Genomic DNA, 62,522 nt, shown 5'->3' on the forward strand with positions numbered 1-62,522 from the left:
TTAGCACAAAACACAAAGTATAGCTGAGGCTGATGGGAATGTCATTATCTTTTGACAAATTGGGATTTTGACCTTTTTGTGCTAGAAGTTAAGGAATCACCAAAGTTATTGCAATTCATCCTGTGGGGAATATGAATGCTATCAATGATCCATCCAATGATTGTTGAGATAGTTCAATGAAAAATTCGAAATCAATTTCAGTCCGTCTCACAGATGTTTCACAGAAGATGAAATGTCAGACTTCAACCAAACTCTTTCGAATTCATCCTCTAGAGACCCTGACAATCAGTGGGATACATTACGGCGATCCATCCAACAGTTGTTGAGATATTTCAGCCAGGTCCTGTGTTTTTCATTTGATTTAGAAGACAGCTTTGATGATAGAAGAAAGCTCATATTTGGCAATGAAGCAACACGAAGCAGGTCAGCCCATCGGCCTTGAAACAGTGAGAAAAAGCTTGTTAGTCAGAAACATCACTTCAGGCTCACTCACGTCTTGTTAGGGCACCAGTGTGAATGAGGGTGATTGACAGACAACACAGCTGGAAGGCCTTTTTTAATTCCTGTTATTGGTCCAGAAGAGTCGTATTCGGTGGCCGTAACACAGCCTGAAGTACTCACGCACACAGTCATCACTGGTATACAAACAACACTCGCACACAAGCATGCAACTTCACAGCACTATCCTTATAAGTGCTTGGTCATTTGATTACTTGTCAAATAAAACCTGGAGTCTGATGTGAGTTTATTTTGCAGCACATTTACGTAATATGTGAACACCCTATCCCAACTCTAGTGGTGGAAGTAATCAGATCCATACAGCAGAATACATGCAGAATGACCCATGTTATACTTCTGTATATCATGCAATTACATTGGTAATGCTGACTCCAAGTCTCATAACTCTGTACTTGAGATTAACCACAGTTCACTACCTTCTTATGTCCAGCAGGTGGGAGGAAAGAGTCAGACACTTATTTTCTTCATATAGTCACCAAAGTACCCACAACAAATGAAGAAGGAAATGCTGGATATTTGTTACTTTTCAAGTGCATGGTATAGTTGCAGAGCCTCTAAGGTTATTATGATGCATGTTGAAACTGAATAGAAACAGTGACACAGATACTGAAGCAGCTACGCTGTCTGCTAACCGCTAACTTCTACAATAATTTAGATGAAGCGCTCTACATTTGTTTTAACTGTCAACAGCCAAATAGTAATAACATTTGTAATTAGAATAATCTATTTCCGATCGCAGTGTTTATTCGTTTATTATCTTTTTACCGCTTAAATCTTAAAATGAAAAGCTGCTGTTTCTTTTGGTGGTGAGGTGTGTTGTGCTGCAGGTAACACACCTGAAATGAAATGAAGTAATTCAAGCTTCACTTTGACTCAGCCACAGACACATGACATAATACATTTTGTGGTCCATTTTTCTTCCTTTTGTATTTAATCTATTGATTAAAATAACAAGATTTTTGCCACGCTCTGGCTTTGCTTGCTGAGCGTTCGTTTCTGGACCAGTGCATCCAAATGAGTTCACTTATTAACACTCTTAATGCTTAATTTGCTCTTCACTTGAGTTTGTTCCGGCTACCTCCGTTGACCTGGTCAGTTTTCTGAAGCGTAGCGCCCTGCTATTTCTAGTTGAACTGGTTTCAGTCTGGCCAGCCTCTGTGATTCTCAGGCCTTCTCCCTCTCCCTGGATATGTTATTTTATGGCTCCCTCTTGGACTGAGGATGTTAACATTCCTATCAACATCCACGCTAATCTTCCTCTCTCAACCCTTATTTAATAATGCACTTACAGCAACAGTAAAAGGCTGTTTCTTTTTTTAAATATGGATATAGCTTGATATTAATGTGTGTGTGTGTGTGTGTGTGTGTGTGTGTGTGTGTGTGTGTGTGTGTGTGTGTGTGTGTGTGTGTGTGTGTGTGTGTGTGGCTGGCTATTATGCATGTGTTTTCAGTGCTGGATACATACGATTGGGCTGCCTGGAGCCGACAATTTGGAGGACAGTGACTCTCTTGGTTGAAGTAAATCCTAATGTAGAGAGCCAGGACAGGCAGACCAGTTCATCTGAGGACAAACTGGTCAATTTGAATGCCATAGAAATATTCACGAACTCAGAAAAATCACGATGTCTATTATTTCAGTCAACAAGATGTGTTTTGTTATCTTGGAAGGTCATAGCCAACTACCTACCAAATCACAAGCTAGGATGAGTTTGGAATAACAAAGATCAGCAGACAAGTGAGAGAGATTATTTCTCAAATCCAATATTTTTAACCACGTATGCTAGCACTGTGTAATTAATGACTCTTAGTTTTGTTGAGTTAAGGTATCATTCAAATCTCGGTGGTTGTCTTGTGATTGCTTGTCTCTTTATTTCTTGTATTCCATCTGTGTTTATTTCCAAAGTTTACTTCCAAAAGTTCTTAAAATTGAATGCTGCTTTAGCTCAACGTATCCTCTCCACATGCTGAACCTCTGTGGGGAACGTTTTTTACAAAGATAGCAACATTGTAAGCAAGTCATAATTTCAAAACTACACAATTCAATTACAATATGTATACGAACATACCTTCATTGAAGTGTATCGTAAGTGAGTAAAGTGTGCCTCACCTTGCCCCACTCACCGAAACATTAACCATGTACTTCCTAAGCAAAACATAGAGGCCACAAAACACGCAACGAAGACACGATGACTCAAAATTGGGTGTTTCTTAAAAATAGATATTTTTGAGCCCGTTGAAATGTGAAAAAAATACTCTTGTTGTAAGAGGAAATACATTTTAAAGCTAAAACATGAATGGATGCACTAGAGGGAGTTAAAGTGCATACATGGGTTACATGTGTCTGTCTGCACATGTCTGTGAGGACAGAGAGTGAGAGAGAGAGAGAGAGAGAGAGAGAGAGAGAGAGAGAGAGAGAGAGGAGAGAGAGCGAGAGAGGGAGAGAGAGAGAGAAATAAGTTTACACTCAAGCAGGATCAAGGAAGCAGAGGAGAGCACTCATGATCTGGGAAGAAGGTTTGCATCAGACGGACATTTAAGACAAACCATGTGAGGTGAGTCGGCACAGTTTGAACAGCGTTATTTGGATGATAATAGAGGGCATAGGGGGAGGTTGTATTCTTGTTCAAGCTGAATTACTACTCTTTCACTCAAGTCTTGAGACAATGTACATATTCCTCAATCATTTGGATGTGTTCTTTGAACATTATTGCACATGTGAGTTGGCTTTCACTTTAATTGTTCTACATATTAGTGTCTCAGCTGTATAGGTTTTAGCCCTGACAGAGGAGGTTAATGTTGGACAAGGACGGTAATGTTGGGTAGTCAGTTTGTCACTCAGTTTGAACCACTTTGATCTTGTTTGGAGTATGTCTAAGATTCATTACTCAGAGACGAATTAAGTATGTATTCACGTGTGCAGTTTTATGGTGTTAAAATATACTGAATTCTAACTGTATATCACTACTCGCAGCTGTTTTTCTGTCTGTATTTAAGTTAAATGCTGTATAAGTCATTTAATTGCATCAATCTTGCTAACTTCTTACAGTAAAAACACAACAATGTGACCCGTTGATATGATCACCAGCAATCCTGTGGGAGTTGTTCCAGTCAGCTACAAAGCAATGAAGTTTATGCTTCTGAAAATGTCGTACTGGTCAACAGCACATCCTGTATAAGCTAATGGAATAAAACATGTTTGTGGCAGAAAGAAATCCAATAAGATCAGCACAAGAGGATAAGGCAACAATACAAATGCACTGTACGCAAATTATATAACGTCTCCTTGGGGCATGACCTTTGGCAAATCGCCAAAAAATAAATGGTATCACCAAGCTTCAAGCGGTTTCCCTCTTCACATGTTTGCTGATTGCTGATCTATATTGTTGGCCCACCTTGTGTCGTTCCGGGCCGGATGCTTTGCCACATTATTATCTCACACTGTTGACTCATCTACCTCGCCGCCTTGACTTACTTAATATGTTCCATGATGCAGGTTTTTTTTTGTTTTGACCTGGGAGGGGATTTTTAGGTTCTCTGACCTTTGTGAGCTGACATTTACTTCTATTATATACACAGCTGCCAAACAGAAACATGATGACATGTATTTACTGATGAGAAAAGCAATAGATTGCTGAAGAAAAGTAGAGCAGATATTTTTTTTTTTTTTGCTATTTCTCTTTGACTGTCTGGGGATGAGACACATTAATTATGCAATGAATTGTAAAATGATCTCAGGCTCTCACCATGGTACTGTGGTGTTGTATTTCTACTGTTACCTTAGTCTTGTGCTACACCAGCAATGAGAGTGGAGTCAAATATGGCTTTTAGTTGAGCTTACTGTCAAATCCTGTCTGACTCTTTTCGGCCAGTGAAGGCTGGTCTACGTTGCGCAGAATGAGAGCAGCAGGCTGACAGCGCGATCTAAACTCTGTCAGTGCTGAACAAAAAAAGTCACCATGGAAACAACAAGTGTTTATCCCGGAGGGAATCTATTGACATTAATGAAAAACATTAAGACCTTGGATTCTCTGAATGGCCAGGTACAGCTGGAACGATGGCTACTTTAAAACACTTAACTAATAGCTTGAGGAAACAAGGTCCAATTGAGAGGAGCTATGTTGTGCACAGTCTACAGTCTAAATGATTAAAAAATGTGTTAGCCTTCTATGTAAATTAATTACCTTCGCATTGCAGCCATATCTCATGTGTAGCAACATGGCTGGGAACGTCACTGTCAATTCAAATTTGCAGGAATGTTTGTACTTGGTCTAGGTGCTATCTTAGAAAGTCCTAATATATAGTATAATTGGTTATTGTACTGTTATTGTAACAGAAAATGATAACCTCTGTATTGTTAATACTGTTAATCCTAAATTACTATTAATTTCCTTTGCAGATACCAGATTATAAAATTATTTGTATTTTAAATGAGCACCGTGCTCTCCTGTCTTGTCTCTTACTTATCTTAAATTCTATCATCTTTTCTGGAGAAAATTAAAGATTAACCATAAAACATAGTTGGCAGCACCATACTTTATACAGTTCTGAGTAGTTTCTGCAGATATTCCTGTCAGACTGCACACAGCCATAACAGGGCAGCCTGTATGTCTCCTGAAAGGCATGAATCTGAGCAAAAGAAGCCCACTTCCACCCCCAGGTGAAATTACACCCTCGTACGCCCTTGTACTTAACCTTAGTAGCATTGACAAATAAACTCATATGATATGCATCAATACTTTTTGGTGTCCTTTTTTTTGTTGTTGAGTCTTTGCGCTCTTAAAGGTGCTCTGTGAAGCGTGTGCCAAGCGCGTAAGTGAACTACGGTGGCTGATACAGAAATGTAAACGCGAATGTCCAAATCTAGAGCCAGTATTTGGTTTGTCCAATTTTCGGCTACTGTAGAAACATGTTGGCCAGCTCCCTAAAAATGATATGTTCCATATATAGATATAAACAGCTCATTCTAAGGTAACAAAAACACAGCGATTTGTATTGTTAGATTATTATACACTAAAGACAAATTCCATTTCTGCCTCAGTTACACCTTAAACACTTTTTTGGGATACATTCACTACGATCAGTCGGCTACTTTAGGAAATTGTCTGTGGAGTGTGCTTGCAGTGGCTGTGATAATAATAATGATGATAATAATAATAATAATAATAATAGTTATAATAATAAAGTTGTGGTTCTGTTTTAATTATACTTCATCGCATAGAAAGCATCATTTCCTCCACCCTAACTTAAACATCATAAACACTTCAGGTTATCATATCTGTCATGACAGCAGGGATGATATTGTGTTTGGAAAAACTTGAATAGGGTTAAAGTCTTAATCATAAATCAAGAGATAAAGCAGTTAAAAGACCCTGGTAATCCGTCCTTTCTTATGTTTGTAGTTACTGCAAATTTGACATATTCTTTCTTGAACTAAACATGAATGAGCAAGCAGTTTATTTTGTTTAACAGGCGTCATTAAGTTGGAGGTACTTGTATGCTCCTATCTGTGTATACCTATGTATAACTTGTGTGTCATTGTGTTTTTAGAATCCTGTTTGGATAGAGAGGTTAGTTGAGGTGTGGTCCAGTCCAGATGGCCATATGGTATCTGTATCAGAGCTAAAAAAAGAAGAAAAAAAAACTACCGCATTCATAACTAACTGTTCACTAACGGTTATAATGCGATTTAAAGTGTGAAGATGCAAACATGCACTGAATAGAATAAAATAAACACATATGGTTTAAAGCCATAGCTGCATGTATAGATGTTTGAGTGTGATGAGATATTTACATTTAGCCTCTAACTGTAAACATAGTACAATCTAACGTCACTATCAGTCTGCTGATGCCTCTGTGTTGTAATCATCAAACCTTAATTAAAGAATTTGAGAAATATCTGACTAAGCTAAAGGTCATCTATTTGTTATGGGAGAGCATCAGATGGCCTTACTGAAGCAGGTAGCAAATTAAAAACAGAACTACCAAACATGCAGAATGTATACACTGCCAAACAGCAGTCTCGTTGGGGCTGGACTACTTTTCTGGCCAATGGTATCAGCATTCGTTTTTTGTTAATTGTAAAACACAACAAAACATTAGAAACATGGCATGGCTGTACATATTGTTGCCTGTTTATTCCTTCTAAATCCCAAGTGATACCATGTAAAGAGCAGCATGTGAAACATGAAAGATGAAACAAACATTATATTCGCTGTTGTTTAAAGTTACATGTGTAAAAAAGTACAAGGACAAGTGATTTGTTGACAGCAAAATGTTTTAAAGCACATATGGGGTTAGAAATCTCTCTTTTTTTAGACTGGCTGTGCTTGGATGTGTTTACTTTACTCCTTAGACTGTGGCAGGATGTTTTATGATTGTTTATAAGATCTTGTCTTTCATTAGTTTGTCAGTGATGCACTATATAGCACTGCCCACGCTTTAGCAAATGCTCTCTCTCTCTTTAGTAAATGTTCCCGTCTCTAGGAGGAAAGCTCCTCGATCTCAACATATGTCCATAAAAAAGCACATTCTCTTCGTCTCTCTGTGTGCTGCATCATCCAGGTCCATTACTCGTTTCATGTGCACCCGCAGGCCGGCCTTAACCCTGCAGAGAACACAACCTATTCCCTCTGTATTGTTCTATCCCCTGTGTTAGTGTAAGGGCTATAATGTGCAAGCTGAATAATGTCAGCTAATGTCATAAAGTCAGCCTTGCCACTCCATGGGGATGGGGGTGTTGTGTATCTGGTTAAGCATAACAATGGATAATAATGTGGCTGACAGAATCAAACAGAATCAAAAGCACAGAACATCCCTGCTGCATTGAGGATGTTGCTATAATCAACGTGTTGATGTTTAGCAACTTCATGGAGTTTAGACCTAGAGAATAGTGTGTACATAGAAGAGAGTGGAATGTCTGGTGCGTAGTTTGTGAAAGCTGAGTATAAATGGTGATGTATTAAAGTTGCACTCTGGTATTGTTGTCCTAGTTCCTTTGTATTACATTTTGCATTGAAAAGTAAATCTGTAAGTACATTTATTAAGAGCGAGGAACTCATTTTAGAGTTGTCATTTAAGCCATGTCACTCATGGAATATATGCTGTAGCCTATTTTTCTTTTTGCCTTTTGTATGCGTGTTTTGCTATATTAGATAACAGAAAAGTAGGGAGACTGTAATTTGCTCTTTTACTACTTTGAAATACACTAATGTCATTTATATGGTGACCTGAATTTTCAAGTAATAACCATCGTTCTTGTTTTTCCCCAGGGAAGTGTTTACAGCACTGGCACTGGGGGGAATAAAGATGGCTGGGAAGTGCTTTGTGTGGGATCTACACCTGAACATGATCACCTTTATGCAAAAGAGCCATGCTAAGAAGTGTCTGACGGGAAAGTGAACTGGCAGTGGATGAACATTTTCTCCTGAGATAACAACAGCAGCACTGTCTCCGTGCGTGACCCAGTGCCCGAGGAGCAGGTCACCATGCTCTCCATAGCTCTCCGCTGGCTGCTTCTGGTGTCTTTTATCATTCTGACCATCGCTGGGAACGTGCTGGTGTGTTTGGCTGTGGTGCTCAGTCGTCGACTGTGGCGCATCGCTAACTGCTTCGTGGTGTCCCTGGCAGTGACAGATCTCCTGCTAGGCCTGTTGGTGCTGCCCTTTTCTGCCACCGTGGAGCTGCGCAGTGGAAATTGGCCCCTCGGAGGAGCTCTGTGTAACATCTACATCTCACTGGATGCCATGCTGTGCGCCTCCTCCATCCTGACCCTGATGGCCATCAGCGTGGACCGATACCTAGCCATTTCAGCTCCCCTTAGCTACTCCCGGAGAGTCACCCCTCTGAGGGTGACACTGGCCATGATCGCCATCTGGGCCTTGTCACTAGCTGTGTCCTTCGTGCCCATCCACCTGGGCTGGAACACAGCGGACTACAGAGTGCAGCACTTGGACTGGGGCATGGGGGATGAGGTCAAGGAGGGACTCTACTGCCAGTTTGAGTGGAATAACAACTATGTTCTCATTTATGCCTTTGGCTCGTTTTACCTGCCTCTGCTGCTTATGTGCGGAATGTATCTTTGCATATTCAGAGTGGCACGAGAACAGGTCAGTGTTGTTTTCATTTTGCAGAACATGCAGAGGTGGGACATAAAAGGTCATAATTTAATGCATTCATTGCTTTTTGCTTTGGAAATGAAGACCAAATAGGATTTCATATTAGTTATCTGCATATTAGTGAAGACAAACCATTAAAATAGCATTCACAGAGTCATATTCACATGTTGCTGAATTAAATCCTTTCATCGTCAGATAAGCGTGCAAGCTTATCTCATCTTCTATCGCTCTAACCTTTTCTCAATTGATCTTTTCAAGGTGCGGCGTATTCGTGCTGCCACTCCATCATTTGCGCGCACAGCATCAACTGCAGCCATAGCCCGGGAGCACAAAGCTACAATCACCCTGGCAGCTGTGCTGGGGGCCTTTGTCATCTGCTGGTTCCCCTACTTCACCCTCTTCACCTGCATGGCCATAAAGGGAAAGACGAACCCCCCTAACACACTTAAATCTGTGATCCTGTGGCTGGGCTACTTTAACTCAGCACTTAACCCCATCCTGTATCCAGCCTTCAACAGGGATTTCCGCAAGGCCTATGGAGAGCTGCTCCGCTGCAGAGGACTGTCTCACAGAAAACTGCAGCTTACTCGCTTGTCCGTGCATAAACAAATTACCTTTAAAAGGGTTTCCCAACGGCCTGAGAAACATACAGACACGGTTAATAAAGACACTGGGGGGAAGAGCCTCACTCTACATGAGAGGAATGGTATCCCTGATGTGCCACGGTGAAATGCCATGGATGTGCGGTGCCAAAGATAATACATTTTTTGTAAAACTAAAGGCACAATATGATGAATGTACAAAGCTTTTTTGCAAGTGTACCGGACACAAAAGTAGTGCATGAAGTAATCCAATGGGCGTGTGTTACTAATAATAATAATCAATGCAATTCACAGTACTCATATCTCTGCTTATTAGACAGGTTTGTATTGCACACAGCAGTGTAATTCAAAATAAAGAGCAGGCAGAGCAGAGCGGAGTGGAATGAATAGATGACTCAGTAAGTTTACCAGCAAGCTGCATGGAGACAAAGGTGGTTAAAAGTTAGCACATTCATTATTGTCTCTCCCCTCAACCCTGCCAGTGAAAGTGAATAAATGGCCAGCATGTGTGTTTGATATGTAACTGGATAAGTCAAGTGTATTTCAGTATTTGTGTATAACAGCCACACACAACCGCCTGAGTTATGAGGAGGACCAGTTGCATTAATGACGTCACATGATTCATAGTGAAGCTGCTCCTAAGAAGTCTGATTTGTTTTGAAGACTACTGGACAAGCACTGCCTCACATTGACTCACTCGTGCATAGACATCAACGGTTTAAATATCTTGACACTCAAACCCACTGACATCTGTGTTCAGTGATATAAGATAAGTATGACAAAAGATCAGGAACGTAAATGTAGCCTAACTGAAAAAAGACAGATAACTTAAGGGTAAAAAAATTGGGGAAAAAAGCACACTAATGTGATGTCAAGTAATATTAAATGGCTTTTAATTCATTTAATTTCATAACTAATCAAGTAAATTATTTCTTCATTCAAAAGCAGTATAGTCAATTTTATTTTTATGTATTTAACAAACCTGTTTATTCTATATTATTTTATTCAGTACCTTCTGAACCCATTTAATAAAATAAAATAAATCAGTAAATCATTTTATATTGATATACTTTCACTCTTTTTCCTGGAAAATAGCCTTTCAATATATTGAACACACTGTCCTATATAATACATAATAGTATTGAGCCGGCTTCATTTGGTCCTTGTAATGATTTAAGAAAATCTTCAATGGTTATGTGCAGATGGAAATGGTTTTCAAGCACTGTCGGTGAAAAGACAAGGCAAGCTGAGCACGATTAGAATTATAATTTAATTTGGGCCTTGCTGCGGTGGATGATGGTTGAAGTAGGTTGATAGGCTGAAGCAGGGAAAGGGAATGACATTATATTGGGATGAATTGATGACCTCAACCTCGCAGAACAGGGGATGCTGCTGAGGAGGAGACATTAGATCGCGCCTCACCAATATAAGGTTTGAACCTGGAAGCGATCAAGCCAGCAGCTGCAGAGTGATATGTAGAGTGGAAGTAATTAAAAAAGATTGACTCTTTTTCAGGTCAAGTGGCAGAGGAGTAAAAAAAAAAAAAAAAAAAAGTGAGAGTCTAGGTTTCGGGACCATTCATAGGCATTAAATGCAGCTGAGTCCTCTGAACTGAGGAGGATGAAATTGTAATAGTCTTCCCATTCACGTTGGGCTCATCGCCTGCACAGTAAAGGTCTGAAGGTGAACGAGTCACAGTGACAACAAGACTCCAGAGAGTCTCTGCTCCCAGCCAAGAAACAGCACAAAATTCCATGATACAATTTGTTTTTCATTTCTGTTTGTATACTGATTAAATTATAGATATAATGTGTTTATTACGCCGAGGACACACCAGAGCCCGCGGTGAGCTGCCATGCAAAGTCTATGGAAAGCTCTTCTCGCTTTGTGGTGAAGTGCAGCCAAACCAAAAGTTGGGGATTGTTTCATTTTTGGCGGCGAATTGCGGCCAGAGTCAATCACTAAACAGAGTCCTGGGACATGTTGACCTAAGAATTTCTTCACGCCTGAAAGACATGAACACACCTCCCCTTATCTGCATTAAGGTCAAACAATGGTTGAAGCAACAAAAAAGGAAAGATTTTATGTCTGTGACTGGAACAGCTGGTAAGATAAAGGGAGCTGCTTCTTGGTGACTTTAGAAAGCTACAATGTCCCCATAGGGACATTTGTATTGGGCTCAAATGCTGCACACCAATGACACATAACATATTGTCACATAATGACATGATACATAACAAATTACTTTAGGCACTCTCCACCGCCTAAAAGAGGGCAAGAGGTCGTACTTGAAGTGGAGACTATATGGGATGGATCAGACAACACTCCCTGTGCTTGCCTGAGAACAGACTGCTCGTATATTGACTTCCATTCATTCTTCCCCATAACCTTCATGGCGGTCTGTACCAGACGAGCAAGCTTAGATTTGACCTGAACAGAGAGATTGCCATACCGTGCTGACATGCCATACCTGACTATGCTCAATAATACAGCCTGGTAGAACATAAGCCTCTGAGTCTGCGTAAAAGTAGAGTCTCTGCTGTAAACGAGAACACAAGCTGTCAACATGCGTCTTGCAGCTAAAGATGTTGTCCGAGTGAATGCGAAGGTACTTATAGGAGCAGACCTGGTTGAATAGTTCATCACGTATGACCACTGGTCAATGATCCCCCAATGTGAGAGGGTCCTGTACCAACTCTTCAGTTTTTCTCACATTTAAGAGGAGATGCTATTTCTACTAGAAGAGATGGATCAAGCGAAAAAAATAAAAAAAGATGTAATGATCCAGAAGGTTTTGGAGCTTTAAACACCTGTTTTCTGCAGTGAGAGTTTTCAAGATATCATTGTGTGTTAATCTGTGTCTTTAAGCTCTATGATATATCAATCTAAATGTTGTATTTAATAATGTACATTATATTGGATGCATTCCATATGTATATATATATATATATATATATATATATATATATATATATTATTACATAATGCATTAGTTCTGGTTTAAAATGCATTTAATTGCAAGTTCCATTCATGAATAGACTGTACGCACTCAAACCTTATCAGCCTGGTTTCTGTGCTTCTGTAAATGTTTGAGGATAAATAGAGGATGCAAATGAACCTGGACTGAATCCCAGGAAAATTAAGAACAAACGGAATAATGTGAGAAATAAAAGAAATCACCACTGATTATCAGCATCCCAAGATAGTCAAGCCTGATAGAACTGACTTTAATTATTGTTATACATAACAAGACCCAAATCCTTGTTAAGAATGAGTTAGGAGACTTACAGGTTCACAATGGCTCTGTGTGCGTCATTGTGTGTATTATGATAATGTATCGCTGCTATGAAGTGTGTAAATTCAATATTGGGCTTGCACCTGGTGACCGCGCTATCGACTGTGATCTGAGATGTCGAGTCTCTCATTTTCATTGTGGTTATCTCTGTTTACTCTTACATTATCATTTCCTATCTCTACCTATATTGCACAAAGATACATTAAATCCCACCTGCTGCACAAGGAGCAGCATTGTTTTTAATCTAAATGCAATATGTTTTATTGTTTTGGTGGGTGTCTGTGCGCAAACTGATTTATTTGCGTCATTGAAGCGCAGACAATTCAAGCAGATAAACGTGTACAGTGTTTACAGTGTTTCAGGATATAATCCAACAGTAGGGATGAATTCTGCTTTTAGGGTGGCTATTTCTGCATCAGTTGAGGCTGCAATGAGAATTCTCTTTCTGACACTATTTTAGATGAACTGCATTTTTTTAAACAAACACAGAGAAGTCTGTCACTGTGATCATTGTGATTACAATATGAGACATTGCACACCAGAAAGTAGAAACAGCATCCCAATGCTGCAACATACGTGCATGTTGTCTGCCAATTCCAAAGAAACGATAGATAGAACCAGTTAGAAGAAGGACACTGCACCACATCACAAGAGATAAGTTGTGAATCCTGACAATAACCATGTCAGGAAAATGAAGGATGAACTTTAAAAATGGTAAACTTTGTTAAATTGTGGAAACGAGGAGGTTCCACACCTCACACAGTCGTGTCTCTTCTATAGCCTGGCCCACTTCATGTGTATAATGACTTTAACACGCAATGTTTTCTGCCTTCAGAGAAAGAGCAGGGGCAAAAGGATCACTGACAATGAGCCAAGCAATGATGGCTGCTTCCAAAATATCCCAATCTTGCAGGAATTGTTAGGTGCTGATTATTGGTATGAAATAAATCTGTCTTCTCTCATTTTAATGTCTCCCTTTAATGGAGCCCTGTGTGAAAATGTTTATGGCACTTAATAAATGAAATATGTTAATGGTTAAATTCCTGTTAAACTTAATTAATGGTTAATGGTTAACCATTAAAGTTAATGGTTAAATTCCTGTTTGGACTGCCATCCATGGTTCTTCTACTTAGTCTTTTATTTTGTTAATTAAAATTCAAAAAGGAAATCAAGTTTGTTGACATTGTGCAGTATGGGTGACCCACAGTGGGGATCCCAGGCTGTGGGTAGGTACTGTATGTTTTAGGTTTGTTGAGCACTAAATGTTGTTAACGTTTCGTACAACCCGTAAAAACTATCAGCAGGTTTTTGCTGTGAAAAGAAAAACTAGAATTCGTATTAATATTGCTCTTTAAGCATAATTTGCCAATTAAATGTGTGCGAACGAATCGCCGCTTTAGCATTCTGACTAACGTTAGCTCTTAACGAGCTCTACGGGAATTTAAGTTTAAAAGCATTTCTAGTATGTTTAAAAGCGCTCAGCGATGGATATTATATGTTACACTATGTTTACTTGTAGAAGGTTTAAACTAAAAGGAGAGTAACTGAATGTATTGTGCACTGTGAGAGAAACCAGAGAATGTATGACGTCGCCATTAAAGTAATAAAAATCAGAGAGAGGGGGATGTTGCTGAAGAGTTTCTGAGCACGGCCTTCAAGAAGGGGCGAGGAATGTGTCAAGGAAGTGGCCGACTGAAGTCCGAAGGGTTCAGCCAATCACTGAGCTGATCGATGTGGTGTGGAATGTGGAATATGAGACATTTCAGAGACTTTGCAGGGACAAAGGAATCCCCGGAGATAATCAGACCTCCTCCGGGCCATGGGGCAGATACACCAGTCTGTCGTGTGTGGTGCGGATTGGGCCTCTATTTCATGAAATGTATATATGTGTTTTGTAATTCATAGTGTGATTCAGTTTGTAACTGTTTTAGCTTCTGTTAATTATTAAATACTTTTGATTTAAACTTCAACCAGCTCATTCGGCCTCATCTTGCTGACGGATCAGGAGCAAAGAGGGAGGCTTTTTCCTTTGCCTTTTGTTTGAGACATTTTGAACATAACAACGTGACAGAGTAGTCTACTAATTAGGAACCGTTCTCTTCACTAATATCCGAACAACTTTCCATTCATGCCCGAGCAACCGTGGTTGTGTGTGTGTGTGTGTTCCACTGTTACAGGTATGTTTATGTATTGAACCGTTGAGTACTGCAGTGTGTGATAATCGCTTGTTAAACTGGCAGAAGTTATTCTGTGAAGGCTGCCGACAGGTCCGCTAAACTCCCTTATCACCACAGGGTGGCAGCAAAACCTATATGTTGGGTTCTATAGAGTCTATGGTTCTATGTTTGCAATGGAGCTTTTGAATGACTACTTAATGACTTAATTTGGCCATGGGGCAGCTGCTGCCTTTTTCATAGGGGTGTTATTCATAGATTTGAACATGTTCAAACCTGATTTACATATGTTTCAGTATGGGGATTCATAAAGATATGTTGCTAAGTCTGTGGTGTCTCTTTTGGGTGTGCAGGTATGGCAGTAATCACTCTGTTCTCTCAATGCGTCTCCACCAGATGGCACAATAAACCAGTTTTTACTCTGCAGACCTGACCCCTTGAAAAAAAAACATGTGTGCTTCCCAAGGTCTGTCTCCATGTGGGGTGCATGATAAGATCAAATTATACCACAGAGAAGAAGGAAACATTGTATCTGGGGACATTTTTTGCAAGGTTCCTAAAACATACACTGATGACGACATAATTTACAAGAAAGCACTCGTGCCATTGTGGCAGTATGAACCAAGAGGGTTGTACTGACAGTAAGAGATCTATGTGATTCATTAGCAACGTCATTAGCAGCCGTCACACATGTTACTGTTGGATCGAGAGAATCAGCTTTGAGATTTGGGGGTAGATAAATGGCTAAAAAGTGAGGATTGGTTTTCTTAATTAGGCATTGTGAAGGGTCTCTTACAAAGATCAAGCAGAAAGAGATGATAAAAGAAAACAAGGAGATGACTTCATTATCTAAGTTTTTTGGACGTTCCATATTTGTATGTTCATTTATTCCTTCTGTTTACTTATTGGCATAGTAATGTGATGAGAGTGTTTAAATATCCTCATACATTATGCAACTGAGTAGGAGGTAAGGTGGGTGCGAAGTATTAAAAAACGATTCCTTTTTTTTCCCCCTCCTCTCCAACCATTTGAGCCTGCCTTGAGAGGTTGTAAATACTGCCACTGTATTTGATTGGACTGCTGGCCGGTGTTTGTCAAGTCGCACGTCCTCATTGTCCCCAGTGGACCTGAACAGGACAGCAGCTGCCGTGGATGATTAAACAAATTTCTTCCGCGGGCTGCACTGAGAGTGGATTGTGTTTGGGTTTGCCAATTTGTTAAACTAAACACAATGTCCAACGTATACGTTGAAGAGCAGCTTCATTTCGTGTCTCATTTCCAATCTGCAGATTTCTTTTCTCTTCTCTCAGTTTGTGCCCGAAAGGCTGTAATGAATTGTGTTTTACCTTCAGCCCTGCTATAACACAGTGTGCTGTACTAGTAAAATGGATCTTCTTAATGTGGATTGTGCTTCCTCAGCACTTCTTTACTGTACATACAGTACATCAGTGCCAGCTGCAGCAGAGATGGTGTCTCGCTGTATGGTGTCTTTTTTTCTTTTCTTTTTTTTTTATAACTGACGTTATTGCTGGTTGCTTTGTGCTGTGATATTTGGCCACGCTAGCAGTGTGGCTTCATGTCTCCCTGTCACTCACACGAATCGTGGTCCCCGCATGATGAACCATAATCCCTTTAGTGATGCTAATGCTATAAGGCAATGTGTATTTTTGTCCAATACAATCTGTAAAACTAATGACATTACCATCAGCGATTTGCGTTTAGTGACTAGCTAACTAGAATGCTTAATAAAGATGGGGAACACGGTATCTTACACCTGCTAAACATCAGTATTGTGAGCATGTTAGCATGCTGAAGTTAAAGCATTTAGCTCAAAGCACTGTGTCTAAAGTTCAGCCTCGCAGTAGCGTGGCGACTCAATCTTGTTAAGTCATTTCAACATGAGCCTCTGCACAACCCTTGTAACAGCTTTCAACCACGAAACCGTAAAATCTATTACCGACTAAGTATTGTGGAAAAGCTTTTGTGTTGCCACCAAGACACGTTTGCGTGCCTATATTGTATATGATTTCTGTGGGCCTGTGTGTGTGTTCTTTGAGTGCGGGTGTGAGTTTGTGCGTGGGTCCTGTAATAAAGCAGCTGTGGACTTTGCCTCACACTGCCAGATATCTCGGCTCCATGTCCTCCCACTGTTCTTGTCACTTCCCATCCTTTCTGTGTGCAGATGAGTGCTAACCTCCTGGAGTTTCAGAAGCAGGTTTGTTTCAGCATGCTCCGTGCGGAAGGGCTTGGGAGACTTAACATCTTAAAAAGTGTAGGAGGCGATGCAGCGCTGCTGCAGAGTTCATCTGCTGCCTGCACCCAGCAGCTGTTTAGACTGTCAGCACCGAGAAGCCAACCCCGAGGAAATGGAAAATCAGAGGCTTCACTCACTAAGATTATGCAAATGAATAAATTAATGTACACTGAGCAAAGCAACTCAGTTTCATTAAAAGGTTTAGCTTATTTTCTTTATGAACTCTTACACTTCTACTCCTTCTTGTTTCTTTTAGGAATTGGCATCACTATGGCAACAAGATCTTCCCCAAATAAGTGCCATGGTATTTATTTTAGAATTTATTTAATAATACCTCCATATCACCATGGACACTGCCATTTTTTCATGTAGCTGAGCATTTTTAATGTTCTCTTCCTCTTCAGCTTCTTTTAGCTTTTCTGGTGATGCTGATCACACGGGTATATCTGCCAACATGCTACATGAGAAAATATAACATTGTTTGGTCACGGAGGCACAGATATGCTGTCACAATCAAGCTGCAGTATATGCCAGGTAACATGTTTTTTAGGGATGTAAATCATGTTTGTGGGGGGCACCTTGGCCCGATGAGTAGCTTTGGTTAGTTTATTGTGATGCAAATTGCTACATGATGTGGTATTTAAAGGTTCTGGTACAAACAATTGAACTCTCAGCAGTGCACGTTTTTCTAGTAGGACATCAGAACTTTTCGAGTGCCGAGTTTTCTGGAACGCAGCATCAGTGTGCTGCAGGAATGAGTCCTAAGACCTGGACATGAGACATTGAGACTGGACAATTTTTGCACTTCATGGTTCCCCGGTCTCAAAGTCAATATTTTATTTTTTATTTATTTTTTATTAGATGCTTGAAATAAAATCTGGGGTTAAACACAAAATTAAGAGATTTTAATGTTTTGTTCTACGACATAAAATAAATCAGTTTATACCCCTCTTGTGAATTTTGAAGATCTTTTGAATTTTGAAGATCATCTTGCTGAACACCTTGATGTGTGAGTATGATGAACTTTTGTTTGCCACAGAGCTTATTTTCTAATCCAAAAGTCCAGTGGAAGACTCCCATCGCCTTTTTGTAGAGGAAACCAGTCGAATACTAACTTCAAAGTATTCAAAGTATCGCTGCAGCACTCTGCCTGCTAATGGTCTCCAGGGAGCAGACATGGTTATATGAATAGTGAATGAATATGAGTGGGTGGATCCATGAGCGAATGAGAATGTCAGCCAGTTCATTTTTGGACTGACAAAGTGTTTTGCTAAAGTGGGTGAAAGCGAATACATTTACTCAGGGGCTGTACTCCAGTTCAGTTTTGAGGTACTTGTACTTTACTCACTATGTAACGTTATACTTCTACTCCACTACATTTCAGAAGGCTCCAGGCTTATAAAATACAATTCATTGTTAAAAATGTAATTAGTGTTTCCCAACCCTTTTGGGATGCGACCTCTTAAAAAGGAGACGTCACAAATGTGTAGTTGCCTAAAGGAAATGAGCAGTTCTGCCAAAAAGACATGTCCCCTCTGATGTGGTTTAATTTACTGCTCGAGGTCAAAATACAAATTTTTCACAAAATAGAAAAGATTAGAGACAAGTCGAGACTATGAATATGACAGATTTACATATGTTTTTCTTTCCTCTCCCTTTAATCATCTCACAGTCCCTCAGATTTATCTTGTGACCCAATGGAGGGGGCCCAACCCCGAGGTTGGGAACCACTGGACTCAACTTAAAACTATAGCTCCATTATTGACAATCTAATAATGCCCTATATAAAAATATATCGGTTCCATTTTACTTCAAAATGAGTACTTTAAGTACAAGTTTCTGATAATATTTCTGTACATTTAGGGAACTAAGATTTTAAAAGGAGAACTTTTACTTGTAAGGAAGTATTTAATATTTATGTTTTGTTGGTACTTTTACTTAAGTAAAGGCAGTAGTGGAAGAAGTATTTAGATATTTTACTATAAGTAAAAGAAATTTCGGCAAAATCCTAGTATTAGCATAGAAATATACTTAAATATACTCGTTATATAGAATGACCCATTTCAGAATAATCTATTATTCAATGATAATCATTTATGCATTCATGTGTTCATTTCATCCCATTAATGTTGCAGCTGGTAAAGGCGGAGCTCATTTAAATTACTTTATATACTGCTGGGTAGTTTAATCAATCAAAATACATCAAAGTGGTGAATAATAACAACATGTCTGTCTTTTTATGGTTGGCAGCAATATACTGCACTACCTTCTTTTACCCCTTCACAATAAAGCGTAATAAAGAGTGTCTTGGTGAACCTCTTTGACCTTTTGTTGTAACAACAGTTTATAGATCAACTGTAATTACTAATATCCTGCACATGTGTACTCATTTTGACACTGTGGCTTGCACTGTGCTGCTATTTTTACTCTGCCACTCTGTGAGTAAAGTGCTCCACTCCTGGGATCCAAACAGGATTGTGCAAAACAACCACCTCAAGTCACGAAAGCGATTGTATGGTCTTCTTTTTGCTGTTTAAGAAAAAAAATAATCTTAAGTGTGACTATTAGAATGGAGATACTGGAGGAGAGGGGCCTCCTGAAATACAACGGTGACTATGAGGAGATAAATAGAATCTGTAAGCATTAAATATAGACAAGACAGAGGATGAGGGGGGGGGGAATAGAAGGAGGAAGCACTGCGTCATGCTCTCCTCAAGCATTTCCCCAGTTCAGTGGAGTGAGAAACAAAAAAAAAAAAAAAGAAGCTCCACAAGCAAACTGCAGGCTTACATAACCTGCTCCAGAGTCATTTCATGACAGACTAATGTGTTCATGGGCGATTGCTTTCATAGATGTGAATATGGCGCAGACCTTTTATTTCTGTTTCAGCATCGATAGCTTCTCAGTTCTGGTGGGTGCCAAATCACCATAGTGACCGAAATGTGCATCCGGGATTACAGATTTACTTCAATGATGATGGTGATTAATGGTATTGTTGTAGGCAGCCATTCTTGGATAGCCTCTGTTTCACAATGTATTTTTAGATTGTTTTTTTGTGGGTTTTTTAGGTTTATATTTTTTCTTTTTCTTATCTTTTTTTTTCTCGTAAACATATCCATGTGTAGATGCACAGCAGTTCATTTGATACATATTGCGAAGGCGTTTTAAGTAAGGATTTCCACAGGTTGACACATTTGAATACAGCAAAAAGTGACACATTTTGAACATGGTAACAGTACTTAGAGGGAAAAGGTTGTTGTGCCATTTTCTTCTCTTATGTGACTTTTGAGGCTAAATAAAGCAGACATAAAAATGTAAGAATGTGATACGGACAGTATCACTAATGTTTTACTACAAGCTGTGATATGACGGTGTCTTGCAAAAAGATATATTGCAGCATTGACGTGTCCAAGTACATTGTGACATCACAATAAATTGGGGAGAAGATGCTGTCATTGTTCATAATAACTTGGCTACATTTATTTGCCACCAGGATCTGCCCCCTCCTGTATGATGAAGCACCAACCTCTAATCCCTTTTTTGCTGTTAACTGCATCATGGATCATCCAACTCTATAGGCTCTGGAGAAGAAGAAAAAAAGGAAGAAGAAAAAGCATTAGCCCAACTGAGAGTGAGGAAGCACAAATGCAAGACAGGAGGAGGGCGCACAGAGGAGGGAGGGGGGGGGGGGGCGGGTACAGTGGTGGCAGCCGGCACTCTGCAGTACAGATCTGCTAAGAGCACCAGAGCAGAGCTTCTCCACAGACCACAGCCGCAGGGCTCCCACTCAGAGGAAAAACCTCACACAGAAGAATACGCCGGAGGAGAAAACTGCGACCTCACAAGACCACAAGATAGAAGAAGACGGGACAAAGAGGAGGAGGAGAAAAGAGTGATCAGACAAATACGGAGAGGAGGTGAGAAGAACCGGACCAGGTTCTCTGCTTCTTTTTGTTTGTTAAATTGGAAGAGAACTTCCAGGGCGCACGGCTCTTCACGCTCTACTTTTGGAGTCCATTCAATAATTTATCTTCTGCCTCATTTTTGGTTTCTGGAACAGAACTTTGCTTTTTAAAAGTTTGACACCCCGGTCTGGATTTTTTTTTATTTCTAATCAGCATTTCTGCCCATCTGGCTCTTTTGGCAAATCTAGCACTATTTCAATACCTGCCTCTAAACTTCACCCCGGTGTGTGTGTGTGTGTGTGTGTGTGTGTGTGCATGTGTTTGTGTCTTTGAGTGTGTGAGTATCACTTTCTGACTGACCTGAGTGAATAATGGTTGAGTTAACAGGTACTCAGGTGTAACTGTTGTGTTTATAGTTTTATGTTTGATATATTTTGAAGGTGAATTATTATTCATCTCATTTCCTAATTGTTTTTTTCTCTCCACACGGATCCCCTTAAAGGACCTGAAGATGTCACATCGCAAAAACAACTGAGGCAGATTCTTCTTTGCAATAAGGATCCCTCCCCACGCCACAGCAAACACCTGCTGAAAGGACATTGTGGAGATACTTTTTTTGAGATATATTGGAGGAAACCGTTTCCCCTGGTGAAGCCTCTGCCCCGTCTGCCCCTGCCTCCAACTCAACCTCAGGATGGCCGGCTGTACCTGCCGCTGCAGACAGGGGGTGCTCAAACTGATCCAGTCCCTGCAGAGATTGGTCTCAGGAACCCTCGCAAAAGGTACTGTGACTTTTTACTCTCAGTCCATCACCCCTCACACACACTGTACGGCGTGGCTCGATTTGGCGTTATGGCAGGTGTGATCCCATCGCCAGATGGTTTCTCGTTTTCATGTGTACCTAATAAGATACAGTGTGCTTTTGTGAGAGCACTTTTGTCATTATAACACAATTTTACTGTCAAAAGCCACCAAGTTAAATTCTTTGAAGAACCTTCACTCAAAGCCTATACTGCAGCTTTTCAATAGATTGCACCAGCATGGCACCATTTAGTTCTGTTTCATGCAGCTGCAGCAGCCATGTGGTCAAGGTCAAGATTCAACTCCCACATCAACCAAAGAGAAGTCTATTCATCAACAGCCATGTGTTCTGTCACAGTGGTCCTTGAGCCAAACACTCAGCCCTGCTTTGCAAGTGTCTGTAAGACTCTCAGCTCGTCTTATTTGCCGCCCTGTACCCTAAAAAGCACGTTCCGATACAACAGAACTGCATTGTGTATTACGTTTCAAGGATTGCGAGGATTACGTTTACTTCTGACGCATCATGACTTTCAAATGAGTCTGCGGAAGTCCGCCTCAGGAGGAGGTCTGGGTGTTGGATGGGTCAGAAAACACTTGGCTTTCACCCAGGAGACTGATGTTCCAAGTTGGTGATCCACGTCATTTCGTTGCCTAAGTCAGACAAGATTTGTGTAACTGAGTATGAACTGCTAATCGGGATAAACACTTCTTGAGTTTTGGGCACAGGAATAGTATGACACACTGTAACTGGTGCTATGCTCATGGCAGCGATATTGAACCATCAGGTCAGATGAGCTAGATGGAGTTTGAGCATTTGTGGCTCTTTAACATGGAGGCCAATAATTATCAAACTGTGGGTCAGGTCCCAAGATAAATATGAGGGGTCACAAGATATTTCTCTGTTACATTTATTAAGACCTATCGCTATTTACTGATTTTTCTTTGAGTGAAATATTGGATATTTGGGTCTTTTAATAAAACTGCTTCAAATTAAATTGAGAAGGAATATTGAGTCTTTGTTTGAATTGCTCACAACCACAACTTCTGTACACGCTAAGGCCATTAAGTGTAATGAGGTCATAAGTAGACCTTGTTTCATTTTAAGGAAAATAGGTTGGAAACCTCTTATTGAGAAGACCAGCCGATAATGATTACTGCTACAAAAATAGCTATAATATGACGTATAGATAAAATGTAAGTTGATAAACATTGGCCTTCTTAGTTGTCCTATTTTGAACTTTTTTGCTATTTATGCTTTTTTTTTTTTTTTATATTTAATTCCACCTAAAATTGTACCTACCATCAGTTCACCTTTTTGCATCTCCATTCACTATATTATACACTATAAAATGTGCTGACAAGCAGGTAAATGAGACCTTTTGTTGTGGTTTGGTTTGTTAATAATTCACATTTGCTTGCAGCACACTGTCATCAAGGGTGTTACAAAGGATCTTTTCAGTTTGCCTATGGGGTACCTTTTACCTGCAGTGGATGAGGCTCCCTCCTGCATGATCTGGGTACACCTTCAAGAGCCAAATAATGAGGTCACGTATGCGTCACCCGTACACACCCCTTAGAGCAACAGTCGCAATGCACTCTCAACCTCTTGTCGTGTTCATCGTCTTTGTGTTAAAAGCCCTGGCTCTCGCTCTCCTCACGACCTCCCACCATCCTCTAGTTGAAAGTTACTTGTCACCTTAACAGCAAAAGAAAAAAAAAGAGCTGAGTCACCAAGTCAGAGTGCAGCTGCAAGTCAGTCACGACTGATAAAACACACTGACCTGCTCTCACTTCCAGAAAAAACAACCAGTGCGATATAAATTTGAGATTAAACCGACACACATATGAACATAAAATAGTTGCGCAGGTGCAGGCGATGCTTCTTAAACTGTCATTGTGAGCCATGATGCATATTTCATTTGTCTCCTCCAATACAAATGTAGTCTCTAGAAGCCTATTATCTTATCAGAAGCATTTCGATACGCTCTAAATCGTTGGCAACCGTATCCATCGCCAGTAATTGATTTCTTACAGTTGCTTTTTCCTTTTCAAAACCGGCAAGCTATTTATATAAAAACACAGCTTCTCACAGCATCCCAGAAATCCATCCAATGTATACTGTGTTTTACCTTCATACTGACTAAACTCTCACATACTACACCTGGGATGTGGTTGTCCAGTCCAATGGACACTGCGAAAATCAAGCTCAAAAACACCCAAAGTATATGCATATTCGTTAAACTAATCATTTGATATTAAGAAAACTAACAAGTACTGCAATGCAAAAAAAAATGTACAACTTTAATGAAACCTGCTGAAGGTGAAACTATGTGTTCTAAATTGGTGGCTTTGTCAGTTCTGTGCTATTCTAGAAATAATACAGCCTACTTATGGCCGCATGGGTTGACAATCTAGGTCATGCGATGTAGCCACATATCCGTATATCTAAAAACTGAGAGACTGTGGACTCTTCAGCCTTTTATATAACACAGAGATATGTGAACAATTCCAAACTTACTTTTACAATAATGGGCTTATCTTCAACGGCTCGGACTAATTTACCAAAGTGAAGTAATAACGTGAGGGAACAAAGTCTTAATGCTCACACACTGGCATGTGCCCTGCGTTAACCTTTACAGTATATTCTGCAATAAGGAGAGGCTTTTTGGCTTTGTTTGGGGCGATGTAAGAGCAAGAGACGGAGCTTGAAAGTGACTGTCTCGTGTCGAAAACAATATTAAATCTAGAGCACTAATTAATTAATCTCTGTGCAGGAAATATTAGATTGGGAGTGCAACTAATTTCAGAGCGTGGAGTCAGGTTTTTTTTCTCCATAAGACCTCCTCCATTATTTGTGGATGTCGGTTATCTTGCATCCTCAAAGGATGAGCAATATGAAATGGAGTGTGAATTCTATTGAACATCTAATCCCCTGACATTGTGCGTCTGCACATGTTTGCTGCTTCTCCTCAAATCTTCCATTGCTTTGCTGATTGGAGCAAAAGGTCCTGACCTTTATGTTACGTAAAGCTCGGGTTAGTGATGTTCAAAAACACGCTTTTTTGTTGACATTTTCTGTTTTTGTTTGAATACTCATTACATTCAAACAGAAATCAATACATATAATGCTTTTGCAGCAATTCATTGAATCTTGAAGTCTCCCGCCGCCAGCGTGGAGCTAGTGTTGCTAGCGACTTTCATTAGAAAGAGTTGTCATCACTGGGCTGGGCTTTTTGGTTGGAATATTCTTTTTTTTATCTAGCGTACTCTTGCTTGTTTCTCAACATTACCAACCCTAGCTTTAAGGTTGAGATGCATGTGCAGCTTAAAGGGCAGCAAAGGGGTTGTGTCTTCTTTTATCTTCATAATAGAATGTCACTGAGTTAATTAGGTGCCTCTAGACAACATATTAAGTAAAAAATTGTATAAAATGGGAATGATTCTGACATTTCAGCCAACAGTGGGAATTTATTTAATTCATGGTTTTTTACCTCGTAGTGTGAGAGAAAATATGGTCAGTTGGTGTACTGTATGTATGTTTCACAGTGTGAATTATGCAATATCAGCTTCTCATTGTAATATCAGCTTTTATATACACATGTAAAATGGGTGGACACACTAACACACATGAACACATGTTCCAGTTATTGAATCAATAACTAAAAAAACATAAATTAAATATTTACATTGGTTATAACATTCTCTAAACATAACACATAACATTCTTTTATTTTTTAAGGTATTTTTCCCCCTCATAAATACATATATATTAGTAACTGATACGCATAGAAAAGATTGTACTGTGCATTTTTCAAACAATTGTAATTCCAAGATCTGTCCGTCAACCAAGAGAGCTCCATATATCTCATGCCAGGTTATAAATGTAATTTTGGCCATTTGAAACAGTGGTGTGCAGTACATAAAAAAAATACATAATATTTGGGCATGATAACGTAATAGACTAGTTTTTTTGGATTGAAACCTTTTCTTTGCACAGATCACAAAGAGGATCTTCAGAGGACCTGCATGCTATCGTATGCATGGAAGAAGACATGAAAATATGCACACACATGCATGTTCAGCTTCATACATGCAAGCGTACTAGGATGACTGAAAAATGGCAGTCCCTCATCTCCAGCACACACGTATCTCCAGTAGTTTGGTTTGTTAAGCACTTTGGCCTGCACACCCCGATATAGCTATAGTGACACAAAGCGTAAAACTTCCTGCTCACCTTTAAAATGCTCCGCTTACTAATGCAGCAGCATGTATATTCATCTGCAGACCTTTAAACATTGCAAGCTGGAGGGTCAGAGTTGGGGTTGGGTGGTGATATGCCTTGGGCCTTAAGCTAAAGCACACTCTTAGGTCTCCAGTGGCGAATGTATTTGAATACTGACCTTTATACTCTTGTTTCACATAGTTCTGCTGTAAACAAAATGGATCTGTTGTCATCTGTAAGACTGCAAAAAAATGAGGATTGCCATTAAGTTATATTATATTGAGTTTTCCAAAAAATAAAACAAAACAATGCTGCTTAATTTGTTTTATAATGACCACGTGTCCATGCATGCAATGCTCCTGGTTTCATGGAGATGTGACTGTTAATGTGTCTGGTTTATAAGTGGACAGGTGTATTTGAATTGTAGATTAGAAAACAGAATAATTAGCATTAGTAGTTAAACCCAGCACACAGATTCTTGATAATGGATTAAACATTGTTTTAATAGATTAAGTAGATTTAATGAGCCTAAAATTGTTATGCCTCCACATAGATAACGTCTTATAAAGCAGGAACTTTTGTCAATAACCCTATGACCAGTGTAGCTTAATCTGGCCAATCATTGCAACCTTGAGGTAAGTATTGCTATGTCACGGACTGTGCACAGTCAGCTCACTGACCGTATGACTGCCCTCTACTTGTGCTACTGTTTGAATTTTAGTTAAATGCTAAAAAGTAGTTTAGCATTCAGCATTATCCCATATTTGTTAAATGTGGCCAGAGCAGCCACTGTTCAGGTACAAAGTCTTGGTTTAAAGAGCCATGCTGAGACAAAATGGTGATTATTTTACTGTAGTAACAACGGTCTTGTGTTCACACCATATTTCCTTCGGACTGAGGTCCTATTGGTAAGAGCAGGAGTGTAGTTGAAGACAGAAACCCCTTCATCCGGCCCCATGGTGCACCTGTCTCTCGCTATTACAAGTCACATGTGTCCTCTAAGTGCATAACCTTGCAGCAAGAGTCACATCATGCCCCACTGCGGAGACCGATTCAGATCTGTGGCCCGTGTTGTACCTCGACCATAGCTCTACAATGACTGTAATAATAATGGTAAAATAACCCAGCATTACTCTGCATTTGTGACCCGTTCTCCCCCAAAACTCCATCTCTTCCGTCTCCTCTTCTACTCTTTCATTTGTCTGTGGCTGTAGAAAGCAGTGGATTGGAGCTGAGAGTGTGTCTCTGCTTTTAATTTTTTACATCACCTCACTACGCACTTTTATGTAACCGTCTTCTTCTAGATTTATTTTTACCTCGTGCCCCCACCGTGTGTTTCATTCTCCACATTAATGCTTTACACCCTCAATGTTTTTTACTATCTGATATATTTTCTATAGAATCGCCTTTTAATGGACGAGTATTTGGTGCAGTCAACAGTATGGGGATAATTGGATGACATTTGGAGTTGTAGTAGGGTACTATAGGTATTGCATACATGCTTATATATTGTTGTTCATTTCTATATTATTGTATTTTGTCAAGATCAATGAGAGCTTTTAATGGTGACCCAAGCTGCTGATTGTATCAGGAAATACTGTGCACTGCTGCCACCTGTTGTTCAAAGAGTAATACCACAACAAAACAAAAAAAAGGGGGGAACACTGAGCTTTCTGCTGAGTTGTGACTGTTTTGCTGACCAATTTAAGCAAACAGATACAATCACCATCATATCCTATTACCCAAAGCTATTTACGTTAGTCTATTCGTGACTGTGCTGGCTTTTCCCTTCATCAAAAACACATGTATCATCTCTGAAAGCACAACCGGTTCTAATATGTTCTATGCAGGTGAAAGAGGAACGTTGAGGTTACGTGATGGATAAGTTAAATAGCTTTTCATGACTGTTCTTCAAAATCACATGAAAGATTAATGCAGTGGGAGATTGAAAGAGGAAATCCTGAAATAAATCCTGAAATAAAATAAAACAAGTCCTGCAAACGTGCATTGATTATTATGGATGTGAATTGGCGTATTAATATACAATAGGATAAAGTGAGTAACACTTGATAAAAGATGGTGTATTGATCTTTCACCTTTTCAACAGTGCCTTTAACACAGCTGCGACTGGTGAGTCCTGCCTGTTGGTGATGGTGAGCTGACTTGTGCGGATCATGAACCGCTTAAAGGATAATGAGGAGATTATGAGGTCAGGCTGCTGCAGTGCAGTGTCACCGTGCCAGATGATACGGTGCAGAAAGGAAGTTCCTGATGGCAAACATCTGTCAGGGGGATCACAGCGGTTTGGTTTTAGTTTTCTGAATACTTAGTTCTCCATCTGCATGTGTTTGCATGTGTGTGTTGGTGCGTTCAGGGGCCTCCTTTCTATTTACGCAGTGGAGGGGAAAGATTGTTTAAACATGTGTGATATCGCTTGTGATTTTCATTTTTGCTTCACGGTCTCAAATGAGCTATGCAGGTTTTTCCAGGAAGTAAAATAAATTAATATTTTATAGACAAATGCAGAGAAATTGCTGCATGAAATGCATTAGTGTCACATGATCTACAAAGGTGAAGAGGTAACTTTTTATTTTAGTGTGACAGCATTGGAACGGAGGCGAAAGGGCTGTGGGACACCCAGCGTGAGAAGTGTGAATTCATCAGAATTATGCATGACTTTATGTTTAATTAATCAGTGCATGTTAAGTTCTTACCTCAGCTTCACCTGGGCAATCACAGGACTGCCCTCAGCAAACAGCAAACAGCACACACACACACACACACACATACACACACACAACTTAATTTGACTGTCATGGACCTGCATGCTTAGTTTGTGCAGTCCTCTGCTATTCAAACAGCCTGGACAAGCACATAGAAGTGATGGGGCAGGTTTCTGAGGCTTACATAACTTTGAGGGAATGAATGTTAGATTTATGAAAGACTACAGAGTTTAGGCTTTTTAAATGCCTTGTCTTTAGAATAAAATATTAGTCGAGCTGAGAATCACCTATATATGTCATATAATGTATAAAATCCTAAAACGGTCTAAATTAATATCCTGTCTGAGATTACTTTTACTTACTAGCTGCTTTTACCACAGTGAATTATGTTGTTTAAGTAGCCTCAGCACTTACAATATAATAAACGTTTACTTCTGCTCCCAAGAAGCCTGTTAGATTTTTAATGCTCAGCACTTGTAGGGAAATAAACATAACTCACTCCCACTGTTTTCCTTCCCCCAATGCACACAGTCTCATTTTCTTAAATTGGAGCTGCGCCATGAATATTAATTGGCAACCATTAAACACTCTAATGTTCTTGTTTGTACCGCAGTAAAGAAAATCACTAACTATCTGTTGCCCTCTACATTAGAGTAAGAGAGAGAGAGAGAGAGTGGGGGGGAGGTTACAGTTGTGAATTAACACACTAACAGACACACAAGTGGGCAGTCTTCACAGCTAACGCATATCTACATGCCCAATATGGTACGAGCAAGGCGCCAGGAAGCAGAGCACTAGTTCAGTGTATTTCTGTGTGCATGTATGTGTGTGTGTGTGTGTGTTGGGAAAATAAAGTAATGAATAAGAAGATGAGAATATTATAGATCAAATCTAAAGTACGCCTGTGAATAACAGGGATCTGTCACCTTGAAATGCACGTCCTTCACCTGCTACCATTCACTTGTCAGTAGAGTTATTACTGATTAGTGCATCGGTTGCCAGCACACAGCACGAGGGCACGAGGACGCAGGGAGCTAGAAATAGGGGGGAAGGCTGACAGATGAGTTGAATCAGGCACAGAACGGAGGGAGTGGCGCAGGGAGGCAGGAGCAGCTTGAGTGTGCGTGTGTTTGGCAAGAGGAATCAGAAATCCATGAGAATCGGCTCAGAGAAGAGACTCGTCCCTCAGTTACAGATCTGAAAACCAGTGAGAGGAACCAACAGGGGCAAATCCCCTCTAAGATACAGAGCTTTAGAGGCAAATCAGAACGACAGGCTGACAAGATCTCGAAAGAAATAGAGGACTATTACTCTCTGTGTTGTTGGACCAGGCCGGTCTATACACGGTGACACCATGGGTGCAGTGGTGGGCACTTTGACCATGCAAACCAAGCAGAGGAGACCATCCAGAGGTACGTCAACATTAGTCTGAAAGAAAAAAAAAGATGGAGAGAAAGGCAAAAGAGCAACAGAAAGCTAGAGTAAACTGAGAGAGTGAGCAGAGCGGAAAAAAACACGCAGAAAGGAAGCCTTCAGATTATAATTTAGACCGATTGTAATTCATAATGTGTTCCATGTTATTTTCTACGTGTTGCACACTCGTACTTTTAACATAAACAATGACATGTACATGGTTGCCGTATTTCTGTTGAGTGACTATGAATTATCGAAGAGGGAAGTCAGTAAACAGCAAAAAATAGACCAGCTAATGCAGTTACTTACATGCAACCACATGACTATACATGTAAAATACATTAACTAATAGAATTGGTGCATTTGTTTCTATATACAAAAATATGGAAAAACAGAAAATAAGAATATCTAATTGTTTTAAATGAAATGTTTGAAATATTCACTCATGGAAGTGGCAGCGGAATTGTGAGGGATGAAGCGATAATAGGTGAGCGCCATAACACCGTGGTCATGACGGCGAGATTACAGCACGCCATGAAGTATAGGATGTCCTTGGAAAAACAACTAGGGAGCAGAATCACCGCCACTGACTCTGCGACTGTGCGTGTGTTCGGTGCGGACGGCCGTGGAACGTGTGGGTGAGTGAAAGAGAGAGGGGGAGAGGGTTCAGGCGAGAGCATGTGAATTAACAGGCAGCTCACATATCATACATCTCCCTGGCCTTATGCTTGAGATCCTCGTTGTCATGGAGACTGGGTTGTAGGGGTGTAAGAGGAGAACGATGCTCAGCCAGGATGAATGAGGAATGTGTGGCAGCGTGAAACCAGAGACAAAATAGATGAACCAGCAAACGAAGCGCTTACTCTCTGACAGTAGACGTACAGCAGCCCACAAGACAAAGGTGGTGTTTGGTTTTACACTGGTGAGATGGAATCATTCGTCCTTGTGCCTTTTGTCTTGCATTGCCAGCTGTGCTATATGGAATGTGGTGAGACAAGATAATACTTTATTGATCCCCAGGAGGGAAAATAAGTATCTCAGTAGCACAAGAAACAGGTATAGGTCAAAGCAGAATACAAATACAAATAAGTCTAGAGTCAGAGAGCGTATATACATCACGATATTGCAGACCACAGAGCATGCAGTACATGTGCTGAGTGCAAAAGCAGCTCCAATGGTTTTCAAAAACACAAGACATTAATATGCCTGTCTAATTCTTGGCTGGGTGCAGTAACTTCCTGGAGTTTTCGTCACCGTGTGGTTGCCAGGCAACAAGCAAGGACTCCAGGAAGTTGCTGGATTAAACAAACAAGATTTTAAAAAACCTGTTAATCAGTGAGCTTTAGAGGCGCTAGTAGGTGGATTTGTTTACCTATCGACCGAGCCAGGCTGTTTCCAGTGTTTATCCTGAGCTTTATATTTTATATTTACTGCACAGACGTGAGAAGAAAGCAAACAAGCGTGGCGTATTTTTTTATCTAGTGGGGAAACGTGACATGCTTTCTGCACCCCGAAAAGCCCACTGAATCCCACCTGTTGGATACAGCAACACTTGGACCACCTGATCAACCGGTCACTCATATTGTTTGTGCGTGAAAGCACTACTGGCCTGAAGCTGCTGCAGCATGTTGGCATCAACAGTACGACAGTTTATCTTTAAAATCACAATCTGACACACATCTATAATCGTCCCCATCACTTCATCATGTAACACGTCCCTCCCAGTGTATGTGCAGAGTAGCTGTTGCGCAATATGCAGCAAGACTCCATGCCTTGTATACAAGCGTCAATGCTGGAAATGTTGGCCGTGAGTCTGCAGCATTTCATGTTCCTTATTTATAACTAACTGTATCTGGTAATGTTCTCATCTGGAGAGGTTTATATTATTAACGTGCCAGATGATACAGGTGTGTAGTTGTGATCAGTCTTTCATAAAATCCCATTCGTCTTTTTTCTTTATGTCTTCCGAAACATATTGTGTGATCCTATTCTGCCATATGGTCAATCTCTCTCTCTCTCTCTCTCTCTCTCTCTCTCTCTCTCTCTCTCTCTCCCTTTTTCTTCACACTCTGCCACCACAATCAACACCTCTGCCTGTTTCCTTCTCTCACCCTCATTTCATGTCATCTGTTTCTGATCACACTGTCGCCCCGGCAGAAAGAAACACACGCGCACAAGTGCAGCAGAGCAACACCTTTGTTGTTTTGTTATCGTGGGATGAGAGGCTTTTACTCACAGGCAAGATAAATGCACAAAGTGTTTTTCACACTATTTTTAATCAACTGATCCATTGTAGGCACCACCCCACTGTTCGCGTTCGTCCTTTCCTGCTATCCCCATGACAACAAGAGCCAGGGAGATCGCAACAGGAGCCGAGAGGAAGATGGAGAAAAGATTGAGAGAAAGCAACAACATAACCACATGCTGCATGTTCAGCTGATGGCTGACAGTAAACAGTCCACAACAGTTCAGCATTCACAAAAACCTTGAGGATAAAGGGCTCAAATGGGGCCGATCTATTTAAAGGAGCGCTAAATCTATCTCAGAATATTATTTCTAAGTTAGCTAATAGAGCTGCTTCATAACCTACATATATCTGTACGCCTTGTTCGAGCTCAATAAACACACTGATAGTTGAAACGTTTTTGCAAAGATTGAAACTGAAATCAAATAACAAAGAGGATCAAAATAAAAACACATGCAGCTAATTAGACATGCAGTTGAATCATCTTGGTGATTGCTTAAAAAGCAGATGACCAACAGGGTATTTGATATCAAATTTGAATCAAGATCGCCTCTGGCAGGGGAAGCATGACACCAGATACAGTTTCAGCGTTGAGGATTAATCTTGACACCGCTGCCGGGTGGGTTGAAATGAATGAGTCATCGCCGCCATCCAAAAAGCAGACGTACTGTATTCATCTTACTCTCCTTTTCTAAAGGCTGGATGAGCCAACTGATGCTGCAGCGACGAGGCTTGTTTGTGGATGCATACGTGTGAGCGAGCCGTCAGTTTGGTCAGCTCTCATTGTGGGATTTGGCAAGATTTAATGGGCCTTTAATAAGTAAACAATTCAACCGAGGATATAGCATTTAATATCACTTGGTCTCCATGCAGGCGAAACATATTGCTTACATCACAGGGACCAGTTGGGATATAAATAACCAATTCCAGAGAGCACCATGTGTAAATATGCTGCCAGTGAATGCAATAAAGACTTCCAGAGAGAACTTCATGTGGATGTTTGCTCATGTTTGAGAAGTCATTGGTGTGTGGATTGGGTTCGCTGCCGGATGCCGGGACGTATTGCCCTGTGGCTGGAGACAGTCGTAGTGACAAACACTTGCCCACAGCAGAACCACAACTCTTCACATCATTAACCTCCATCCATCTCCGCAGCACTTGATACTGAGCACCATTAATAACATCCCTCAAGTCCTAAGGGGAAATCTATTCGTCAAGTACATGTAGTACTTCTCAAATCCACTCTCCCTTTTTACCTCGGTGTGATCTTGATGAACTTGTTTCCCGTGTTGGACGCTCTTCTCTGCAAATTTTTGATATCTTTCTTTCCGACTCTCGAGTGTCGCTGGCTGCGCTGTCTCCTTGCTGTGTATTACAGTTTTTCGCATTTCTAAAAACTGGGAGGAGCATTATGTTTAACAGGGATTGTAAGTCTTGTGACATGATTCTGAGTAATTAACACATTTCTTTCTATCTTTTGCTTGTTTTGTTTTTTCCTGTAGACAATATAGACGATGAGCTGGAGATGACGACGGTGTGTCACAGGCCAGAGGGTCTTGACCAATTGGAAGCCCAAACTAACTTCAGCAAACAGGAGCTGCAGATCCTCTATCGTGGATTCAAGAATGTAACCACACACTTTCTCATTTTATTATTAGATTACATATATATTACAGATACTTAAAACAGTAAAGATAATAAATATAGATTTTTCGTTTACCCCTAATGGTATCTAGCCATGCAAATTGTTTTTTTTTTTTAGCAAGACTAAGAGTATACAGCCAAGCATTGCTTAATGAGGCAGTATAGGCAAAGCAGTGCGGTTAGTTACATGCTAAAGTTAGCATGTTAACATTGTCATGTTTACCAACTTAGTTCAGTGTATTAGCATGCTAACATTTGCTAGTTAGCACAAAACACAAAGAACAGCTGAGGCTAAGTGAATGTTGAGTTTTTGCTGGAATTTGGTCATAAACTAATGTATTGGACAAATTAAACTGTTGACCTGCTGGTGGTGATGGATGAAACAAATAATCCATCCAGTAATGGTGGTGGACAGACAGATTGACAAAACCACATTCATGCGCAGAGCAATGAGCTAATGCTAGCATAGCCAAAATGTCAGCAGCCGTCTTACTTTCCAGAGAACTTTCTGCTGTCGGTTAAAGAAAACATTAACTGTAGGCCTCCTAAACAGAGTCTTCATTTTGTCAGTTGTATTATGAAACCCAGTTGGTAACCCAAGGGTCTGAAAAGTGAAGCCAATGCGGAAATGGCTTAAACTTGCAATATTTTGAATTGCCGGCAGGGAGCGACTCCTCTGGTTGCAAACAGAAGTCCTAGAAGTCTCTGAGAAAACGACTCTACTTCTCACTCGTCATTGAGCAGAGTATTCTAATCATAATTGATCTTTTCTTTCCACAGGAATGTCCAAGTGGTGTTGTAAACGAGGAGACATTTAAACACATTTACGCACAGTTCTTCCCTCATGGAGGTAATGTGCAACGCTTTTGAATCTCTTAATTTGCTCTGTGAAACTTTTTGAGAACTGGAGACCTTACACCTTTATTGTTTTGTGTTGCAGATGCAAGCATGTATGCACATTATCTTTTCAATGCATTTGACACGACGAACAATGGCTCCATTAAGTTTAAGGTTAGTCATCCTGCTTGGTGCATTGCATCTTGTGTTAAATATGACGCATTTCTTTACTTCCATGTCAGAATCTTAAGTTTTTACTTCTGTCCCCTCGCCGTCAGGACTTTGTAATGGGTTTGTCAATACTGCTGCGAGGGACACTGCGAGAAAAGCTTGAGTGGACGTTTCTCCTTTATGACATTAACAGAGATGGCTACATAAACAGAGAGGTGGGACCGTGCTGCACCATGTGAACAGTGTTTTTGTGTGTCATCTTAAAGTCGATGTCGCATCACAATGTGAATCTTCTCTTTTCTCAGGAAATGACTGAGATTGTGAGGGCCATTTATGACATGATGGGCAAGTACACCTACCCCGCACTAAAAGGGGACGTCCCGCAGCAGCATGTGGACGCCTTTTTCCAGGTTAATTTCTAAAATATAAGATTAAAAGTCTAAAGTCAATCTTTTTGTTAACAGTGACAGGTGATTTCAAACCGCTTTTCTGTGCTCTGAGGACAAACAATGTGACTCTTAATGTCTGTAAATGTAATGTCTCAAATTCCTCTCTCCTGTTTTATGAAGACACTTTGCATTAACTTGTACTTCAAGTTTTCGATGAAGCCTATAAAATGTTATATCATTAGCAATCCCAGTCCCTGCCGTCCATAAAGCAACTTTGCAGTCAATATTTTTTAAATTTATTTAAAAGATTCTTCATACGGTGCTCTATAGCGTGAACAGTTTTCTACGGTTTCTGTACGCAAAGTTCGTTGCAACAGGAGCTTCACAATAAATAATTATCAAATATTTGCCTCTATTTGCTTCTGATTCACATTATATTTTTCTACAGAAAATGGATAAAAACAAAGATGGAGTGGTGACTTTAGAGGAGTTTATTATTGCCTGCCAGGAGGTATGTATTGCCCTTGATCTGAGTTGCTTATTTCTATATGTAATAATAATAAAATATGTGTATGAAGTGTAGATTTAATAAATAAAGTGCATGAATGTACCTACAGTTACTTAGAGATGTTCCTTTCTCTATGTAGATTCACTATTCAGAATAGTACTCATTAATACATGAATGTGCATTGTTTCATTATTTTGGCATGTCTAAATGAGGCCATACACATGCAGAGAACTAGGCTTAAACATTACAAAGAATATAGAAGCATCCAAATATCAGCATGGAAACAATTAAAAACTGATGTCTCCTTTAATGTGCAAAGAACGATGATGTTATATCTGGATGCTGCTTTCTTCATGAGGCCTATACATTACTATATACAGGGGTTTTCAGTTCAATGCTGGTTAATTGCGTCATTCTGCCCTGATTACTTTTGTTCTCTCTCCGCAGGACGAGACCATGATGAGATCCATGCAGCTGTTTGAGAACGTGATTTAGGACAAGAGGAGACGATGGAGACAAAGACACGGAAGAAATGAGAGGGCTTGGTGTGAGTGAGTGTGTGTGGATGCATGCATGTGCAATACATCCAGTCTCTCCTCCTCTCCCCATCCAGCTGTGGTGGGGATACAGTCAGATTCCCCCACAATGACAATGAAAGAAGGGACTGGGCTGGGATGCTTTCAGCCTTTTCTGCAGAGTGACTAATGACCAGAGTGACTGATGTGACGAACTTGGACATAAAAGACATCGCTCTCAGTCCTGTCTTGAAGATTGGCCTGTTAAAGATTAAGATGCTCCTACATTTGCAAGGCTGCTCCTGACCAGCAAAGAGCTATCGGTCAAAAAAAGTCTTCTTTTTTTTTTTTTTCTCACCAAAAGACATTCCCCTTTCTGGCAAAATTGAATTGCATGCTTTTGCAAGAGGTTTTGATTTATCTCCAAACATTTGTCAGGTGAGTTATGGGAATCTGGCCATAAGGACTTTTGTATTTATCTCAAGCATCACTGTTGCAGTGACCCCTTTACTTTTGTGTTGACCCGGCTGTCACTTGCCTGCTAAGTCTGTCTGATGCTTGTTGTTAAGAGTCTGTCTAAAACGTACAGTAGATTGTCAAAGAATTGGGAAACGATACATTTCAAGAGTCTGATTTGGTGCGTGAGTGTGCCCGTCTAATCTGTCTATGTTGGGACTTTACGATTTCAGTGAAACGAAAGAAGAAATCCAATCATTCTTTTATTCTTCATTCTTTTCACCTGCTGCTTTGCTTCTTGTGGTCCAATTGTTTTCAAAAATGTAAAACAAAATATCGTGAAAAATGTGCATACATTTTGGATTTCGTGATGAAGTGCCCGCAAAAACGAGAGGATGAATAATAATCAGGAAGAGGCTTGTGATCCTCAAAACAATATCTTTATTTGAACAGGTGGTCAAGGTTTTAACTCTGAGATGGCGACAATGATGACGGTAAAATATTTGTATGGTATAAACTTATTGATCTTCCTCATACTAGCTATGTAATTATGTACTTGAAATGATATACCTCTGAGCGAGCGTGGTCAAATTCCTTGTATGTGTACATACTGGGCCAATAAAGCTGATTGTGAGAAACAGTCAGATGGTGGGCCATGTTAATGAAATCCTGGCATGAGGAAGTCTGATAATCTTGCAGGAAAATAACACTGATTGTCAGCTATTGAATATGATATTTGATGACACCCAGGACAGCTCCATCTGTATCAGTCAACATTTGTCACTGACTCCTCCCTCCAAACCAAATCTGTGATGTAACACTGACAGGTACAGGTACAGACAGAAGAGGGGGACTCCTGCTGTTGCCCGCAGATGTTTTTTTCTGTGAGGCAGGGTGTGTTTGAAAGCACCCCATATAATAGAAAACTCACTATAATATACCAGTAGTGGTTCATGCACTAAAATATTCATCACCGTTCCTTTTGCTGTTAGTGGAGCAGCTCTTTGCTAAAGGTTACACTAGTGTGACATCACAGCCTCTGGCCTCTGCTATCTTGGTTTGGAACAGTAATTGAATCTCTCAAACAGAACATTAATTCTAAGCCATAAGAATAAAAAAATGTAAGTTCTTAAATTGAGTGGTGTTTTACTTTGGATGTGTTCTTTCTCGTGCGTGTGTGTGTGAGTGTGTGTGTGTGTGTGTAGTGTGAATTGTATGTATGTGTGTGTGACACCGCATATATTGTGAGAGTATGGAGGTTGGAAGTATGAGGGAACTGGGTCCTGTTTAGTTTCGGAAGGCCATGGCGTTTTACACGACATCACGGCACACAAGCCCCGCACATCCGCGACGTCAACCACGCTACTGCCCTCTACTGGCCTGAACAGCCGCCTACACTGATCCACTTAAAATAGACAGATGACAAAAAATAAAGTTAATTTTACGTTAAAATAAAATACATTCATAAACAACACGTCCGAGTCACATTGTTCCAAAGACAAAACATACACTTTTCCCTGAAGATAAGTGTATAGTACCACAAATATGAACATGAAGCACCCCACATTTATTATACAGCACCGTCACGGATGTGGTGCTGTACAATTATAGTTAGGGAAGTGCATATTTTTGTATTTGGAAGAATCCGACCCACACAGAATATAGTGACATTGTTGATGACGTAAAATAAACGTTTTTGTTGGGATCAGTATTCTGTTTGTGTATTTTAAGTGGATCAGTGTTGGATCCTGTGCAGACCAGTAGACAGCAGTAGCGGGGCAGAGTGGGTGATCTATCCATCTATCCATCCATCCATCCATCCATCCATCTATCTATCTACCTGTCTGTGTGTCTATATTTCTATCTATATGTCTGTCTGTCTGGCTGTCTGTCTGTCTGTCTGTCTGTCTATCTATCTATCTATCTATCTACCTGTCTATCTGTCTATCTACGTATATGTCTGTCTGTCTGTCTGTCTGTCTGTCTATCTATCTATCTATCTACCTGTCTATCTGTCTATCTACGTATATGTCTGTCTGTCTGTCTGTCTATCTATCTATCTATCTATCTATCTATCTATCTATCTATCTATCTATCTATCTATCTATCTACCTGTCTATCTGTCTATCTACGTATATGTCCGTCTGTCTGTCTGTCTATCTATCTATCTATCTATCTATCTATCTATATATATATATATATTTATACATACCTGTCTGTCTGTCTGTCTATATTTATATCTATCTGTCTATCTGTCTATCTATATGTCCGTCTGTCTGTCTGTCTGTCTGTCTGACTGTCTGTCTGTCTATATTTATATCTATATGTCTATCTGTCTGTCTGTATTTCTATATATCCATCTATCATCATGATTTGCAGTGTTCATTGTGTTACACTTGGTGGCGCTGTTTCTTTTCAACGTGTCTTGTTTGCTTTCTTTCTTTCTGCGTGAAACAGAGAAGAAGAAGGAGGCGGAGTAACACGTTGGTTTCCAGCAGAGGCGCTTTGCTAGCAGTAGTTGGTTGTTGTACCACCGCACACAAGCAGGTCGTCAGCGTTTTAAACCAAAAGAAAAATGAACGGAATAGAAGAGGAATCAATGACTCCACAGACGTTTCTTTACGGTAAGAGATAACTTCTGCATGTCGTGTGTGATTTCACGGTGTTAAACATGAATGCGACGTGTCTCCATGTGTGCTCATACGAGAAACCGATGAAATGCGGTATTATCTGATTGGTCCTCTTATCATTTTTATGTAACGTTACTGTTATCACATTAAAACACTTAATGTGTAACGTTTTACGTTGTTAATCATTCCAATATTGTAGCACGAGGTTGAATGAGTCTTGTAAAAAGCGCGGCTTCACTTCAGCCCTACGTGATGGCGTTACACGTGTTTGACTGTCAACATGGCGGCGCCCATGTGTTGTTAACAATGTTAATATTTCAGTATAAATCTGTCCTCTAAATTAATTACGACGCTGTTCCAACGTTTACACATATTGTGTTTGTCAACCGAACACCGCGAGTTTGATTTTTAACACGAGAGATTTTAGCTCGTGAGGAAGAGCCATCTCAACGTGGTTTCTAACACACGCGGACACTGCGGAATAAAGTAGACCTCTTACTTCGTAATTCGGTCACTTCGTTTGTTTGGCGCTATGCAAGCAAACGTTTCACAATGCTGTATTCTACCATGAGATAATGTCATTGTGACTGAAATAACTAATATTTAAAGTCGCATTTTAAGTGTTTTCTTTGGATGATCTGCATCTCTCCGTTAAGTCACCTCGTTTAACCTTTCGAGGGCTCATCGTGGGATGGAAACTATATTTAAACATCGTGAGATATTTAAAGTGCAAGAAAATGTTCCAGACAGGAGATAATAAATTGGTTAATTCACCACATGTTCTGCTTAGATCTGTATTAACTATTTAGGAAGTATAGTAAAAAAAAAATCTGCCTTTGTGCCAACGGTCCACCACCTTGTTTATAACGACACATAAGACACCCATTAGTTCTGTTCATTTGAACATGGTTTTCATGAAATGATTCTAAAATGATTTAATAGTTCCATCTTCTAACTGAGCCAACACCATGTGGAAATATTCTGATCAGCAGTCTGTATGGCTCCCCCTTGTGTACATTGAAGATATAGCACCCTGCTCCCTGCTATGAGGTCACTGCCCACAATATATATACGTGTCTTTTTTTAAATCAAATTACTAATATGTCAAAATTAAATCTCAGCTTTTAAATGATTGTTGTTGGAGTGCTTTGTGTAAATTGTTTTCGTGTTGTATGTGTTTTCATCAGGGTGCGTGCTGGAGGCCGGGAAGGAGGTGGTGTTCAACCCCGAGGACGATGACTTTGAGCATCAGCTGGATCTAAGAATGGTAAGAACCAGGAGATCTAATTAAAGTTTAAAAATATAATAATTTATAAAAAAAAAAATCTCACAACTTGTCAGAAATTCCTCTGCTGACCACCATTTTAGCTATCTGTGTAACCCCTTTTGAATTTGTTAACCGCTCTGTATGGATTATGCCCTTTCTAAATAATTTATATATATTAAACAGTTTGTTAATCGATCAAAAACGCCTGAATGTGGCACAATAAGCTGAATATGACTCAAGCACATAGAAATGTTATTGGTAACTTGTAGTTTAAATGTAGGACAGGATGCGCATGATTCATGTCTGTCACCGTGTTGTGGAGAGCTAGACGGGTCGGGTATGAAAGTTAATTACAGTCCGGTGCTGCCTCCCCCCCCTCCAGGCCTGCGTGGACCCCGGTACCAAAGACGAGCTTCACATGGTGGAGGTGGAAGGACAAGACTCAGAGGGTCAGAAAATCAAAGCTGTGCTGGTCTCGCTGAAGCCCTCTACCCTGCCAAGTGTAAGTACACTTCTCACGTGCGGAGTCGGTAACGGTTTCTTCTCATTGTGTTTTTAAAGCTTGTGTCCCCTTCAGCCGCCCACACACGTTTAACGCCGTAATGGTTGAATGCTACTCGTCACCGACATCGGATCAGAAACTAATTTAAGTCGTTTGTTGCAGGTGTGTCTCGGTGGTTTCACCATCACACCCCCGGCAGTTTTCCGTCTGAAGGCCGGTGCCGGTCCAATCCACATCAGTGGACAACACCTAGTCAGTGAGTATTTGTCACCAGAGTATGCAGATGTTTTGCCTGGTCAGCGTGGTTTATTGTGTGGGGGGGGGGGGGGATGTTTCTTTAGTAACTCATTTTTTAAAGTTTGAATAAACCGATATATTTTTTTCATAGCACAGTATATCCGTTTGGTTTAGACGGTAGTGTTAAAATCTCGTCTGATAATGTTTATTTCCTTTTTAAAGTGATGGATGCCGATCAGTCCTTTGAAGAAGAAGACGATGATGAAGCGGAGGAGGAGGCGGAATGTTGCCCAGCATCAAAGAAAAGACCCGCTTCCTCTCCTGCCCACAAGTCTCAGGTTTGTTTTACACACATCACTGTTTTACGCTCACACTTGTCAAAATGTAAATGTCCGTAACCCACTCTTTACCTCCTTTACAGAAAAAGATTAAAATGGAGGAGGATGACGAGGATGATGATGATGATGAGTGAGTGATGCTTCACACACATTTACATATACAGATTAACTATCTCTATGTGTTTTTGGTGAAAGACTGAACCATTCACATTGCATTTGAAGAGCGTCATGGCATAGTGTTCGTTTTTAAAGAGTCTTTTGTTTTGTTTTGTTTAGGGATGAGGAAGACGAGGAGGAGGACGAGGAGAGTGAGGAGGAAGAGTCACCTGTTAAGGCAAGCCCCGATTTTCACACGGTTGTCATTTCCAGCTGAATGAACGTGCAGTTTGTTTTCTTACCAGCATCTCTTTGTTTGTTACAGGCCAAGGCCACGCCTACCAAAAAACAAGCCCCGGCTCAGAATGGCAAGAGCCCGAATCCCACCACTCCGTCCAAGAAGCAGGTAACTGTTAGACTTCATAAAGTAACCACTGGCTGTATATTCCAAACATATGCTTGATCCTATCCAATGTAATGTCTCCAAATGATAAAGCAGTCTTCTCTCTGAATATCTTGATGTGATGTTCATTACAGGACAAGACCCCTAAAGGTAAAGGTGAGAGGTCACCTAAGATCCCCACAACTCCCAAAGTGGTTCTAACGCTCCCTGAGCTGAAAGCCAAGATCACAGAGTCAATGACTAAGGTCGGTGTCCCGATGCATCAGTGTGTTCTATCGCTATGCTTGTTTCATTATTACCTGAAAGAGTGATGTGTGGCGTGACGGCAGATATTTACATTGGCTCATTTGTTGTAATTCTTTCCATTTCACAGGGAGTAACATTACCTAAAATCCAGGCCAAGTTTGAGAACTTTGTGAAGAACGGTCAAAACGTCTCTGACTCCAAGGTACAGCCGACATTTATCATACAAATCTAACCAGCGGTCTTATATGAATAATGTATCTTAGCATTGAGATGTCAAATGTTGTGTCCTATTAGGAGTTGGATGTTATGTTTGTGGTTAAAACCGGCCCAGTCTTTGTTGCTTTCCTATTTTTGGATCCTACAGTTCTGTTCAAATCAATACAGTAGATTATTTGTATTTGCACAGGAGCAGATCAGAAAAGCTCATCTACACATTTGTAAAGTGCTCGTTTGGTTTAGATTCTCCCTTTCTAAGTAGCCACTTTAAATGTCTGCCTCATGGTTTTCCAACACTTGTGTTTTGTTTTTCTTCAGATCGTTGCGGAGCTGTGGAAGTGGAGACAGGCCATGAAGGATGCTAAATAACTGTCTCTGTCGTTTTATTATCTCTTTTTATGACTTTGTTTCTACCCATAGCGCCTCTCAAACCCTCTGAAAGCAAACTCGGTGCCTCACTCTGGTCAATAATTCTACGTCTGGTCCAGAGACGAGAGTGATGAGGCGTAGTCTTTCCTCCTCATCGCCCTCTCACTGGGGGAGACCAACCATTCGGTTTGTTGAATGAACCAGCTTACAGATTTGCATCTTTTTGTAAATCATGTGTAAATCAAATTCTCGCTAGATTGTTGGCACCCGAGTATGGAGGACATGTTCATTTGTTTTTTTAATATACAGTCAAAGGTTAATTCGGCTTCTATACAAATACAAACTCGTACAGGACTATTAACGACGCAAATGCAGAAACATTCAGCTCGAGCTGGACATGGCGACATCATTTTAAGCAGAACCTTTTGGCTGACATCATCAGTGATGGTGATGCTGATTGGGCAGTATTCATGTTTCTAGCGTTGTCCACCATAAACTTAAATAATTGCACTTTTTGAAATGTTTTGAATGTGAATGCTGTCGAGAGATTCCTGAGGTCAAGATCCCACGACTACAAATTGTCCACGTAGCATAACGGATGCGTGTAATTCATGTATTCGTCCGTCCGGAAGTAATCGAACATTAGGTATAGAGCAGCAAGCTGCGTTAACCCTTTGAGGACAGCGTCCTCAAAAAACATTTTTAGTTGCTTAACCTGTTTACAAACGTTATGTTCTTAAAAATTGTCCACCTGTACTCAAGTTAGAGATATTTAAAATGTAGATGGATGCGGCCCGTTAGAGCAGAAGATCATTCCACGTTCTCAAGAAACAAGTGTTTGTACAAGTTAACATAATGCTGTGGGTTTGAATGGACTATACCGAGATTGATTCACTAAATAAAATACTGTTTAAGCGTTTCCTTTGTTCTATTTCTCTACCACGGGACTCAATTTGACCTATTCTGAAGATGAATGCAGGTATTTGATTTGAGTGTGCAATGATATACTATAGAAGGGTTAAAGTTTCATGCAGGGAGAATTGTCTTTGTGTGACGACAGTTCAACACCATTAAGCCCTTTCTGCTCATGTTTACCTTTAATGATCTGATAAATGACCAGTTCTATAGAGAAGTGCATCGTTTACTGTCGGTGTGATAAAAGGGTGATGCACAGTGATTATTATTTGGTGACTAATGTCCTGGGTTTACTCTGGAGGACTTTCTTCCATCAAAGCACAGCGTAGATGTATAATAGTATGGCAATAGAGTTAAACCACTAGAGTTCTCTGCTGTGGTTGCATTGTGAGTTTATAGGGCAGAGGTTTGGTCACTTAGGAGTGAAACCATCATTACTTTCTGGATCTGGTCTGAGGGGAGGTAAGAATGAGAACTAGAGCAAGACCCTGCTGGGTCTAATGCAGTATTGACTGAAGTCATGCGAGAGATGTAAAAAGATGAGGAATGAGGATTCAGGGGGAAATTAATTAAACAGACCTGAGCCAGCCTAAACACTTTTACTGAGCCTTGAAAATATACATTTTTATGTAAAGTACTTTCATCCACCCGTGTAGTTTATATAGCACCTACCCAACTAAATGTAGTTACCTAGACACACCACAAGGTGGCAATAGAACCAAAGCAGCTTTCATTTTGTTGGCCATTATGAGGCCGTGTATCCATCAAACCAGAGTAAGATGGCTTCCGGGCAGAGTAAAGTGGCTCTGAATTCAGGTTCCTGCCTCTGTAGGAGGATCAACTGCAAACCAAGTGTGTTTACCCACCAACATTTCTAAATGGCAATATGTGTCAGCAGTGTTTCATGATGACCCTGTTTACCAACACTACCTCAAAGCATGAGTGTCCTCTTCATATTGCGTTATTGGTGCATAGAGCATCCATTTGTTTGGCAATTTTTCAGACATTTAAACGGTTTAAATAGTAAAGCATGTATGCATGTTAACAGTTAATTTTTGTGAAGCCATTTCAACAGGACAGAAGCTGTAAATTTTTCATTTTTATTTTATGTACAACAAACATCACAATTTTAAGAGTTAAATAAAAAAAAATGTATTCAGAGTGCAGCAACAGCTTTTGTGACTTAAAAAAAACACATCAGCAATTAGCCGGGCACATTCACACAAACGGTAACAAATGGATAGCTCACATCTGTCATGCTGTATGTCAGCAAAAACATGGCAAGTTGAGTAAAAGTAATCAGTATTCTTTATTTGATATATAGTTACAATTTCAATCCGGCACTTGATTGAGTCTAAATGGACTACAGTGGTATGGAGGGATTTGTAGTTTTCATATAAATAAAAAGCACAAATGGAAATAATGGGAGCCAGTTGCTGCTCAGGTGCTAAAATGATGAACTACTGCGTGTTCGGCCGACAGTGTAAGAGTCGTCTATTGCCACATCAGGGTTGTAGTCGGTGCATTCAAACCATTTTTCCCCAAAACACTGTACATTCTAATGCACTAGCATACGATAAGTTGCACAATATCAGGCGTGCGTCACCTTAATTTTAACTTAGTGCTTTACAGGTGTCAACTAAGTGGATAGCTTACTACATGGCGTACAAATCAAGCACTAACTGTAGCTCCGGACAGGACAAGGCCAATCAGCCATTATTATAAGCTTTAATGCGTTTGTTAAAATATTACAGTAACATCACAGGGAAGCTCTGAAGAAACTAACATATCAAATTAAATTTAAACAAAAAAAAGATACTGATCAGCTCCTGGGATACATCTGTTCAATGTTTCAATATCTAAGTTGGACTAGCACGAATGTCAAAGTGTTCATTCTCTAACAACTCAAACGTATTCCTTGCTGCTGGGGGGTCTGGAGATGGGGTACTTCGGTGTTGACTTTTCTCTTGGGCAGGACGCTGTCAGCATGCCGCCTCCCACTATAGCCAGGAACGATCCAGCCCAGGCAATGAAGATGGCAGAACCAAACTCGTACCTTCAGGGAGAGAAGTTAGAGTTAATCAAAAAGGGTTAACTGATGCCAGCAGAGCTCAAGACTGGCCCAATACATTCAGCATGAGAGGAGTGGCTAGACACATGCAAATGTGTGCGTGGAGAAGGGAGAGCTTAAAGCCTAAATAAACCAGCAGGTCTAACATGTTTGGAGATATTGAAAATGTAGAAAACTAAATCCACCACACATCAATATTTTTACGTTTTCATTCTCATGAGTGCCTCTGCAGAAGACAAAAGCGGGGCATAAAGGCTTTCAGCTGAAATTCTAATGAACTTACTTGGTATTGACGGGGGTGAAAGGGTTGTAGAAGGCTTGGATGATATCGTGAGCATACCAAGAGCAGGCGACAATGGCACACAAAGCTGTGGGAATGTAAAGAAGAACCTCATTTAAACTGTCAAGAGTCAAGGAAATAAGACAAAATCAAAAGATAAAATGGCTTCTTACATCCAATCAGGATGATGATGCCAGCAGCCATGGCAATGCGGGATTTGCGCACTTTGTCATCTCCTCCACAGTTGGTGCACTTCATTCCCATGCAGGCTGCGCCCAAGCCGGCCACCAATACGATGATACTCACGATCATGAGGGCACGGGTTGCCTGGAGGGGACCTGGATAAGAGGACAGGACGGGGTTAATCTAGCAGTTATTGTGTATTCAACGCTCATTAAAAGTCGCTACACAGGATCATGGGTGTGGCAAGACTTGGGCTTTACTAGAGTAAAACAACAAACGGCAATTTCAAATTAATTTCTGCAGCGACGTGTGGCGATTAAAAAGCCTCAACTTATGTTTTGCATAGTTTCTTTTATGCAGTTTGAAGCCACCATTTGGGAGAAAGAAAGAAAGAAAAACTGCAGTGTTCACAAACACTGTTCAGGTACAACAGAGCGGCCTCTGTCTCATCGCCGCTCCCTATAACAACGAACCACAGAAACTGGCTCTAACCGGAAGCCTAAAGAAACTACAGGGGGGGGGGTGGTGGGTGTGTGGGCTTCTATGTGTGCAAATCAAAAACAGGTCTAACCAGGTTTCATTATAAGGAAGACACTCCCAATTTCAATTTCAGGAAGTCGCAGCCTGCTTTTCAGCAGGTGGACATTTTGCAGCTTCAACCGACCCCCTCTAGAATGTGAGGAATGCCCAATGTGGCTTAAACTAAAGACTCAATCTTGCGATCACATTTCCCCCTGTTTTGACACCAATTGTTCCTAAAAGTCAGGTTTGTGTCAGTGGGATTTGAGTGGGTATTTTCTGAATACCGCTTATTTGTTCACTTGCTTCATATCTAACCACCGCAGCTGTAAGCACACAATGTTTATCAAAGTTGGTTTGTGTTCATGTTTGAAGAGGCCGATAAGAAACAGTGTGCTGCAATTGTTTTAATCAAATGTTTTGATAAGCAAAATAAAATAAATAAATACCAACATGCACTATATGGCCAGTTGGTGAACTTCTCTCCAACTCACAGGTAAGATACAGATGTGAGCACGTTTCAGAGAATCCGTTGAGCCACGATGAACACACAGGGAGGGGCAGATACACTAAACTGTACTCTCGGTTTCCCTGTAACATTCAGGCCGTTTACACCTGAGGGCAATCTGTCAACTAGTTGAATTTTAAACATGTACAATGACGCATCCACCTGACATGACCCAATTACTGCTTTAACAAAACAGTCATAAAGACAGATGCAGTACATGGACTTTTTTTTGGGGGGGGGGGGGGGGGGTGCTTTAAGAAGGAAATGTAACAATTGTTACAACTTCTCCCTTTAGCTGTTTCTTTTACTGATGGCCTTCATGATGAATAACCGATTCCCTTTTAATTTCTTTCTCCAAAGCGCCAACACTGCCGGTCACATACCACAGCCTTTTGTATTCTTATGCAGGTGTCGGTGCTCAAACTGAAACTCAAGGCTGCATTTACCTTTTCAGATCATCTATATGAATGAAGGGAAGACTCAAAGTTGTTGGGCACCAACACACAGCAAAAGAATGGCCCTGTGTTAGTTCGATGCCCCTGTGGGCCAAAGACAAAGCCGCTGTTTGTGGGGGCTGGTATGCAGACCTGTTGACTAAACAGTGGCTCATACAGGTGTTTAACCGGTGGCTGTGCTGCGTAATGCAAGGCCTACACTACAGGGGTTTCCACACATGGAGGACAATGGCCTGCAGGATAATCATTGCCTCGGTGTAGAAGTGCAGCGCACACAGCCTATCAAGTGGAAATAATGTGAAAGAATTAAGCATGTGGCCTGTATTGCGCAGTGCAGGTGAGGCCTCATGGTGAGGTTTGAACAAAAAGACCATTCGGAGGGAATAAAAGGGCAGTTAATAAGTGACTAAACCGGTTTGCCCAAGACACGGGAACCGTTTAGAGTTGTAAAAGCTCAGGAGTATCTGCAGAAAATGGCTGAGAGAAAAGAAGCTTCTGTATTCCAACAGGTGCATGTCGGTTTTACATCATTTCCTGGTACACGTTAATTACCGCCTTCGTGTATTAAACGGTCAGTACAATTTACTTTAAACCCAGTTCAGCCACCAAGATAAGCTTCGAATGATAAATTACTTTTTTTTTTTATTATTAAAAAAGGTACTCTTTAGGAACAGGAAAAAAAAGAAAGGAAGATTTAACAGCTCTTCAACGGCTTTCAAGCCAACAGGCCTACCTATAATATGAGAATAAAGTAACTTATCATTTTAAAACTTAAAAAAAGAAAAAGAAAAAAAACTTCGACACTGAATTTGAATCCAATAAACGGGTGACTTACCGCTGAGCTGTAGGATTGAGTCGTACACTTTGCACTGGATTTGGCCTGTGCTCTGGAAGGCGCAGGACATCCACAGTCCTTCGTACATGGCTATCGCCGTGATGATGTTGTCCCCGGCGTAAGAGGACATCTTCCACTGGGGCAGAATTGTGCCAATTATCAGTCCAATTAAGCCGATAAGGGCCAGGGCGAAACCCAAAATCTGCAGACCCGAGTTGGCCATTTTTTTTTTTTTCTTCTTTTCACTACTTCTTCGACTTGACGGTGAATCAACAAAGACGACGTCCACCTGCTGCGAAGGTGCAAATCCCCCACTCCTCTACGAACCGACGGTGTTTAGCGAAGTCTGCTTTGTTTCTGACAAAGTTAACTCTTCCGTTACTATCCGTTTCTACCTCTTTCTCAAGTGACTTTAGCAGAAGACGGCGCCGTTTCAATTTATAGTCTCTCGGAGATTCGTCACGCACCTGTCTCTGTGCCGCACCTTGAATGGGTAGGGAGTCACGGGAGCGAGCTTTTTTTAGGCGGTTTCTGTCACAGGTGGGCGGGGACGCGCACGTATAGTTTCGACTCATCAGCCGTAGCGGCAGACACCTGAAGTTTCATGACGTAAGCGCTTCCTGAAACAGACCCACGCTCACAGAGAGACACCACATGAAAGAATGTATATTTAGATTATGATTATCTGGTTTGTGCTATTTATAATATGATGACACAGAAACTCATCTGATGTTAATGTTGCAAATGCTAAATTCACATTAATGCATATTTTAAAATGTCATACTATTTGATATTACCAAAATAAAAGCGGACACTAAGAGACAGCATTAGTCATACGAGCAGTGGTGTATAAAGTACCGAAAAGCCATACTTGAGTAAAAGTAAAGATACCTTACTGGAAAATTACTCCAGTAAAAGTAAAAGTCACCTATTAGAATACTACTTGAGTAAAAGTCTTAAAGTATCTGATATTTATTGTACTTAAGTATCAAAAGTAATTACAAGTAAAGTAGTAAAAGTACAAGTAAATGCTGTTAATAAAAAAGCAAAGGGTCAGAATTGTGAAGTTTATTCTTTTAAGTGCTGTGGCACCATGACCAAGGACAAGGAGCTGTGTTGAAAATAATTGGGTTGGCTGTGATCCATCCAGGAGCAACAATGTTCAACATAATATATTGTACATAAGTATACTTTTGCATCTACTATGAACTTATCATCATAATTCTCCGAAAAGCAATATGACACTATGAAGGAGTTGTAACAGTGCGTGTATAAGTATGCTCATTCCGACTCGAGGATGTAGAGGCCAAATGCATAATATTGTGTTCAGCAAAAAATATCCACTTGATGCATCAGGTCAGTGTTTTGAGAAAGGACGCCTGCCTTGTAAACTCCTATGGGCCTGATTTGAACACAATAGGCAAAGGTTTTGCTCAAGCTGAATCTGCAATTGGGCGACTGCTACCATCATAACTCCATCTGATCATCCACAAAATGACTCAAATATCAAAACATGATCAATACTAAAGCAGCACCGAAAGTAACAACCCAGTCATTACTTGAAACTGAAAAATGTCCTGTTCATCTTCAAAAGAGAATTCTATTAGAATGTAAAGAAGCTACATTGTAGCTTCTTTCCATTCTTTACATTCTAATAGAATGTAAAGAAGCTACAGTGTATAGAATGATTCTATTGAAGTTATTCCTTTTTTAAATGTTTTAGACGAGTCACTAATCACTTTAAAAGAGTGATTATAGCTGATTTAACTTACAGACATGAGATTGATCTTCTCATGTCACTCTCTTTATACAATGATATAAATTCATCCCCGTTTTATTGATATCTTACGAAAAGTTACTCCTCATTTTTCGTGCGTTTTTCCTGCAAAAGTCCAGCAACATGAGTCTGTTTTCGCTTGTTACACGCATACTGTCTTTTCAAAATAAACTTCCATCTTCACAGGAAACAACTAAGGTTTAGGGGATGAAACTACTTAGTTAGGTTTAGGAAAAGATCGTGGTTTGCGTTAAAATATCTACGGAAGTGACGTTGCTTGAGTACGGAAGTCACGTCACAAATAAATCAACATTGGCTTCTCGTTTCACACACGGCACAAACTGCGGCCTCCTGGAGGAAACACCAGTGTTTGTTTGACCCATCCACCTCTCCTCATCCCACCCGTCCTGTGTGGAATTCTACTCGTGTTGTCGCTCGCTAGCTATAGCATGTAGCATCCTGGGCATCACTGGGAATCAAAACACCGCGGCTTTGAGAGCACTTGTTTGCAATTGCGCATTAACGTGATTAACCAATGATTTAACTTGCAAGCTAGGACCACTGATTCACCAAACCTGCTTGCTTGCAGTATCTGTTCCACCACAGCCCCCGACGCTGGTCTCATGATTCATTTTCTTTCTAAAGATAGATTTGATTTTGTAGCGAGTAACGAAGGTTTCAGGGGAAATGTATCGGAGTCAAAGTATCAGTTTTCTTTGCAAAATGTAGTGAAGTAAAAGTAAAAGTCAACAGAAATATAAATAGTAAAGTAAAGTACAGATATCCAAAAAAACGACTTAAGTACAGTAACGAAGTATTTCTACTTCGTTACTATTCACCACTGCATACGAGTGTAAGTCTAACCGCGTCTAGTCTAACCATGAGGTGCTTGGTAAGCAGAAAAACACATGAAAATCAGAACACCACAAGGCATTCTGCAATACTACAATAATATTTTACATTTACAATCCATTAGAGCAATTACATCTTAGATATGGCTGCGACACAGTACTACACACAGTGAATTGTAAGCTCATGTATTTGGTCAGAACTCCAGCCTCATATAAAATGGAGAAGTTTGTACACATATTTTTTTAACAGGTAAGGCACCAAGGAGAGAACCCTGCTTTTATTATGCATGAATGCAGTTGACTTTAGATATCGGCTTCATGGGTGTCTAATTAAAAATGGTCAAATTGGGAACTTGCATCAAGGTAAGCGGAAGTTGAGTGGAAACATTAAGTTCCATTAAATCACACAAGAGTCAAATCAGATATTGTATTGTGTAATATGATCTCACGCCATTTCCCAACAGACTATAGGAACATTCTCTGTACATAAGCAGTCAACTAAAGTAACGATGTATTTTGTTGTACTCATTTCAGCTGTTAACTTCAGAGAGATTTAACCTCGACCACATTGATAGTTTTTAATTAATATATTTAATTAATTAAATACACATTGAACAATCAATATCTTAACAGTTGGGTGCCAAAAGCTGGGGTATCCACTAACGTCAAATATTATTTTTAAAGATGATTCTTTCACACATGTCATTTTGTTGGCTTTGTCATTTTTATGTGTGTGTGTGTGTGTGTGTGTGTGTGTGTGTGCGCGCAACTGTCATGTGCTTGAGTTATAGCACAGATTAAATGGCCCTCTGTATCCTGCTCTGACAGAAGCGTGTGCTTTATCTGCCATAGCTCAGCAGAATTGAACTGAACTGCACTCTGCCATGGAGGAGGTACATTTTGAACCCATTGAAAAGTCCACATGCGGCATGCAGCAGGCGTGGCTCACGGGGGCTGAGGCTGAGGCTGTTTGGTTAACAGTTATAAGCATGAGTATAAACTGCATCGATGCATCCTGTTGTTAAAACAACATATAGTGCATTTTTCAACCAGCACATCAGATGTACTGGATACTTTGAACGACATTATCACAGGTTCTACTTGGAAATCAGAGTGTGAGTCAGGGCCTCCCGAGTCTGGTTTAGCTGATCCCTGATCCTGTATTGACTCAAGTGTTAATAGAAAGAAAAAGAATGTTTGACTGAAACGTTCCCTGTCAAAGGGAATGAGAAGGACTCGGCCTTTGATCAAGGCATTTTCCTGGTACGCCTACTCACTGGTCAATAGAATGTGTTTGTACCAGCCAGCTCTTCTGACTGTGTTCATTATGAGTAACTCTCACTTCCCCTTCACACTCATCTGGTCTAGTGCTTTTCCTGTCAATCATTCATTGGTATATGTTTTACTGTCTGTTTTGTAACCATTATTCTGCATCAGAGAGAATTGTGTCTTTACTTATTTCTGATCACGTCAGGACTTAGAGGCAAAAGAAAACCTTTCAGTAGAATCCTTCATTAAAGTAAGCACCTTCCTCCTGGCACACTAACAAGGTGGAGATCTAAGAGGCTGGGAGTTTTATTTTCAGGAAGACAGCAGCCTGAGGGAGAATCGCTCTCACGTCACAGTTTGTTCTCACCAGTTCACTATGACAACATCAGAGGAAATCCCGGGACTTTAATCCCAGTCTTCAGCCGGATAGAGATAAAGCGTTGTTCACCATGTCCTATTGTTTCTCTGTTTTGTTATGTTTTTTTTTTTTTTTTTTTGAGAACTGGATGTTCGAACTTAAATCTGTAACGGTGTAATGGTGATATTTTTAAATTGTGCAGATACATGTGTGACAAACAGGTGTTATTGAGCACCAGCTGATCTCCATGCATGTTATTAGAAACTAAAATGTGCCGTAAAAAAAAAATGATCTCCACGCACAAGCGAGCCTAACAAGCACGGGCATGTGAGTTTCTCACACACTTTTACTCGATTGCATCATAACATCTAAACATATGCAGTGGTAGTCAGGTTCAGAAATTACTATGATACTTGCGCAACATTGATACTTCTCAGATTGATACCCACAGTCGCTCGCTGAGTCATCAGATACTGTAGGGAAGACGCAGGAAGTAAGATGTACATATCATTTACTTGTCACAAGTTTCTTGACTCGTCAGATGACTCATCTAAATAGAAAACAGATGACACTGAATGGAACAATGCACATGTGTTTATTCTGCTTCACAGGGTGTGTCAGCTCTGGGTCAACTGTCAGTCCTCTTCAAACATGTATTTACAATGCTCAAATCCCAGGTCAATAACACAAATACAGTTCGTTTGGTTTTAATGATTTTTACTGCTAAAGTGAATTTGTTCGGAGATTACATTATGTACTGGCAATGTAATTTCATAAAATGGTTCACACTATTTAAAAGATGTTCCCTAGCGACTAATGATATAAAGGTTGATTTGACTGAAATGATTACCTTCCTGTAAATCCTTCCACTAACATCCTTCGATATTTTGAGTCATTGTTTTTTTTTTCACTTTGATCAGATGTTTTCCAGTCAGGATTCAACCTCTCTCTGACTCTTGAGTATTGATGAGCATGTTGCATGTTGTATCATGAGGAAGTCGGCTGTAGGACAAAAGGTGAAGGCAAGTTTATTTGTATAGCACATTTCAACAACAAGGTAATTCAAAGTGCTTCACATAAAACCATTAATAGCATCAAAACATAAGGCAAAAGTAAAGGAGATTTAAAAACAATTAAGAACATTCATTGAAACATTAAAAACAGTCATTAAAACAATTAAAAAGCAGTGTAAGAAATAAAATACAGTAGTAAAATGCAGAAATTGATTAATATCCTTGAATCTGGTTCAATTAAAGGCAGCAGCAAACAGAAAAGTCTTCAATCTTGATTTAAAGGAGCCGAGGGTCTCAGCAGATCTGCAGCTTTCTGGGACTTTGTTCCAGATGTGTGGAGCAGAAAAACTGAACACTGCTTCTCCATGTTTACTTCTGACTCTGGGAACAGAAAGTAGACCGGTCCCAGACGACCTGGGGGGTCGGGATGGTTCATAAGGGAGCAGCAGATCAGAGATGTGTTTTGGCCCTAAACCATTCAGTGCTTTATAAACCAACAGCAGGATTTTAAAGTCAATTCTTTGTTGGACAGGAAGCCAGTGCAAAGACCTCAGGACTGGAGGGATGTGATCCACTTTCTTCGTCTTAGTGAGGACTCGAGCTGCAGCGTTCTGAATCAGCTGCAGTTTTCTGATTTCTGATGGCAGCATTGAAGAGCAATGCTGCCACCTGGTGGATACTGTGAGTATAAAACAAAGATACAAACACTGCCATTTTAGCTCTTTGGCCGAATAACTAGCATCATATATGCTTGTTTACTCATTCTGTACAAATGGAGCAGACAACCACGTTCAAGTGAAATTTCAGGTGGATTTCTAAAATAATATCTTCAACTTTTAAAGTATACGCTCTCATATTAAAAGTGCACAATTATTTTACGGTTAAAATATAAAGAATAGACTGAAGATATAACTGGACCTCATGATAGTTATAGCCTACATGTTCAACCTTGAAAAATAAGATAAAAGATAATTTAAAACCAGAATCAATTTAACATGAATCATATACTGAGCAACGGTTGTTTGTTTGTACAGGAGCTACAAAATCAATTTCAAGCACAAGAAGCAACAATACAAACCACAAGGGGTCATTGGGCCACGCAAATACAAAGCAAGTTGATCTTGCTTTGTATTAGTTTCTCATTGATATCTTTTGCTTCAGATCAATTATTGAAACATGATATATTTCCATGTTTGTTACCTTCACCTTCCGGTGACTCGGTTAATCATCTCATGATTTTGGTTCCCCCATCCATTCGATGTGGTGTTGTTGGCGTTCATATCAATGACGGAGCAGTCGATTGTGTGTAGAAGACATCCAGTGCTCGGGGAAAACACAATTAGATGCAACACATGCACAATAAAACCTCCCAAGGTTGTGATTTTCCCACGTCAGTTCAAATTTAGCATGTAGATGCCTTGAACGGGGAAACATGGGCATGCTGAGGGTAATTGCCTCCTCCAGCTATCGTGAGAACTATATTTGGTTTAATGCCTTAATCCTTATTTGCCGCATTAAGAAATATAATGCTCCATTCAGCCTAAGCGCAGACTGCTCCTCTCTGTGTGGGTTTGCTGAGAGTAATTTTATAGAAATGCGCGAGTCATGCTTCCACGAGATTTGAGATGTCCCAGTAAAGCGCGGGGAGGATGAGAGGAGGAAACAGGAATGTCTGACCCGGGCTGAGGCCACGTCTCAAGGGGGGGGGGCTCGCTGCGAAAGTCAGCGACAACCCGGGGCGGCTCACAATAATCTCCCAGATCACATGCTGTTCAAACTTCAGCTTGTTCTGGAGAATGACTCGTAGCTTAATTATCCCAGTCGGTGGGACACGAGCCATCATCCGTTTACCACGGTTATCACCGAGACACTGTAATGTCTAATTGACTGCTGGGTTGTGAACTGGAAGTAATTGCAGCTATTCATCCCTCTGATGTGTTTTGATTAAATAATCTTGGTGCTTTGAAAAGACAGACGATCCTTCAGACGGATGTGAGTTTGTTAGTCTCAGACCAGATGAACACTGTGTAATGTCTGCAGATTCACATCAACGTTTTTCATGCGTCTTCGTGCTTAATGTTACCTCGTCATGCTTCACGTGGAATCACCTGACGGATGACCTGTGTTTGTGTTCAGTGATTTGTGTTGCTACTATAAAGCTTTAATGTCATGGTTGAAGAGGGGATGCAAAGAGGGGTGAGTGATGGTGGTGTGAAAGGTCATGTGCCAGATTTAAGCCCGCTTTTTAAAGATGACGGAAAACCTCCCAAGATCACAGCGGGTGCAATTAAGCTTTAATAAATAAAATCATCTATTAAATGTGATTTTGTAGGGTTTTACTTCTAGCTACCCTGTTCAAAGAGAGTCAGATAAGCTTAACGAGGCCGTTTTTGATGTCGCTGCATGACACTCGGAAACCCTTCTAAATAAACCCCCATTGTTCCACAAGTACTGCCAGGCGGTACACAACACTACACATAAATATCTAATTAAGAAGGGGGAAAACAACATACCAGGAGGCTTCCATCCCCTCCGTTGATTTGAGCATGTTGGGGAATTGGGAATCGCGGGGTTTGCCGGTTCAAGTACCCACAAGGACTAAGTACAGAGTGGGGACTGGCCAAGGTGCCTTTGAGCAAGGAACCGAACTGCTGCCCATGGAGTGAGGCTCTGACATCTCTATACGTAATGCATGTGTATAGGTCCTGTTTGTGCATGTGTGTATTTGGGACTGTATGTGTGAATATCAGTAAATATATATATACTGTATATAGCAACACAGGGATTGTGGGATTAATAAAGTATACATTATTATATGCGCTGTCATGGAAGCAGGATCCCCAGAAGAGGCGTCTTCAGGCCGGGATCAAACGGGTGAAATTTAGAAAAGAGCCCTCCGCCACTGGGTGGCGCTGCCAGACGCACATGTTTTAATCTTGTATATTCAGATTACGGCGGGCTAATCAAACCCAAATTGGTGGAAAGAAAGCACAGAATTGGTAAAACTATTTTGAAAGGAAGAAGTAAACAACAACAGCCTACGACTGAGGAGGATGGTGAAAGCGCACAGTTTGAGGACAAACGGCGAGGAGCTGTTGGTGATATGTAACGTTCACGGGCCTCACTCAGTGACAGGACTTTGGAGTTGCTACTATCTTAATAAAGATAGCCCTGCAATGAACAGTGACCCTAAAGAAGGAATCAACTGTCCTGTGAAACCAGCCGGTTTGACCTACAGCCAGTTCATCATTGTGTCATCATTTATTCGGGATGTATCACGGCAGGATACTTCCACGCAGAGAAGGAGCACCTGGTTTAAAGGTAAGAAAGCCTGCCCTGCTGCTCGGTGCTATAATGTTTGGAGGGAGCTGGTTTTATTAGCAGTGCGCCACAGGTTGTATAACCAATGCTTTGCCAATTTGTGACAGTTTACTGTACGTGCATGACATGCAGGTGCTTGTTCGTGTAATTGAGGTTTGACAGAGGTGGTTGGTTTGGATGGTAAACACTTCCTCTTAATTTATCTTTAAAGAAAAAAAACTCATTAATGTGAAGTTTTCTCTGCTTCCTTTGATCCTCTTTTACAGCTGAAGAGGTTTAATTGTCTTCCACTGATAAAATCGGACGCATGTAGGTGTTGATGAGTGAAAGTTTGCATATAAATAATGCAGGACTGTAATATTATTGTTTGTGCTTATGGATTAGATATCTAGATGTACACATGGTGTGATTTCTTTTCCCCACTGTGTGTGGTTTGTACAAAGGCCTCTGTAGTCTTAGTCTGTGGTGGATCACAACCTCACCTCATTCTATCCAACTTTGAGATGAAGTGAGCGTTAGAAAAGCTGAAGTTTGTGTGGATCAACTATAGTTGTGAGCAGGTTTAAAAACAGGCCATTCTCAGTTTTACATTGCTCACAATTGATAGTATAGATACTGTATTTATGGTGTGACTTGGTTTTATTCTATTGTTACAATACAATTGCCTGCTGCGCCAAACCTACCACGCCATCTCTTAGCTCTGCTCGGACCTGCAGCCACTTATTTAAAAAAACGCTGACACACTTTCTAGTATGTATAAATATGCAGATTACCCAACGGTGCCCCAAAGAGGAAACTAATACAGCATTCATGGCACTTTAAAGGACATGGGGGGGTGAAAAAGATGACAAAACATCATCGGGCACTGCAGTGCTTACAATCATACAAATATATTGTTATTTTATTGAATAATATTCAAGAATAAGACATCTCCTTTCAATTCATGTAGGAGTTATTGTAGAAATGTACACAGGTCTGATGGCAAACACGGAGAGAGGGTGAATCGAGGGCTTGTGTCTGTAGATACCGAGAGGGAGTCATCCCCGATGAGCCGAAGAACAGTGACGTGTGCATGCTTTGCAAAAAAAGATTCCCTTTGTCAGTCGAGACAATTAGCAGTTATTTGTAGCCTGCAAATCCTGATTGTAGTTTGTCAGCCTGTTGAATTAGTTTCCCTTCCTTGAGTGCAGGCTGGTAGTTCTCATTGCATATTGCTGGTCTTTATTCCCGTTCGCTGCTTCCCGAAGTGGTCAAAAAAGCCAGTACGTTTCCTAGCCCCTTGCTTTGGCTCTTATTGTAAGGAGTCCAACATGTGTCTAAATCCCTGGTGACACTCGGGAGGTGCCTGAGGATTCAGGCCTTCTCTCTGTGGCTAATCGGTGCCAAGGCCCATTTTTATTTATGGCTTTTTTTCTGTTGTTCTTTTTCTTCTTCTTTTTTTTTTGTATATGGAAGACAAGAAGATCTGAGTTAAAACAAGAGTCCATAGGAGTAGGAGAGAGAGGTTTGAGGGAACTTCCTGGAAGACTTGCGTGACCGTAACTCTGAGACCACCAGGGTCATTGCTGTGTAGGACAGGACTCATATTGGCTTAAGGTTGTAATCCTGCTGTTTTCACTTGAATACATTGCATCTTTCACAAACACACAACTCAGTCGCACAGTGGGATTCAGTTTGGGTTCAGTTCACTCGTTGGGGGGCGGTTAAAACAGTGCCGACCGAAGACAAAAACACCCCACATATGGAGGGACATTTGGACAGCAACAACAATTCTTCCTCCTTCTGAGGAGTCTGCATGAAAAAAGGAAACATGACAAGGTAGCAACAACTGAAAGATAGTAAAGAAAAATCATGAACACCGATTATTTCAATACATTTCTGAAAAGAATAGCACTGACATAGTACATCAGATAAATACTAATTGTATTATTGACATAACATACATGTAAACTGGCAGCATTCCGTACATTTAGGTTGTGTTGTCTGGAAGCATGCTGCTACATTGTATAGAGATCGAGATCTTATTTAATTAGGTGAGTATCATGCTTTCAATATTTAATACTTCTGAACTGTGAGCATGGCACACATCCATTCTGTACTCTAATTTGAGGACTGATTTATCTTTTCTTTTTTTTATGGGGTTTTGGTTATTCATTTGCAGAAAAAAGATAATATCCATAATTTCTAATCCCACTTAGGTTTTTCAAGGTTTTTGCAGAAGAAAAAAACAAACAGTATTTCCTATTGCTAAGTAGAGTTCTGTTCATCAAATGTAGTGTTAAACGGTACGGAATACTGTTGAGTACCATCAGTAACTAGCAGTGACCTTTTAGTTTTAACAAATAAAACCGTTCAATAGGAGAGCACCAATCAAGAGCAAGGAGCTGTCGCATTTGGAAGTGTTGCACATAAAGCATAACAAGGCATTGTAACCACATCAGGAATCCATTATGCTAGTTATCATCACATCACAGCCTGATGTAAACAACAGAACCTCATTATAAATTGTATGAAAATGTGAGCGTTGTATCTCAGCACAGTAAAGCAGCTTTGAGTGTGATTGGATTGATGTTCAGAAAGTAAACCACACAGTGTTTCTTTGTGCCCCTCATTAACAGCGTCACCTTTTAGCAACCAAGTGCTTCCACTCACACACAGATTCTCTCTACAATAGGACAATTTGCATGGTGAATATTTCAGTATGCAATATGGTTAGAGCACGTCGGCAGCAGTATTTGGGACGATGTACCCGACTGCAAATAACTGCAGTCACACAATATTAGAATATAACGTTGGAATGAACTGTGATTTTGGACAGTGACGAGCTTCTGTGTGATCACAAAGGGTCTGTTTTTTAAGTTGGATCTTTATGAGAATAGCTTCGGGTCATTCACAAAAGGACCAGAGCATCATTTGAAGTTTTCTAAATTCTTGCCACTTTAGTTAAAAAAAAAAAAAAAAAAGACAATAATAAAACCATGCGCTTGATAAATTAAAAGATGCATGGCTCGGAATGGTCTCGTGCATGGTATCGCGATACTGTATTCAGTGTGATTGAAAGCGCCTTTTTTCGGCTCTTTGTAATACACTTCAGATCAAATGCTAGCAAGGATTGTTCCCAAAAATGTCCCTGGATGTTGGTAGCTGTTGCACAGTGCAATAAAAGCTTTAAATCTCTGCTGCACTGCTCAAACGTAAACATGGGTGATGATGACTTAGCTGCAGTTTAATATCCATTATTGCCTGTTATTCCCACTAACTCTTATTAGGGGGGGGGGGGGGGGGGGGTTCCCTGTTTCTTTGTTGTGATCTCTTACGAACCTTCTAACTTTTAAACGCTCCAATCAAAGCGTTGCTTGTAAGGTGCAACGTTCCTCACGCTCTCCAAAGACTACTGCCTTGACTACTACCTTTAGCAGATACGTGTCTCAGGGGATAGCATGGCTGCTGATTCTCACACTGTTTCAAACCAGAGAGGCACTGTCTCTGTCGGTGTAGAAAAAAAAACCTTCTGTTGTCGCCCAACTGGATTCTTTGTTGAGTTCACAGTTAGGAAATCAAACAGCAGCCCTCTGAGTTCATTATGAGCAAATGGATTTTGCTGTCTCTGGCAGACCTTGGGGAAATTCTTTCCGCACCCATCGCAAGGTGGCTGTTCTCTCGTTTGTGTTTTATTGAGTCTATCGATCATTGTTTCAATCTCCTGCCCTTTCCTTTCCTCCTTGCCTCTTTGTCTTGTCTTATCTTACTCTTAATCATAGATGCACACGCACAGACACACACACACACACACACACACACACACACACACACACACAGAGACACACAGACTTTACAGACACACTGTTAGTATATACACTTACACAGACAATGTTGAAAAGAAAGTGAATGGGCTGTAGATTCTGTAGGCTGTGGTTAAAGCGAGCCGTGTAGGAAAGGGATTACCACTTTAAATCTCTCATGCGTGGGCACATAAACCACATTTTGTTTTCTATTTTCCATGTCGACACCTCGCCGTTGGCTTTTCAAGGTAAACGCAGATTCACATAACCCTTTCTGACATCTTACATAACATCGAGCTAGTCTTTTCTGTCTACCTCACATGAACAATTTATCCCGTAACTTTTACATTCAAGAGCAGAGCTGGTTTCACTTAACGGCTGCATTAAAGTTCTACTTTCTGTTCCCGCCGCCGCACTAACTTCTCCAAACCTCCCGACATCCTTTGCTTCACATTCAGCGTAAAAAAACGTCCTGTTCTCTTGAGATCTTCCTGTCCTACATTCTACTTCGTTCTTCACTTAACATTCAACATCGGACTACTTAACATTCTCTGTTCCTGTCTGTCCACCTGCAGTTTCACCATCGCACAACTTACTGTGGCATTCTTCAGTATTAGGATAGTAAGGACTGGTCGCTTTTTGGGACAGAAACCTATGGAGGATTTGGATCCCTCTGATGTTTAACATGATAAAGTGAGAATTAAATCATGGTGAGTGTTAAGTCCATTAGTTTAATTACTCTTTATCCTCTTTAATGTAAAGTAGAGCGGCAACAATTAGTCTATAAGTCAATGAAAATGGATTAATTGTCATTTTTCAAGCACAAATGTTGCAAAAAATGACGTCAATCTGGGGACTATAGCGGGCAATTTCTTTTACATTTATTAGACAAAACGATTAACTAAGAAAAAATGATAAGCAGATAAATTGATAATGGAAGTAAATATAAGATGCAGCTCTACTATGTAAACCAAGAGGGAAAAAAAGTGCAATATTTCCTTGCTGTCACTCACTCACTCACTGCTTTGCGCCTCCAAATACTTTCCTTTTATAGAGCGGACTTATGCTCAACTTTGAAATGTGATCTGGCATGAAGAAGCTCCCAGATGGAATACGCAAACATTGAAAACTGTTTGAGTAGTGACGGCTAAAATAAGCCTAAAGCATTGTATGCTGCATGCTGTGCACACACTTTGATATCGTACAGTGGTTAGTAATGCACCGTTAGAAACCATTCTAGGCTGTACCAAATTCACCGGGGAGAGAGGGAGCGCTGGCTTGTCAAAAATAGAGA

General features: G+C 40.4%; 4 protein-coding genes across 5 annotated transcripts; 3 read left to right on the forward strand and 1 right to left on the reverse strand.

Moving 5' to 3' along the window:
- The first annotated feature begins 8,003 nt into the window (after positions 1-8,003).
- hrh2b (histamine receptor H2b) lies at positions 8,004-9,362 on the forward strand. Its single transcript, XM_076102761.1, has 2 exons — positions 8,004-8,624; positions 8,892-9,362. The coding sequence occupies exons 1-2, from the start codon at positions 8,004-8,006 to the stop codon at positions 9,360-9,362; spliced, it is 1,092 nt and encodes a 363-aa protein (XP_075958876.1).
- A 12,195-nt stretch (positions 9,363-21,557) lies between these two features.
- kcnip1b (Kv channel interacting protein 1 b) lies at positions 21,558-36,311 on the forward strand. Of its 2 annotated transcripts, none has more exons than XM_076101970.1 (8): positions 21,558-21,645; positions 33,770-33,894; positions 34,692-34,761; positions 34,852-34,922; positions 35,027-35,134; positions 35,225-35,329; positions 35,757-35,819; positions 36,264-36,311. In XM_076101970.1, exons 1-8 carry the CDS (start codon positions 21,558-21,560, stop codon positions 36,309-36,311), a joined length of 678 nt encoding a protein of 225 aa, XP_075958085.1. The 2 variants fall into 2 exon arrangements, with proteins under 2 accessions (XP_075958085.1, XP_075958086.1); XM_076101971.1 differs by lacking the exon at positions 21,558-21,645 and adding an exon at positions 29,964-30,021.
- Positions 36,312-39,257: 2,946 nt separating this feature from the next.
- Positions 39,258-43,812, forward strand: npm1a (nucleophosmin 1a). Its single transcript, XM_076102282.1, has 11 exons — positions 39,258-39,411; positions 40,605-40,684; positions 41,067-41,186; positions 41,349-41,442; positions 41,646-41,761; positions 41,845-41,891; positions 42,038-42,095; positions 42,183-42,263; positions 42,395-42,505; positions 42,634-42,708; positions 43,041-43,812. Exons 1-11 carry the CDS (start codon positions 39,363-39,365, stop codon positions 43,089-43,091), a joined length of 882 nt encoding a protein of 293 aa, XP_075958397.1. The 5' UTR covers positions 39,258-39,362; the 3' UTR covers positions 43,092-43,812.
- A 2,099-nt stretch (positions 43,813-45,911) lies between these two features.
- On the reverse strand, positions 45,912-49,246 carry LOC142960373 (claudin-7-A-like). Its single transcript, XM_076102187.1, has 4 exons — positions 48,858-49,246; positions 46,531-46,695; positions 46,361-46,445; positions 45,912-46,062 (listed from the first exon to the last, which is right to left on the reverse strand). The coding sequence occupies exons 1-4, from the start codon at positions 49,078-49,080 to the stop codon at positions 45,912-45,914; spliced, it is 624 nt and encodes a 207-aa protein (XP_075958302.1). The 5' UTR covers positions 49,081-49,246.
- Between the last annotated feature and the right edge of the window lie 13,276 nt (positions 49,247-62,522).

The sequence above is a fragment of the Anarhichas minor genome, unplaced genomic scaffold, assembly GCF_050575085.1.
Source record: "Anarhichas minor isolate MPS153535 unplaced genomic scaffold, ASM5057508v1 ptg000027l, whole genome shotgun sequence".
Classification (NCBI taxonomy): domain Eukaryota; kingdom Metazoa; phylum Chordata; class Actinopteri; order Perciformes; family Anarhichadidae; genus Anarhichas; species Anarhichas minor.

What these genes read in the sequence shown, in the direction of transcription:
- LOC142960373 (XM_076102187.1), bottom strand. Translation starts at nt 49,080, where the DNA reads ATGGCCAACTCGGGTCTGCAGATTTTGGGTTTCGCCCTGGCCCTTATC. An exon ending in CATCATCATCCTGATTGGAT is followed by an intron (nt 46,446 to 46,530) that starts GTAAGAAGCCAT and finishes ACATTCCCACAG; the next exon opens with CTTTGTGTGCCATTGTCGCC. An exon ending in TTCACCCCCGTCAATACCAA is followed by an intron (nt 46,063 to 46,360) that starts GTAAGTTCATTA and finishes CTCTCCCTGAAG; the next exon opens with GTACGAGTTTGGTTCTGCCA.
- npm1a (XM_076102282.1), top strand. Translation starts at nt 39,363, where the DNA reads ATGAACGGAATAGAAGAGGAATCAATGACTCCACAGACGTTTCTTTAC. An exon ending in TCCACAGACGTTTCTTTACG is followed by an intron (nt 39,412 to 40,604) that starts GTAAGAGATAAC and finishes TGTTTTCATCAG; the next exon opens with GGTGCGTGCTGGAGGCCGGG. An exon ending in GAGGATGATGATGATGATGA is followed by an intron (nt 41,892 to 42,037) that starts GTGAGTGATGCT and finishes TGTTTTGTTTAG; the next exon opens with GGATGAGGAAGACGAGGAGG.
- hrh2b (XM_076102761.1), top strand. Translation starts at nt 8,004, where the DNA reads ATGCTCTCCATAGCTCTCCGCTGGCTGCTTCTGGTGTCTTTTATCATT. An exon ending in TCAGAGTGGCACGAGAACAG is followed by an intron (nt 8,625 to 8,891) that starts GTCAGTGTTGTT and finishes GATCTTTTCAAG; the next exon opens with GTGCGGCGTATTCGTGCTGC.
- kcnip1b (XM_076101970.1), top strand. Translation starts at nt 21,558, where the DNA reads ATGGCCGGCTGTACCTGCCGCTGCAGACAGGGGGTGCTCAAACTGATC. An exon ending in ACAGTTCTTCCCTCATGGAG is followed by an intron (nt 34,762 to 34,851) that starts GTAATGTGCAAC and finishes TTTGTGTTGCAG; the next exon opens with ATGCAAGCATGTATGCACAT. An exon ending in ATGGCTCCATTAAGTTTAAG is followed by an intron (nt 34,923 to 35,026) that starts GTTAGTCATCCT and finishes CCTCGCCGTCAG; the next exon opens with GACTTTGTAATGGGTTTGTC.